Source organism: Suncus etruscus, chromosome 12, assembly GCF_024139225.1.
Source record: "Suncus etruscus isolate mSunEtr1 chromosome 12, mSunEtr1.pri.cur, whole genome shotgun sequence".
NCBI classification, from domain to species: domain Eukaryota; kingdom Metazoa; phylum Chordata; class Mammalia; order Eulipotyphla; family Soricidae; genus Suncus; species Suncus etruscus.
Genome location: NC_064859.1, coordinates 3800398 through 3870304, shown reverse-complemented (window position 1 = coordinate 3870304; position 69907 = coordinate 3800398). Strand labels below are relative to the sequence as shown.

The 69907-nt window shown below is 52.9% G+C and overlaps 2 protein-coding genes across 3 annotated transcripts; both read right to left on the bottom strand.

Moving 5' to 3' along the window:
• Window positions 1-20963: 20963 nt before the first annotated feature.
• CHST14 (carbohydrate sulfotransferase 14) lies at window positions 20964-22198 on the bottom strand. Its single transcript, XM_049785201.1, has one exon. It carries the CDS (start codon window positions 22196-22198, stop codon window positions 21077-21079), a length of 1122 nt encoding a protein of 373 aa, XP_049641158.1. The 3' UTR covers window positions 20964-21076.
• Window positions 22199-25500: 3302 nt separating this feature from the next.
• BAHD1 (bromo adjacent homology domain containing 1) lies at window positions 25501-61727 on the bottom strand. 2 transcript variants are annotated; one of them, XM_049785165.1, is made up of 7 exons: window positions 61676-61727; window positions 30335-31787; window positions 28364-28746; window positions 27426-27585; window positions 27254-27330; window positions 26643-26734; window positions 25501-26260 (listed from the first exon to the last, which is right to left on the bottom strand). In XM_049785165.1, exons 1-7 carry the CDS (start codon window positions 61691-61693, stop codon window positions 26071-26073), a joined length of 2373 nt encoding a protein of 790 aa, XP_049641122.1. In that variant the 5' UTR covers window positions 61694-61727; the 3' UTR covers window positions 25501-26070. The 2 variants fall into 2 exon arrangements, with proteins under 2 accessions (XP_049641122.1, XP_049641123.1); XM_049785166.1 differs by lacking the exon at window positions 61676-61727 and adding an exon at window positions 48622-48642.
• Between the last annotated feature and the right edge of the window lie 8180 nt (window positions 61728-69907).

Here is a 69907-nt window from a genome sequence, read left to right as displayed (position 1 = left end):
AGCCAGGAGTAACCCCTGAGTGTCACCAGGTGTGGCCCAAAATAAATCAAAAACAAAAAAAGAACTAAAGAAAGTGGGGGGGGGGTGCACCAAGGGGTGCTCAGGGCTTATTCCTGGCTCTGCACTCAGGGATCACTCCTGGCAGGATACAGAAAGCCATATGGGTGCTAGGGGTTGAGCTTAGCTTAGGTCAGTTGCAATAAGGTGAATGTCCTACCCACTGTACTAGCTTTCTGGCCTTGGAGCTATTGTTTAATGGGTAGGGTTTCAGTCAAGCACGATAACAAAGTTATGAAAACATTCATATATCTAATAGTACTGAATAGCCACTTAAACACTGAAAAGAGGAGAGGGAAAGGCAACCTGAGAACTGAGAACTGGAGCAACTGCTTTGCATGCAGGAGACCCAGGTTCGATTTCTGACACCACATGAATCCAAGCACCCCATGGCCTCTGAGCACAGCTGAATGGGCCAGAAATGAAGAATAAAAGCTCTGAAGTGGGTACTTTTTTTGGGGGGAGGGGGTTGTTGGGGTCACACCCAATGATGCTCAGGGGTTACTCCTGGCCTTGAGCTCAGAAATCGCTCCTAGTTTGGGGGACCCTATGGGACGCCGGGGGATTGAACTGCTGTTCCAGGTCAGTGCATGCAAGGTAAACGCCCTACCACTTGTGTCACTGCTCTGGCCCCAAGAGGGTACATTTAAGTTATGTTTTCTCTTCACAAGGAGGAGATAAGAAGAATCCTTTGTGTGGGAGTGTCATCTGGGTTGCTGTGAATGACATTCCTCGGACAATATTCATGTTAGGCCCTGGAGTGCTACATCCCAAATGGCTTCTTGAGCTGGAGAGTGAAACTGAGTTTTATGTGTTTCCCTAAACTGGAGAGCTGAAAGACAAATCATTCAACCCTCAGGGAGTAACAGGTAAAGGCACAGGGAGTGAGACAGCTTAGCTTGGGGTACAGTTGGGGGACATTTGAGTAGGTAAGTGGGGATGAGGATTGGCAAAGATAACGCTGACCTAGGGAAGGGCACAGCAAGGGCAAGAGCACTTTTCAAGGCTGGCCACCCCTCCATAAGCTGTTGAGTAGCTGAAAACAGAGTGAGGTCACCAGGATTATGGGAAAAGCGTCCCCCCTCCATCATGCAGTATATGGGGTTTTGATGGAGACAAACATGAGCAGCTGGGCAGAACGGGGAGCTTAAAAGGCGCTGACAGTGAATGACAGTCATAGTGGATGGGATTGAGAGTACAACAAGGGACACACACCTTGTAAAAATACCAGGCAGGGCCAGAGAGAGAGAGAGCTCAAGGAGCTGAGCACCTTGAGGACTTGGGTTTGATTCTTGTCATCCAATAACCCCCTGAACACCAGAAGGAACTGTCCCTGATTCTTACCAGGCATGGCCCTAACCCAAAATAATAAAAGAAAGTGGGCCTGAAAGATAGTATTGGAGGTGAGATGTCTGCCTTTCAAAAACTCCCCGGCAGTACGAATGGTCCCCTAATGTCTGCCTAGTACAAAGCCATGAATAAGCCCTGAGCATTGTCAGGACTGGCCCAAAACTAATAAAATAAGATTAAAATATCAGCTAGGATACTTCTGACATATATTGGATTCAATAAACTCTAAAGATATTTGATAACTTTGAGGGTCAAAGGTAATCACCACTTTTTCACTGCAGGCTGAAGGAGCCCCATGACTGCATCATCCAGGTTGCTCGCGAATGTTGTTTTGGATTTGGGCAGCAGCTATACACAGAGGCCGCTTGCTTTGATGTTCTGGGCCAGTATGCGCACACACACAGTAGGTAGAATTCGGGGCCTCGAGCAGCACGTGCCCTCTAGCCCTCTAAACTCTCCCCCCAACCCAACTGCCGTTATAAAATGGTTTTTGTTTTGTATTTTTGTTTTTTTGGGGGGGCACACCTGGTGACGCTCAGGGGTTACTCCTGGCTATGCGCTCAGAAATTGCTCCTGGCTTGGGGGACCATATGGGATGCCAGGGGATAGAACTATGGTCCTTCCTGGGTCAGCCGCGTGCAAGGCAAACACTCTACCGCTGTGCCACTGCTCCAGCCCTAAAAATGTCTTCTTTTTATTTATTTATTTATTTTTGTAGTGCTGGGGATGAAATCCAGGGCTTTATGCCTGGGCTCTGTTGCTAAGTCCATCCCCACACACTCAATCACTGCTTTTGACTTTGAGACAAAAGTTAAACCTGACATTTTACAGATTTTCTCATTTTTAGTGTCTGGTACATAATACATAAAATATTTTTCTATATTATATAGAGAGAGTAGAAATAGTTACATCTATGCTTATTCCTGACCATGCAGAATTTGTAGCTCTCTATGTATATAACTACATGTGAGTATTAAGTAATATCTCTAGTGTGTATTCATACACACTAGAGGTCTAGAGAAGCAGAACCTCAGCATTTCCCAGAATTAACTAAAGAACAGACTATTTCAAGTCCACCCACCCTCAGCCGGACTGTGTTTGTCTCCCTGGTTTGCTCATAATTCTGACCACATAGAGTAACTCCCTCTAGAGCAGCAAACTAGCTCACTCGAATGAGACACCGAGCGCGCGCGCGCATACACACACACACACACACACACACACACACTCACACACACACACACACACACACACACACACTTGCTTCAAAATAGCAATGTGGAAAGTGACTTTTGACAAATCAAGATACACTTGACATCTCCAAAAGTACCGGGTAATTAGCTATTTAATCCTTTCAGTAGGGAGCCTTTCAAATCAAGTCACTCTGATGCTTTAAGACCCCAACTCAGTCATTCTTCAAAAGAAAAAGAAATAAACTACAGATGACAGCACAAGAAGTTCCCAGTACATACCACCTCAAGCCTTTCTCATCTTAATATAATAAATTCCTGGGAAACAATAGGGCCAGAGAGACCTACAAAGGTTAAGGGACTTAACTATGTCTGAGGCAGTCACGAAGGTGATCTGGGTTCAAATCCCAGCACTGAGATATACTCCCCCAAGCACCATTAGGTGTGGTTCCACTGGCAATGGCCTCAAAGCAAACAAAACAATTTAAAAAAAAAAAAAAAAGGGTGGGGAGAGAAGATACCCTGGACCTCTGGCTAATAAAATAATATACAGGGCTGAATGGTGGCATGGCATCTTTGCTTGCACTAACCCACGACGAACCGAGGTTTGATCCCCCGGGGTCCAAGCCAGGAGTGATTTCTGAGCACATAGCAAGGAGTAACCCCTGAGCAGCACCAGGTGTGGCCAATCCCCTCAAATAAATAAAATAAATATATATACTATTGTAAGAACCAAAATGAAGCAACAAATTTAGGTAAAAGCTACAATAACAACCAAACAAACACAGTTCAAATGAAAAATTATCATTTTTAGGCCCAGAGCAATATTAAGGAGGATTGGGCATTTGTCCTGCATGAGGCCAACTCAAATTCAATGCCTGTCACCCTAGATAGCACCTCCTAGCATGCCAGGAGCGATCCCTGAGCACCACTGGATATGGCCCCCAAACAAAACAATGTCTAGTACATAAATGATATTGGTATTGCCTTAGATTCCGTCTACATGATGTGGTTGCCCACTGCAGTTATGGGGGCTTACTTCAGGCATCTTTTTTCCCCTTTTTTGGGGGGGTGATAAATGCCCTATCCACTATACGATCTCTTTGATCTCCAGCCCTCCTTTTCTTCCTTCCTTTCTTTCTTGGCGTCTTCCAACTGTGCTCAGAGATCACTTCTGGTGTGGTCATCTGTGTGCCAGGGACTGAAGCTGCGTTGGTTGTGTGAAAGGTAAGTGACTAAATCCTTATACTATCAGGCTCTCCATTTCTTTTTCTCTCTCTCTTTTTGGGGGGTCCACACCTGGCAGTGCTCAGGGCTTACTCCTGGTTCTGCACTCAGGGATTACCCCTGGTGATGCTCAGGGAACCATATGGGATGCTGGGCATCAAACCCGGACCAGTCGTGTGCAAAGCAAATGCTCTGCCCATTGTACTATCACTCCAAATCTGCCATTACTTTCTTGAATCACCACCATTTACATACTTTGTCTATCTCTCTTCTTTCCTAATCAGTTAGACGAAAGAATTCAGGTGAAATTGCTTGATATCATGTTCTGTGGCAAATACAGACTCAGAAGCTGAGAGGATAAGAAGCATAGACTTATAAATGTTCAAACCATCAGGAATACTATACATCATTTGTTTTTGTTTTTAGTTTTGGGGTCATACCCAGTGATGCCATACCCAGTAACCCAGGACATTGCTGGCCTTGCATTCAAATATTACTCCTCCCGTCTTGGGGGACCATATGAATGCCAGGGATAAAACCTAGGTCGTCCATGTGTAAGGCAAGTGCTCTACCCACTGTTCTATCACACCAGCCCCCAAATTTGTTTCAGTCATTATCAAAACAGAACATTCAAATTAAGAAGTGTGGGGTGGGGAGCTCAGAAGTAGAAAGAGGTAGAGCATTCCTGGGACTGCCCTATCTGTACCCAATGTGAACCCAGCTTCTGTCCTGTACCACCATTTTGTGATTCTGGTACGACACAACCAAGGGTATGCTAGCACTACAGCTAAGAAAGTGTGTGGAGGCTAGAGCAATAGTATAGTAGATTATGATGTTTTCTTTTTATGTGTCTGACCTGGGTTTGATCACTGGCATACATACATACATACATACATACATACATACATACATACATACATACATACATACAAACATAGTTTCCCAAACCCCACCAGGAATGATCCCTGAACACAGGGCCAGGAATAAGTCCTAGGTGTGCCTCAAAAACAAAGAAAGGCAATTAAAAAGTATGTTGGCCAGGGAGGTAAGATAAGGTTTAAGGTGTTTGCCTTGCATGCAGCTGACCTGGTCCAATCCCTGACACCACCTGCAAACCAGGAATAAGCTCTGAGCATCACTGAGTGGCCCAACTCCCCTGCCCTGCCGAAGTGTGTAAGCCTATGTGGACACCACAGCCAAGCCTATGAACACGAAAGCCCAGTAGACGGCTTCTGGTCATCACCACAGCAACCACAGGGGAAGGTTTGTTTTTCGCTGCAAAAACGTGATTGGTGATTTGGTCCGCACGTCAGAGGCTGCTCCGGAAACAGCCGGGAGCACTCAGGCCAGACCAGGGGCACCACTCAGAAGGTCAAAGGCCACAGGGGTTCCGATGCTCCTAGTCGTGTTTGAGGGTGAGCCTTTCGAAGAGGCGCTCGCCCAGACCGGCCTGCGGATGTCGTCCGGTGGTTGCCCGTCTTCTTGATCAGCTCACCTCCTCGTCCAGGAAGTCACAGGTGGGGCGCAGTGCGAGCAGAGCCAAGGCGTGCAGATCCAACAGGGCCTGCAGGGTTCGGGTTCTTCTCCAGGACCAGGGCAGCTTCCACGGCATCCTGCGTTTTACCTCACCCATCCTGGGAAGGTTTCTGCACGTCCAGGAAGAGTGGCCCACGCCCCCCAGAAGCCCAGAGAGGTAGGTGTAGGAGGCCCGCAGATGCATGTTCACCAGGCGGTTGACGGCGGCCTCCATGTTGGTGGAATAATTCGGGCGGATCTGCGAGCTCATGGCTGGGCTTGGTCGGCAGTGACAGCTGGAGCCTCGAAAATCGATGCTGGGTGGTCCCGGTGGGAAGAGGGTGGCCGAGGTGTTTGTCCAAAGGTTGCAACTGGAAATAAAAAAGGCTGGAAAAGGGGGCCGGAGGGATAGCATGGAGGTAAGGTGTTTGCCTTTCATGCAGGAGGTCATTGGTTCGAATCCCGGCGTCCCATATGGTCCCCCGTGCCTGCCAGGAGCAATTTCTGAGCCTGGAGCCAGGAATAACCCCTGAGCACTGCCGGGTGTGACCCAAAAACCACAAAAAAAAAAAAAAAAGGCTGGAAAAGGAAGGTGGAGGGCTCGGTGGGGCGTCCCCGGGTCTGTTCCGTCCAAACACTGTTGGAGTAAGACACAGGGCCGCGGGAGCGCCTCGCACTTCGGCCAGGGAAAGGTTTTAAAAACAGTAAAAACAAGTAATTACAAAAGAAACTCTTTAGAACATGGGGCTGGAAATGCTTGCCTTACATTCAGCAGATGCGACTTTGATCCCTGGGACCCTACATGATCCCCAAAGCCCATCAGGAATGATCCTGAATACAAAGCTAGGAACAAGCCCTGAGTACCACTGGGTGAGCTTCCCACCAAAAAAGAACAAAGAACAAACTAAATGTATAATATTGCATTACATATATCCTGTATTTCAGAAGATCTCAGGAAAAAAGATTGTAGCTTCCCAACCCCCACCGTCACTCTGGATTCACTAATTCCCTGAGTTGCGTTCAGACACTTCCTTGGTCCCAAGCACCCCAGCAAGGAACTTCCCTCAAGCTCACCAGGATGGCAGCCTGTGTGCTCAGGGGGCTATGAGGGCCTAAGGGTTCGAACTGCCTGAATGATTGTCCACCTTCTACAGAGCACTGGTGGAGCCCTCACCCGAGCGCCCTCTCCTTGGCTTCTGTCCTGTCTTGTCCTTTAGCCCCTGTCTTTCTCTCAGGAAAGGAAGTGGAGGGTGCTTGCCTTCAGTTGCACTGGAAGATGCCTCATATTCCAGACACTTGGGCAGCTTCCAGGCCTGGAGCCAAGGCCCTGCACGCTCTGCCAATCTCAAGGAGAACTCACTCCCCAGTGTTGGACACAAAGCATTTTTGTTTGTTTGTTTGCTTGGTTGCTTGGGGCCACAACTCAATGACACTCGGGAATTTGAACTCAGGTTTCATTCTTGATGGTGCTCAGAGTGCTGGGCATGGAACCATGGTCAGTTGCTTGCGAGGCAAGTGCTCTACCCACTGCTCTATCTCTCTGGCCCCTCTAGGACTTTTTGTTCATTTGGGGCCACACCTAGCAGTACTCACGGATTACTTACTGGCTCTGTGCTCAGGGATCATGTCTGGTCTGGGAGCCATATGGGATGTATGAATGGAACCAGGGTCAGTCATTGGCAAGTCAAGTACGATTTCTCTGGCCCCAAAGACTTCTGGATTGTTAGGTAAATTGCTCATGAGAAAGCAGGGTGGGGGACCTTCATAATAAGGGACACCCAGCCAGTCACGAGGCTGCCCCACCACCCTCTGGCTGAGAAGGGCTGAAATGCCCTTGAGTTGCTAAGCAACAGGACAGAATTCAGTGTTGATGGTACCCAATAGATGGTATGGCCTGGGTAGTTTGTGGCATGGGGGAGGGGCACGATGAGATTAGATTTCTTCCAGAGATCTATCTAGAAGGAGGTAGAAAAGGCAGATTTCTGAAAATAGTATGAAGGAGCCTGTGTGGATTCCAACAAGAACTGTGGAGATCTGTGTTCATTGCAGGTTTTCCCACACTGGGGTATTCTTTTTCATTTTTTTCTTTTAGTTTTTGGGTCACACCCAGCAGCACTTAAGGGTTACTCCTGGTTCTATGCTCAGAAGTTTTTCCTGGCAGGCTCAGGGGACCATATGAGATGCAGGGATCAAACTTGGGTTGGCCGCGTGCAAGATAAGCTCCCTACCTACTGTGCTATTGCTCTGGCCCTTCCTTTTCTTCCTGCACCAGCTCCTGGCCAAAAATTTTCTTATGCACTTGATTTGCATGCAGGACTCTACCACCCAGTCTGCCAGGAATGATGCCTGAGTGCAGATCCAAGGGTCAGCCCTGAGGGCTACTAGGTAAGGCTCAGAAAACAAAGAAACAACCAACAAAAGAGCCCAAATGCTAAAACTCGCATTGCCAGGAGTGTGAGCATAGACTTGAGGACTATGCTTGATGGTTCATAGCTTCTCAAGATCCTCACTTCAGTAAAGTGTGGCTGTAATACCTTTTAGTGTTTTGGAAGGATTAAACAGGTAGCTCAGCCTGAATGCAGCCATGAACATACCAGAGAATTCCAACTAAGGAGCATTCTGTCAAACAATCCATGGGAAGGCTTCAAAACAGCAAAGGCCTAAGACACACCACACTCAACAAAGGGGAGGCTCTGGTATGAAAGAAGAAAGAGCAAGTGTAGCATTAAATAATTAGCGATGGTGCTGGATGGAGGGATTTTTCTCTGCCACCCCAGGCCACGTGGCTCTGCAATCCCCATTCAGTTGGCAGGTCTCAGGTTTAGGTGAACGGTGGAATCACTCATCCAGACACAGGCATCAGGAAGCATCAACTTTATTTATGCCCTATCCACCACCTATATCATAACCTTTTAAGCATTTGCTATTCTTAGCTAGCCCTGCATCTTAACTCCTTTCAGCCATCTTCCCTTTGACCTCCATGCTGGCCAAAGACCAAAAGGGCGCCTAATCCCCTGGGTCAAAGGCCTTATCTACCTTTTCCAAGACCCCTCCCAGGAATGGGCGGGGTCTTGCAGGTAAGGTCAAGTTACCTAGGGAGAAAGGAGGGATGAGGCTTCATCCAAGCATAGCCAATAACACGGCATGTCCCTTCTCTGGGTTAAGAGAATAAAAAGTCGAAAAACTGGATCATGGTAAGCTTTGCCTGTGCACTGAGAGACTCTTGTGCTAGTCAGATAACACATTTAGATTGGAGTGTGGTGTTGTGGCTCAGTGTTCTTTTCTGTAGGTGAGGTCTGCTGAAAGATTTGGGTGGGAGTGAAACACCCTACGACGTCTATAATCTGTTCTCAAATGGCTGATCAAAACACACATATGCAGAGTGATGTGACAAAACGTTAACTGGTGGATATGGGCCCACAGGTGTTCACTGTACTCCTTCTGTAACTTCCAAATAGCTTTGAGCATTTTTAAAATAAAAAATAGGAGAACTAAACAACTATAGCTGAAAAAGATCACTCCGGACAAGAATGAGAATCAAAAGGAAGTAAAGTGATATGCATGATACTCCTTCAGTAATAGTACCGCGATCATGGTGCCTAAAAGGAAAAAAGGAAAATGACAGACAGAGACAGAGAGAAGTTTCTTTTCGGGGCCGGGTGGTGGTGCTAGAGGTAAGGTGCCTGCCTTGTCTGCGCTAGCCTTGGATGGACCGCGGTTCGATCCCCCGGTGTCCCATATGGTCCCCCAAGCCAGGAGCGACTTCTGAGCGCATAGCCAGGAGTAACCCCTGAGCGGTACTGGGTGTGGCCCAAAAACCAAAAAAAAAAAAAAAAAAGAAGTTTCTTTTCTTTTCTTTTTGTTTTTTTGGGTCACACCCAGTGGTGCTCAGAGCAGCTGCATGCAAGGCAAACGCCCTACCACTGTGCTACCACTCTGGCCCCCTCACAGAGAGGTTTCTGCTATAGAGGCAGACAGGGGTGGATGGAAGAAATGGAAGAATAAATGGAGAACTTAGTAGTTGGAACATTGTGAGCCTGAAACCCAATTGTTAACAACATTTTTAGGGGCCGGAGAGATAGCATGGAGGTAAGGCATTTGCCTTTCATGCAGGAGGTCATCGGTTCAAATCCCGGCATCCCATATGGTCCCCCATGCCTGCCAGGAGCAATTTCTGAGCCTGGAGCCAGAAATAACCCCTGAGCACTGCCGGGTGTGACCCAAAAACCACACACACCAAAAATTCTTTTTAACTCTGTATTTCACAGTGATTTAATAAAAACAATCTTAATAGGAGAAATGGTGTGCGGATATCTCTTTGCACATGGTCTGGCACAAAGAAGCGGTGAACAAATGACAGTTCCTGAGTTTTGTGTCTATGTGAGATCATTTTTTATTTTCTTTTATTAGTACTGTAACTACCTGGAGGTGCTCAGGGCTTATTCTTGGCTTACTTGGCTTACCTTTGGCTTACTCTGTTCAGTTACATCCTGGCAGTGCTCAGGAGAGCCTGGGATCAAACTTGTGCTGATTATATGCAAGGCAAGAGCCCTACCTACTGTACTATTTCTCTGACCCCATGTGGGATGAACAGAATGAATGAAGAGGACCAGGGCTAGAGTGCATGCTAGTGAACAAGGCCTTACGTTGATGATCCCTGGCATTATGGGGTCTCTCCAACACTGCCTGGGATAGTCCTGGTGACTTCCAGGACCATTGTGAGTCCCCCTTGTCCTCTAAAAAAGAATGAAGATGGGGCTTGAGCGGTGGTGCAAGTGGTAGGGTGTCTGCCTTGCAAGCTTTAATTTAGGATGAACCACGGTTCGATCCCTGGCGTCCCCAAGCCAGGAGTAATTTCTGAGTGCATAGCCAGGAGTAACCACTGAGTATCACTGGGTGTGGCCCAAATAGCAAAAATAACAAATAAAATAAAATAGAATAAAGGAAAGAGGAAGATGAAGGAACACCTTTGTTTTGAGTTAATAGCTGAGTGTCATCTTACACCTCTGCCCCCATACACACACATATAGCAGGAGGAGCATGTGTGGGCCCAGCCTAGTCTCGGCCAGGTTCAGAGGCTGGCCTGGTACTTTCCTCTAGGAAGAGACCGGTCAGTTGGTCAGACCCAGCTTGCTGGAGGCTGCTTCTGGATACAGACTTGGGAGAACAGTTGGCACAGTTGTGAGAACCACAGGGACCAAATCCTCTGGAAGCACCTGCCTTTGCTGGTGCCATTCATCCACAGCAACCTTGATTAATCCCTTCTGCAAAACAGTAGCTTTCCTTTATCAAATTCCAGGCACTTCTGTGACTAATTTAGAACAACTAACAACTCTTGGAAAAAGATATTCTTTTTCTGATTTCTTATGGAAAAACAAGCTCAAAACTTTTTTTCTGGGGGGGTCACACCCGGCAGCACTCTGAGGTTAATTACTCCTGGCTCTACGCTCAGAAATTGCTCCTGGCGGGCTCTGGGGACCATATGGGATGCCGGGATTTGAAACACCATCCCTCTGCATGCAAGGCAAACGCCTTGCCTCCATGCTATCTCTCCAGCCCCCAGCTCAAAACTTTTTTTGTTTTTGTTTTGTTTTTTTGGGGGGCCACACCCATTTGATGCTCAGGGGTTACTCCTGGCTAAGCACTCAGAAATTGCCCCTGGCTTGGGAGGGACCTTATGGGATGCCGGGGGATCCAACCACGGTCCTTCCTTGGCTAGCGCTTGCAAGGCAGATACCTAGTACCTCTAGCACCATCTCTCCAGCCCCTTTATTCTTTTGTTTTGTTTTGTTTTGTTTAGCTCAAAACTCTTAATGACTTATTGGATTGGGCCCAATGAGTCAGTATGTGAAAGAGAGAGTAAGACTCTGAATTTAAGACTTTTGATCTCATTCTCAAACTATCCAACTGCTACTGTCTGTGGACACAGAGGTCAGTACTGTGCCAGAAAACTCCTCAGATGGTCCCCAAATCCACACGAAATAACAAAGGGGAAGGAATGAAGAGTTGGAGACAGAACTTGCTCCAGTTTCTCAGAAGCTTCAGGGCAGGGAGATAATTCAAAGGGCTGAGAGCACGTTTTGCAAGTAGGAGTTCTGGTATTAGATGTGCTGGTATTGTCCTGTCCCCTGTGCACTGCTAGGAGCAACCTGCAAGCAATAAGCCAGGAGGAGCCTCTTCACTACCAGGCATGAAGCAAATAGACACCCGAAGCTTGAGACAATTGATCTGGCTGGAGTACATGAGTATTCTGCAGTGTCGTTTTTCTTGTTTGTTTGTTTGTTTGTTTAGTTTTTGGGTCACATTCAGGCAGTCAGGGGTTACTCTTGGCTCTGCACTCAGAAATTGCTCCTACCAGGCACAGTGGGTCGGGGAGACCACATGGGATGCCAGGATTTGAACCACCATCTGTAATAGATCAGCTGCTTGCAAGGCAAATGCCCTACCGCTGTACTATCTCTCCGGCCTCCTGCAGAAGTTCTCCTTTCTTATTCCCTTTGGTGTCATCATCCCTCCACTCAGCCCTGTGTTCAGCCATCTTGTCTGCCCTTCACTGAACCTGGGCAGGACACCTGCTGTGCAACTCATATAAATAAGCCGGGCCTGCCCTTCCCTTCAGGAACTCCCTTTCTTTTGTTTTTGTTTTTGTTTTTGTTTTTGTTTTCTGGGCCACACCCGGCAGTGTTCAGGGGTTACTCCTGGCTGTCCGCTCAGAAATAGCCCCTGGCAGGCACAGGGGACCATATGGGATGCCGGGATTTGAACCAATGACCTTCTACATGAAAAGCAAGCGCCTTACCTCCATGCTATCTCTTTGGCCCCGGGAACCCCCTTTCTATATGTGGGGCGCTGACAGACAAATAGCATCCTAGAGGAAAGTGCTCCTCAAAGTGGGTGTGAGGGACCATGGAATGTGAGAAGATCACACTCAGCAGTGGAGAAAGCTGGGCTGAGTCCCCTCTGTCATCCTGTCCTTCTGCCACAGCAATAGTGCCTTCATTCCCCCATGTCTACCTTCCTTTCCTTTGTGAATATTTGGACTGAATAGCTTTTTTTTTTCAGGGGCAGGGAGAAACACCTGACTGTGTCATCACTCCTGGCAGTGTCAGGGACCAAACTGAGGTTGGCCACATGCAAGGCAACCACTTTCCCCTTGTATTGTATCTCCAGGCTGAAACCCAGACAAAACCCAGAGCTGTCACTGCAGGATCACAGAGGTGCCTGTTCTCCTGCCTGGGGCCTCCTGCTTGTTCCTGGACTCGCAGGAAGGCTTTGTCTGCTGTTATCAGGGACATTTGACCAGGTCCCAGGAGCTCCTCTCAGGGCACTGGCCAGTTACTATGTCTAGCAGTTTCTTTGGCACAGGCTCACCTCAAATTCTCACTGGGGGAGGTTGCCTGGGTTAACAAGGTGCCTTAACCCCCAGTTTGGCTGAGCCCTTCAACTAGAAGTCCTTAATGACCCCAACCCTGCTTAGCCAACCCCACCATTCTTTTTTTTTTTTTTTGGTTTTTGGGCCACACCCGTCGGTGCTCGGGGGTTACTCCTGGCTGTCTGCTCAGAAATAGCTCCTGGCAGGCACGGGGGGACCATATGGGACACCGGGATTCGAACCAACCACCTTTGGTCCTGGATCGGCTGCTTGTAAGGCAAACACCGCTGTGCTATCTCTCCGGGCCCAACCCCACCATTCTTGACCTGCTAGATGCCCTTTGGCCAGATGCCCTGTAGCCCCTCTGGGCAACTGACCATGGGCTCAGGTTGGCTAGTCTCCAGCGCATGCACTGCTCTGCTTTGATGGACACCTGGCCAAGGATCTTGCACTCTTGTCCCTTTGCTGCCCTGGGGCCCTGGTGGAGATCCAGGGCTGAGAACAGAGAAAAGATTCATGGATCCTAGTGACCTCCTGCCCCCTGGGTTGCTGTGAGGTCGTGAGGTCGAATAACTGGTTCCCTCCATCTGCAAACAGTCTGGGAGGTGAAGCCAGCTGACCTGAGATTCAGGGCCAGTGGCTGTAGAGGGATCCTAGGCTTCTGCTTCTGAGTTCCTGAAGCTCCTCATAACTGTAACCCCTCACTGCACCCCAGTCCCAGGCAGAGACTGGCTCAGCTTTCCTGCTGGAGGGTGGAGGCATAGGAAACCATGCCTTCAGTTCCCTCACAATGGCCCAGTTTGAACCAATGTTCAAATTCTTCCTTTCTTTTTTTCTCAGTGCTGAGCATCAAAGCCAGCAACCCCACCCCCAACACCTATGCCAAGCATGTGCTGTACCACTGAGCCACATCCCAGCCCAGAGGCTGAACTGCTCTCTGCCTCTGTGCCTCCCCCTCCCCACAGAGGGTCCTCCTCTGTGGCAGCTGGGCCAGCAGGGATGCACTAAGGAACAGCACATGGGTCCTGAAAAACTCATAAAGGATTCTTTGCTTCCCTCTTGGACTGCCCCAGAGTTGACAGCCAACTAGAGGTTCTGCTGGGGAGAAAGCCTGGACTGATGCCCTTGGAGACTGGGAGTAGCGGGTACCAGCCGCCAGCCCCGGCCTCCAAATGATGCTCTCAGCTGCAAGATGTGAGTCAGGAGCAAGAGCATTCGTCAACAGCCAGTGACAGTCACACATGCACAGACATGCACAACACGTATATGCTTATAATGCAGTAAGTTAGGGAAATTTATGTTTCTTACCCCTGGATCAAGTGGCCCTTGGGGACTCCCAGCATCTTACAAGAGGTTTATAGAACAACATCAAATAAGTGAGGCTACGGTCCAAACTGTGAGAGGGAGATCAGGTCACAGGAAGGAAACAGGTTGAAAAAAAAAAAGATTAAAAAATACTGAGTGGGCCCAGAGAGATAGCATGGAGGTAGGGCATTTGCCTTGCATGCAGGATGGTGGTTCAAATCCCAGCATCCCATATGGTCCCCCGAGACTTCCAGGAGCAATTTCTGAGCATAGAGCCAGGAGTAACCCTGAGCATTGTCGGGTACGACCCCCCCACCACAAAAAAAAAAAAAGAAAGAAAGAAGAAGAAAAAATACTGAGATAAATAAATTGCAAAGAGGGCCAAGGCAAGAGCTCAAAGGGTTGAGGTCATGTTTCGCATATGGGACACCCAGATTCAATCCCTCATACCACATGATCCCCTAAGCATAGTTGGAAGTAAGCTCCCGAGTATCTCTGAATGTAGCAGTCACACAGAAAGTGATGAATAATTAAGGGGGACAATATCTTGTTCAATGGGCTGGAGTACAGACTTAGCATAGCAGTGGCCCTGGTCCAATTCCTAGCACCAAGCATCACGCGAAATGATTCCCAAGCACAGAGCTTGTAGTAGCCCCTGAGCACCTCAGGGTGTGGTCCAAAACTCAACAATAACAACCAGAAGACATTGCTAGAAACAAATAGGTTTGACAGTAGCAGCAATGAGGGTATAGCTGTATGGAAAAGACTGAGCAAGCACCCTGGGAAGAGAAGGGTGGGAAGTATAGTCCCTGAGGCCAGAGGGGGAACCCTACAGACGGCCTGCTACCCATGTCCTCCATCTGGCAGAAATAAGGGGTACAATGCCAATAATGAAGCAGATAGAGATGGTCACCAGAGATGGAACAATAGCTCAAAGACTGAGCATATGCTTTGTGTGCTGGAGACACAAGTTGCATCTCTGGGAATGAATTCAGTCTTCCAAGCACTAGTAGAGCCCATCACAGTGCCAGGAGGAGTCCCTAGAACCTCTGTATGAGGCCCCCAAAACAAAAGAGGGAACCAGCTGAGGCTAGTCATGACATCAATTATGCTTCTCATAATGGGTTCTCTCGAAGGGAGAAATGAGCCCACAAACCCACCTGGCCATGCCGACTGGTTGGCATTAGTCTCGGAGGTTCTGTTGATAAAAGGAACTTTTTTTTTTTTTTTTTTTTGGTTTTTGGGCCACACCCGGCGGTGCTCAGGGGTTACTCCTGGCTGTCTGCTCAGAAATAGCTCCTGGCAGGCACGGGGGACCATGTGGGACACTGGGATTCGGACCAACCACCTTAGGTCCTGGATCGGCTGCTTGCAAGGCAAACGCGCTGTGCTATCTCTCCGGGCCCGATAGAAGGAACTTTTTAACAACCAGAAAATAGCTGGCTGAGGCCCAGAAGGCTGTTAAGCTGAGAGAATCTGCCTTGTTTTGATCATGAGTTCAAACCTCAAGTGCCCCCGTGTGCCAAGCACAATCCTGGCAGCACTGCCAGCTACCATTCTGCTGCCACAAGCGATTTCCAGTTGTACTGCAGCCAGATGTGTGTGAGCACCACCAAGAGTGGTGTGACAGGCCCCCACATCGTGCATCAGTGAACTTTCAATTAATCCGATGTTAGAGGAGAGCACGACTCCTGGGACACGTGTGTGAACACCACAATCCCAGCACATGTGCCTCACGCATCACAGAGGAGCATGGGATCCATGCTCTGGCCCGTGGGTATCTTGACGTTCACTATTCCCCAGCAAGTCTAAAGCAGAATTTCATCTGGGTGTTGGAAAGTGTGCCATCCTGTAATTGTCAGGATGCTTTCTCTGCAGTCTTCTTTATTTTTTATTTTGGACGGTTTCAGGTCATACCTGGCAATGTTCAGGGGCCCTATCTGCTAGAAATTTCCTGTGTGTCTAATTCTGTCTTGGCATCTGCTGTCAGAGGACTAACCTAAGCCGAAAGTTTAATATATTTGTGCTCTGGGTCCAGTGCTATTAGAGTGGAATCTTGGGGCAGACAAATCTGAAGACCTGTGTAATAGCTGAAGAGAACTGTGGGCAAAATAATATGTGGAATGTTAAGAAGCAGAATTGGGGCAAAAATAAGAGAAAATGAACTGAGCCAGCAAATGCAATGTACTGGTGACACACTCGCACAGTGAGAAGGTTGGTTGAGTCTGTTCATTCCCTCACCCACCTCCTTGGATAATTCCTTTAGGTTTAATTACTTCTACACAATGGGAACATTTTCTTTTCCTGCTGGATTGTAAGAATCCAGAGGGTGATGCCTGTAAGCAGAGTTTATGACACTGGTATTCTCAATCTGGAGGAGCAGTCGTTACTTTTATTGCCTTCCTGTAGGGGAATGATGTCTCTCTCCTGCTGGAAACCAGGCAGTGGCTGGGTCAGTAGTAAAAGAGATGAGGGGCCAGAAAGATAGTACAATACTATACATATACATACATGTATATATACATATATATGGTGAAGAAAAAAGGAAATAAAAGAAAAGGAAAGAAAGAAAGAAAGAAAGAAAGAAAGAAAGAAAGAAAGAAAGAAAGAAAGAAAGAAAGAAAGAAAGAAAGAAAGAAAGAAAGAAAGAAAGAAAGAAAGAAAGTGGGAGGGAGGGAGAGAAAGAGGGAGAAAAGGAAGGAAGGAAGGAAGGAAGGAAGGAAGGAAGGAAGGAAGGAAGGAAGGAAGGAAGGAAGGAAGGAAGGAGGGAGGGAGGGAGGGAGGGAGGGAGGGAGGGAGGGAGGGAGGGAGGGAAGGAAGGAAGGAAGGAAGGAAGGAAGGAAGGAAGGAAGGAAGGAAGGAAGGAAGGAAGGAAGGAAGGAAGGAAGGAAGGAAGGAAGGAAGGAAGGAAGGAGACTAAATAAAGCTAGGGAGAGACTTCCAAGAAGCAGTCCGGCTTCAATCCCTGCAACCACAGAGCCCCCAAGAACTACTAGGAGTGACTCCAGTCCCAGCCCCAGTGCAAGAGCCACAAGCAGCTCTTGACACAGTCAGGTCTGACCAGAGAAAGGACAGGATGCATCTTGGAGATGTTTAGGGCTTTTGGTTCCCCGCTAGCTAAGGCTCTAGACTAGGTGAGTGGTCTCAGGATCAGCTTCCCTGAGAGAAACTCCCACCTGGGCTGGGGACCTTTGTGCAGTACGAGAGCAGAAGTGTTCTAACCTCAGTCTGCACCCCTCCTCTGGGCCCAGGAGAACGAAGTGTCCTGGAGAACCGGACACCCAGAGAATGGGAGTGGAATGTGCTAGATAACCAGGAGAATGAGGAGCATAGTGCAGAGTGTGCTCAGCCCTGTGAGTGGACGTCAGCTGACCTGGTGATCAGGGGAATGAACCAGAAGACAAGACTGAGAGCCCAACCTGAGAACACCCTTCCCTAGTGACCCCCAACTTGCTATGCACCCCAGGTGGTTGCCCATATAAGATAGGGTTCTATGGGGCTTGAGACCTGAGAGCCCCCCTCTTTCCACCTTAGGGATTGCCCACTTGAGTCACTTCGCATCCCTATTTCTTTCCTATTACTTCCTGGGTGTGGCTCCCCGACCAAATAATAAACAAAGAAATTAAAAACACAGGCCCCGCTACAGCTGTTGAACCCTCACACCTCTCTACCATGTCAGAGGCAGCTCTTTTGAACAAGACCATTTTCCTGAAAGCAAACCAAGTCCCTCAGAGGCTGATGGTGCCAATGTAGGTGTGTCTTGTTTGTCTGGGCAATTCCTCTTCTTTTTTTTTTGTTTGTTTTGGGGTCACACCCGGCAGTGTTCAGGGGCTCCTCCTGGCTCTACACTCAGAAATCGCTCCTGGCAGGCTCAGGGGACCATATGGGAAGTCGAGAATCGAACCACCGACCTTCTGCATGCGAGGCAAACACCTTACCTCCATGCTATCTCTCCGCCCCGGCAATTCCTCTTCTTACCTCCTACTCTCCTCCCCACACCCATGAATCCAGCTCTGGCCACGAGGAAGCCCTGGCACCCAGCACCCTTTGTGCTCAGGAGAGTAGCCAATAAGCCAACCACATCAAGGACTCCTGGAGTTTCCCACTCTGGGCTGGGACTGGTAAAGGCTGATGGTAAAGGATTTGCAAAAATTAAAAATAAAGAAAAGGGTGGAGTGCGATTAGCAAAGAATCCAAGTGAGGAGTGACAAAGAGAGCCGATGTTCCCGAATACTAGAACCCTGCTCACCTTCACTTCTCAGGGTCCCTTTTTCTCTTTTTCTCCTCACCTTCCACCATCTCTCTCTCCTCAGTTCTCCCTCCACTCAGTCATCTGAGAGGCAACAGAACACTTTAAACCGCATATGCCCTGCATTAGTTTCTGGTCTGTGAAAAGGGCTGCCAGAGCTTCAGCCTGGAGGTTCCCGTCCTCTCTGCTTCCCAAGCACCATTTCCAGGCAGAGTAGAACAAATCCTGGAGCTGGATGCAGATGGGGCCCCTAGGGGCTTTGAGAGTGACAGGCCTGAGCAACTAGTTGAGGAAGCAAAACCTGTGGTCAGAGGCAGCTGGCCCACTGGCACTGGGTGGACTGTGTTCTGGCTTCTCCAGAACAGCCTGTTGAGTGATCCAGGTTTCAGGGAGCATCCATAGATTCCTTTCCACACTCAGAGGACCCTAGAGGCACTTTTTACCTGATGGTGACTTTTTACTTTTACCTCTGTGGCTTTGTTTCAGTGGATGGTGAGGAGCAGAATGGTAATGTCATTGGTTAGTGCTCTCTCTCAGTCCTGCTGGCCATGTCAGTGCCTCTTGGGAGCCTGCCCCTGGAAATGTCCAGCGACCAAGACAGACAAGTCACCTCACCCAAATCAATCTCAGTGGGGAAACGGGTAATCAACTTTGTGTTTAGAGCAAAGCAGAGAAGACCCTGAAGATGCCCAGAGACAGGAGATAGGATCCAGCATCCTGGCAGAGAACCCTCTCAAATGGCTCCTCCAAGCCAGGGCATCTGCAGGGGGCTTTTGCTGACTGCCTTCCCCATCTCATGGCCATCTCCTTCCCAACATCCTCAGAAAGTTCAGCAGTTCCTGGGGTAGGTCAGGAGACGGATACACAAGGTAGGGCAAGTCCTGGCCCTGCATATCTCCCCTGGGCCTCCTGTAGTCCCTGCTAGAGGAGAAATGCTAGAGGAGAAGTTTCCCTGAGAAGGGAAATGGAATTCAGTGAGGCCTGCACTCTTCCTCCCACCACATCCACAACTTCCTATGGAGCCTAACTCAGCAAGAGTTGCCCCTTGCTCAACCTGTCTGTCCTCCTGGTGATTATAGATGCCAGGAATAAATATAAAACGAAACCCCATTTCCACTGGGGTACTTTCTCAACCAAGAAGTAATCTTGTGTTAGATGTGAAAGAGACCATGAGGTGTGTTCTGGGCCATTCCTAGCCTGGTCGTCTTTCAGATGGCGAAGCTACGATCTAGCTAAGGTCTCTGGGAAGTCCCCAAAGTCCCCCAAATTCCATGGTAATGCACTGGCGCAATGCGTGGCCCAAGTCAATTACCCCAGGTCTTGATGTTTCTTTTGTTTGTTTGGTTTGGTTTTGGGGCCACACCTCGTAGCATTCAGGGGTCACTCCTGGCTCTGCAACTCAGAAATCACTCCTGGCAGGTTCAGGGTCCCATATGGGATGCCGGGATTCGAACCACCGACCTTCTGCATACAAGGCATGCATTACCTCCATGCTATCTCTCCGGCCCCAGGTCTTGATATTTCTACCAACAAGATCACTCTCTTGATCTGGGGGCAATTGCCGGACACAGAGGAGCTGGGAGGGAGAACCAAAGAGTTAATGATTTTGTATACAAAACAGCTTTATTGAAAATCCAGCCATTAGGAAAGCAAAGCCTTTGCCAGGGTTCTATAAAAAAGTACAAAGTTTAAATAAACTTGTCAGAGCAGTGAGTGGCAACCAGACAGAGCCACTACGGTCACGATCTGGGAAAAGAAGCAGGTCCCCAGAGCCAGACACTGGGCATCTAGGTCTTTGGAAGGGCCAGATCCCATCCCAGGATGAATGAGCAAGGGTCTAACCCTTTCCTCTCCTTGGAAACAAGGCAAGAACCTGGGTAGGATGTGTTGGAGACTCTGAGTCAGAGCAGAAAGGCACAAGATCAGGACCCTAAGGGAAGATCAGACTTCAGCCCCCAGGAGCAGGCAGTGTGAGTGATGAGAGCTTGGGGTATGTAGTCACTCACACCACCCTCTCTGCACCTGCCTGTACTATGCTTGGTGCACCTCTGGATTTGGCCACCGGTTAAATAAAGGTGGACCAAGTGGACCCCACAATCCCAGCTACAAAGACCTAGGATCATTCTTTGGAACAGATGTGCTACTTTACTGGCAAAGCCAGATCAGGCCCAGCCAGAGCAAGGAACTCATTGCCACCCAAAAAAGTCTCCTCAGGGCCTGAGAGAAAGCACAGTGGGAGGGCGTTGCCTTGCACACGGCCTAGCCAGGATGCACCTGGGTTTGAGTCCTGGCATCCCATTTGGTCCCCTGAGCCTGCCAGGAGTGATTTCTGAGCACAGAGTTAGGAGGAACCCCTGAGGGCCGCTGGGTGGGGCCCAAAAACCAAAAAGAGAAAAGTCTCTTCAGTAGGAGATTTTCTTTTCTTTTCTCCCCCCCCCCCCCCCCCCGCCACTCCGTTTGATGCTCAGGGGTTACTTCTGGCTAAGGGCTCAGAAATTGCCCCTGGCTTGGAGGGGACTATATGGGACGCCGAGGGATTGAACCGCGGTCCTTCCTTTGCTGGCGCTTGCAAGGCAGACACCTTACCTCTAGCGCCACCTCACCAGCCCCTCAGTAGGAGATCTTCTGTTCAGCCCTTATCTTCTGAGCGATTCGGGGCATGCCTATAGGACCTTACAAGGGTTGGGGTTAGAAGAAGCCCCCAGCCCTACAGCAAAGGTGTCCCCCAAATACTGGTCACAGAGCAAGAAGCTGGCATTGCCACCACCAGTCCCCCGCAGCTAGCTAGCTGCTGCCTGGTCTGTGCCAGGGTCACTGGCGACAGGCCTCCCGGGTGACATTGGGCAGAGGGTAGGCGAAGAGGGAGAAGTCCAGAATGTATTTAGGCAGCACATCCTGCAGCAGGGCCCGCGGGGTGCTGCACAGGTGGTAATGCAGACTCTCAGGACTGGCCGGCCGGTACCAGGCCTGGCGTGCCGGGAACCGTACGTGGGCCGGCGCCCGCACCCACTCCAGCACTTGGTTGGCATCGTCCTCCAGCCTCTCGTAGGAGCCCACGAAGTCGTAGCGCACGGCACAGGGCTGGCAGAGGTGGTACACGGGCATCCAGTGCTCGTCCATGCGCTCGGGGTCCTCGTCGGCCAGGTAACGCAGGAACTCGGGGAAGGTGACGTCGTCCCCGGCGGGGCTGGGCCCAGCACCCAGGCGGTAGCGGCGCACGATCTGGGCCCCGTAGCGCCGCTGGTACTCGCGGATCTCGCCGAACTTGTTCCGGTAGGCCGAGAGCAGGCGCTCCACGGGGTCCCGCACGAAGAGGAACTTGAAGTAGTGCTGCAGGCGGTGACGGATCTGCTCGGGCCGCAGGTCGGCCAGGAAGACCAGGTCGCGCCGGTGGTCCATCTTGAGGCGGGCGTCCAGGTGGTCCAGGGCCCCGGCGAGCACCTTGAGCACGCGCTTCCAGTTGGAGCAGGCCACCTTGGGCACGTAGCAGTAGAGGAAGCGGTACCGGTCGCTCACGAGGATGTGGCGCAGCAGGGTGCGCCTCTGGCCCACCGGCAGGTCCCAGGGGTCCCGGGGCATGCCCGGCTGCGCGCACAGAGCCCGGAGCGTCCGGTTGCGCACGTCCTGGCGCACCTGCGAGGCGGCGTCCGCGGCCTCCGCGTTCGGGGCCCCCGGCCTGCGGGCCTCGCGGCTCGGGGGGTGCAGGGGCAGGGGCTTCAGGTCGGCCAGGATGCCGCGCTCGATCATGAGCAGGAGCCCGCTGGAGGCCACGATCACGGCGAACATCAGCATGGACGGCAGCAGCAGCGGCGCGCCCCCCAGGCCCGCCCGGGCCCGGCCCCGACTCCGGCCTTGGGGAGCCCTTCGGAGCGCACGGCCCGGAGGCTCGGCGCCTTGCGGGGCGGCCAGCGGGCTCAGCGGGCGCGGGAACATGGCCGCCCCCCGGACGGGCCTGCACGGGCCCGGCGATTCGGGGGTTCTTAGGGACGCAGGGCTGGAGCAAGCGGCGGGCACAGCGGGCGGGCGCAGCGCGGAACCCCGGCCCGGCCGGATATCCCGCCGGCGGCTCCCCGCCCCTGGGCCCCGCCGTGACACGGGCGCGGAGGCGGGCTCAGGTCGGGGGGCGGAGCGGGCTAGGTGGAGGGGACGCCCGCCAGCCCGGGCACTCAGTCCGGGCTTCGCTTCGAGGACAAAAGCTGGCCCCAAAGAGTTCTCCCAAATGTTGTCCTAAGGAGGCTGTGCGGAGGGACCCGCATCCAGGACCCTCCGGCCAACCCCGAGCTGGGACGGCCGAGTGCAGGACACCTCTGATGGATGCACCCCCTGACAAGGCAAACTCCCCCCCCACAAACTCCAGGAACCCCAACGCGCCACCCCCCACCCCCCAAGTTTCCTCTCCTGCTAAAGAGGAACCATGGCCCTCGGCTTAACTCTCTCCTGGCTCTGACACAGGAATGACAGGGCCTGTTTTCGGCTTTCCTTTCCCTCTTCCTATCCTAATAAAATGGAGTAATTAATGGGCACGCTACCTGCTGAGGGGCTAATGGCAAGTGGATGCCTCTCTGGTCCACCGGGAGGACAGCTAGCATTCAGAAGGGCGAGAATCTGGGAACATAGAGCTGCTTCTGTCTGGAGTCCGTGGAAGCATATAGCCAAGTGGCCTAGCGCAGAGACGGGCCTGCTGTGCGCCAGGATGACAGGGACCCCGGCCTTTCCTCAGGCCAATCAGGTACTTCTGTGTGGGGCGACCCGCCAGGCCACTCTGGATCAGAAGGAAGCCGTGGCCCAGGTCCGCATTTATGCGTACAAAATGCCTTCCGGTGTCTTGTATTCCCACCACCTCCGTGAACTGCCACAGCCCCCGGAGGGACAGTGTCACCGGCAGTCCCACTGTTAAGCTCAAGGAGAGGCTGGGGAGGCTGAGGCTCCCTGGGGTTCCATCTGATTCCAAGACCTCAATTCTTCTTTGGAGCCCCTCAGAGACTAATTGTGGAAAGGTTCGGCAGGAGGAGCAGCTGCCCTCAGGACCTATGGTGCTGAGCAGGTGATCAGCAGGAATCAAGGGGAGGATGGAGCCTCGGATCAGACTTCAGGAGGGGGAGGGGAGTTAGGGAAGCAGCTGCATTTAAGGGTGCCCCAATCCTAGTGACCATGAGGGAAGGAGGGAAGGAAGGGGACATTGATGGCTTTGTCACAGCTCGTGAGAACACGGGGTCCACATCAATGTTGGGAAAGGTTTTGGATAATTTAGCCACAAGTCCAAGATACTGTGTATGAGTGTTGCAAGACCGGTTACTTTTTCTGGGGACCCTCTGGTAAGGTGTCATCTATAAAATGCCAAAATACTACTTTTTTTCCTGGGCTCCATGGTCAAAGATGGCAGTGCTAAAGGGAATCTAGGATGATGGTGGTGATGAGGGGGTGTTGCCCTGTGCCCAACAAACCTTGAAGGAACAGCGGAACACCTTCAGATATTGCAGAAGAGGGCTGGAAACCACACAGCCTTAGCTATCCCGTGAACACAACCCACACTGAGGCCCTGGGACCAGATTGAACCAGAGGGCCACCCAGGCAATCACTAGCCTCTGGCTCCTTGCTAAACCTAAAGCCAGTGGTTGGAGACTGAAGCCCTGGTCAGTTTCTGAGGTTACTAACCCCAAGGACATGAGCACACAAGATGAGGTTAAATCTCCATAATGAACCAACGTAGATGGGAACCAGAACCCAGGCCACACTTGCAGGATGATGGATGGCAACCATTGATCTGACAAACAACAGGTGGCTCTGGTCCCCTTGTCACCCCTCCACTTCTGCTTTTCCCCCTATCTTCCTGGGTCTTTGCTTACTAGACTTCAAACCCGTCTACCAGGCTAGGCCTGTCTTAAGATAGAGGGTGATCCTCTCTGCGTGCACACATACAGAAATACACAAAGACAACAGGACACGTGAAATTTTTCCTTTTCTAAATCAATACAATTTCTCAAATTTATTATTTTTTCTTAAAGTACTTCTAATCTCTGTCAAAAGAGAGGCGAGAAAAGTCCTCCCTCCCTTGTAAACACTGAAATACAGATCTGAGAAACCAGGGTCGACACACACAAAAAGTGCATTTTACAAAATATCAACTAAAATATATTTTACATGAATTATGCTTCCGTTGAAATTCTACCAGCTGCATTTTCAGATTTGAAAAAATATTTTCCACATCTAAGAGATTTTAAAAGCCTTTAAGTCTGGGCATCAGACCCTGTCTCTTGGGAGAAGGGGCCTCGATCGCTCCTGCTGGGGGAGGTGCCAGCCAGAGCCTGGCACTCTGGGAATGACCAGAGCATCTGCTGCCACTGCTGACCTCTCACTGCCTCAACTTCCTGGGCGGAGGGATAGATGCCACCCCCCAAAGAATGACCCCAAAACTCTTCTCCCTTTGGGCTTTGGGCTGGGTTTCCTACATGTCAATCCACTTGAGGCCTCCATGTCTCTCTGAGCAAACTGGTGAGAAGTCAGTTTCACAGGGGGGGGTGGTGGTGAGGGGGGTGTACCAGGACGTCCATCCACTTCTCTCTCCAGCCTGTCCACCTGCCCTCCCTCAGACCTCTGCCTCAGCCTCCTGGGTTTGTCTGTCTTCTATCACCTGGAATCTGTCCTATAGGAGTGCTCCTGAGCAGGTTCCCAGAGCTAAGCTTAAGCACTAGTGCTCCTCTCCCCACTGTGCTCCTCTTTGGTACAAATAGGAAAGAAAGAACCCTGCTTTGGCCCCCTCCGGAGGAGCCCCAGGGCTGAGTCTACAGAGGGTCTACAGAGGGTCTGAGTCTCCTAATCTCTGGGGAGCAGCACAGCAGAGGTGTGACTATGAATCTCTGGGTCGGCCCAAGGACAACAGGAACAAACTGAAAATGTAGGTCCTCAGCTCCCACAGTGAGCGGCTGCAGCTCAGCAGGTCTGTGGACCCTTACAGTGTTGATTCTCACTGGGACGTAAATTAGTGCAATCTACGAAAGACTAGGCTGGGGTGGCAGGGCAAGGGGGCCACAGCACTCCTTTGGTTTGATTTCAGGCGGGTGTGGCTTGAAGAGTCATGTGTGAAGATCTGCAAGAGGTTTCCTAGAACCTCCAGTGTAAGGCAAGAGGAAAAGTCTTCAGTAAATCAGGTAGCAATTTTCCTTGCCCCTGCACCCCACCCCAAGATGATCAGTTTGACTTCTGGAAAGCCAGACCTGCCAGGCAGCCCAAGCCCAGGCGGCAGAGAAAAATGTTGGCCCCCATTCAAGCCAGCCATACCTATGGCGGGGCTGGGCAGCTTGTCCCAGAGCCGGGGCGACTGCGGGAAGAAAAAGAAAAGCCAGGGAAAGGTCCAGGTCCGAGCAGCAGAAGTCAGGGCTCTGGACGCCAGATTCTGCTTGTCTCGAGTTGTGCTAGAACCTGGGAGAGCTTGGCCTGGGCTGAGGAGGAAGCAGTGGGTCACAGTGGGTGAGGTAAAGCCAGCTCCCACTCACTACCCCCTCAAGGCTTCAGAGGACCCGCCCAGCCCCCAGGGCCCCAAGTCCTCAGGCCTGCCCTTCACTCATGAAGATGTCATCTTGTAGGACGGGGAGAAGGCTCCATGCTTTCTGAAAGCCTGGCCTACCCTTCCCTCCCATGGGGCCCCAAGCCCATGGCGGCCCCTGCCCTCCCCCTCCCACCCCCCAGAGGACCACAGACAACAATCACAGGCTCCCCTGGCCCCGGAACCAAGTGCTGTGCTTCAAGCAGTGCCTCCCGCCCTGCGCCCCCACTTGCTGATGGGCAGCCCCAGCAAGGGCATGAGGCTACTGGGGGTTCTTGAGGATGCGGCCATGGCGGAAGTCATAGACATGGCGGCAAAGAAACACCAGCTCAGGGTCTGTGTCCTCGGGCACCGTGCGGTGAGGTGGGGTGGAGTAGTCAGCAGAGGGGGGCACCAGGGCTGTCTTGCGGCTGGGCAGGCCCTCACCTCGGCGCTTGGCCATGGCGCAGAATCTGCAGAGACATTCTTTCCTTAACCCGCTTCCTTTGCAGGCAGGGCTCTCCCCTCCACCCTGCATGGCACCACTGTCACCCAGCAAGCCACCAGTACCCCTTTCTGTCGCTGGCCGAGTCACCTGTCAAGCCTCCTTCCAACCACCGCCTGTTCTCTGGATCATGTAGGACAAGACTAGCACTGTTCCCCCACCCCTCACCCCACCCATTCTACCTCAGCAGGGAAATACTTGCCTTCTAAAAGCATCATGCGGTAAATGACAAAAGTTGTGGGAGGTCAGGACCAGGAAATGAGGTCCTTTTGGGGGGGGGGGTCCTAGGTAGCCCCTAAATAGCACTAGCGAGTCTGAAGGGAAAAGCGAAAGTCCAGGGCTCCACCCACCTGCAGTACTCAGCAAAGGTCAACACGTAGCACTTCTCCTCAATGCAGGCCACGCTATTCTGGTCCTGATGTCGCGATGCAAAGACTTCATTCTGCAAAGGCTCAAGGGATGGGGGGAGCTGGTTACGAGGGCAAAGGATTACCTGACTCCAGGAGCAAGAATGCCCTCTCAGAGGTGAGTGTCTCTCACATTTTAGGCTACTCACTAAAGCTATGACCGCCATGAGCTTCCTGAGCCCTGCTCAGAAGAGGAAGGAACTGTTCCCCCACCTTCCTCTTTAGAGGAAAAGCCCAGTGAAGGTGAACAGAAGGACTGGTGCTTGGGTGGGGTCTCACACAGCTCAGTAAGGTATTGGCACTCATCCGTGAGGGGCTGCCAAGGCTCCCTCTGCCCTCGAATGTTCAGTTCCATCCTCTTCCAGCTCCCTCCACTAAAGAGATATGTGTATTTCCTCTGTGGCAGGAGGTGAAACCCCGGCCCTTCCTCCCTGTACCCCCACACCGTGGGCAAGACAACAAGTCCGGGCCTTGGCTACCTGGCACCTCCCAGCATCATACTGTCCTGGGTGACCCCACTTTGCCCTCTCTGGCCCAAATGCCAGATCCCTCACCTCGTGCATGCTGGGGCTGCGGCCGCCCTGTAAGTGCTCAGGTCTGTAATACCACAGGAGGCTCATCATCAGCTCTCCTAAGAGACAAGAGAAGAAGTTATGACTTGAGTTGGTCACCCCAACAATACGTAGAAGATGGCAGGTGGGCTAGGTGAGACCCAGGCAGGGATACCTGATTCAGGGTTCTCCCAGAGGGCAGAGATCTTGGCCACATAAGGTGTGGATGTCTTCCGTGGACCTGACTTGAGGAGAACAGTATCCCGCACTCGGATGGTCTCTCCGCGCCGCTCTACTGCCTGGTAGCTCTTTCGGATGGCTGGTTCCGGTTCGTCCTAGCACCAAACCAGAGTCACACACAGGCTTGAACCACTCAGGTCGGGAGTGGTGTACTAAGTCTGACTCCAATATCCCTGGCCCAAGCTACGAAGGAAGGGAATGGACCCTACTCACTAAGCCTGCTTGGGGCAGAGAGGGTGGGCAAGACGGAGACAGCACATCGCATAATTGAAGTAAGGCTTAGAAATAAAATTGGGGTGGAAGGTGGCCTGACGACATCTAGCCCAGCCTGCCCTCAAGCCCTCCTACACTAGGCTGGTCTTTCCTTCAGCTTTCTATGGAAAGCACCTGAAGTCTGACCCTCAAACCACTGCTGTGCATGGTACAGCCTCAGGAAGTAGTCAACCACTCAGTTTCCTCATCTGCGAATTGAAGACAATTGCAGGACCTCCCAAGGCTGTAAAAAGAATCGGAGCAGGCAACAAGTATATAGATCAGAAGCTCTGTCACCTCACTTCCATTTAGTCAACCTTCTCTCCTGTCCCCGCCATTATTCCTACACCTGTGCGGCTCATATCCTCGACTCCCTCGCCCTACCTCCAGAAGGTCTCCATCAAGCCTGTTGAATCCAGGGTTGAAGGGACACTGGGAGCTGGGTAGGCACTCATCAGCTGCGACTGACTGCACCCCCTCCCAATGGCTCATGACAAAGGACCTGCAAATAGGCTGAGCCACTCTGGGCTATTCCTGGGGTTCAAGTGAATCGGGCTTCAAGTCAGGGCCTCATGCCCCCACAGCCATCCTCTGCCCCATCAGTGAAGAGCTAGCACTCACCAAAACGTAGACGGCCTTCTCACAGGCAGCACCGACAGGCACCCAGCCGTTGGTGCGGCGGCGGCGGCGGCGGCGGGGACGTGGGCGCTGGGCACGTGGCTGTTTGGGATGGCTGGGCCTGCGAGCGGCCTTGCTCCTCACAGTGTGCCTGCAACTGGGGCCGGTGCGCAGGCCTGACTTCGAGCCACTGGGAGGCTTGGCGCTCTGTGGGCACGCACGGGCTACAGACTGGGGCTCAGAACTAGGCGTCTGAAGGTGGGGAACAGGCTCTGCTGCAGGTGGCACGCTGGGTACAGGGCATCCCAGAAAGGGGTGGGCAGGTGAGGCTGGATGGCCAGCTTCCGGGAGAGGAAATTCCAGCTGGCCCAGGGACCTGCAGCCTTCTGGGGAGAGTGGAAAGAGGAAAGAAAAGGGATCAGGGTGTGAAGACTGGCCACACCTCAGAGACCCACAGATGGGCTCTTTTCCCTTTTGGCCTACAAGCCAAGTGGTTCCTCCAGCTGTGACTTAGAAATCTCAACGATTACCCCAGGCTTAGCAGGGACTGAGCTGACTGCCCCAGCTCTGAATCCCAGATCTACTATTTTCTGGCTGGGTGACACCAGGCCAGTCTTTTCACCCAGCGGCATGTCACAGGGTAGCAGTAAGGCTATTACTGTATCCTACCTAATCCACCACGTCACTCCTCTTGCCCTCACAACCAGCCCTTTAAGGCAGAGACAACACAAAGAGTACATCTTACAATTAAGGCAACTGAGGCATCACAGGCACTCAGCTCAGAAGTGGGCTGAGCTGCTGAGCACCTCATAATTTGGAGAGATTAACTCTGAAGCCAGGGTTCTCCCCAAAAGTGCTCAAACCGTGCCTGAACAAGATGCTCACTGGGATCCTAGAGTATGAGGATGAGAGGGCTTTGAGTCCCTCTAGAACTGGAGAATGGCTCAAACAAACTAACAACAACAACAAAAAAAAAAAAACAAACAAGAAGCTTGTTCTCATTTCTGAGAGCCCCAACACACCCCAGAACTGAAACAACCAGTCTGGCCAGAGTCAGCTGGACTATAAAGCTACTTTATAGCCCCCTACAAGGAAGGTGGAGGAGGAAGCCACAAGTCCTAAGAGAGCCTGGCCCCTCATTTCACTGGCACCAGGGGCAGCATCAGTGGCCAGGATGAACTTGGCCCAAAGGAGCCAGAAAGGGAGCTTGGAAGGTCTTGTGAGGATGGACACAAGGCAGAGAAATCAATACTGGGAATGGGGTTAGGGGTCTCACGAAGTCTAGCACAGACTCAAGCGCCACCATGTGCCCCCTACAAATGGGATGCTGAGTCGGGAACCACATCTCTTCCAGGGCCAGGTACAGTAGCTGGCATGCAGAAAAATCAGGAAATGAGGACTTCCAGTTTTCCTCAAGAAGGGCCCAAGGATCAAGATATAACCCAGAGTCCTCATTTCAGTGTCTGCCTCACTATTCTTTTTTTTTTTTTTTTTTTTTTTTTTTGGTTTTTGGGCCACACCCGTTTGACGCTCAGGGGTTACTCCTGGCTATGTGCTCAGAAATCGCCCCTGGCTTGGGGGGACCATATGGGACGCCGGGGGATCGAACCGCGGTCCGTTCCTTGGCTAGCGCTTGTAAGGCAGACACCTTACCTCTAGCGCCACCTTCCCGGCCCCCTGCCTCACTATTCTAAGGGTGACGGGGACCTCCATGGGAAGGTGAGAGGGTCTTTCTTCTCCCTTTCTCTTCCTCACCCCCCAGCTGGACAGCTAGCAGAGGGTGGGGCTAAGAGCTCAACAGCAGCCCCTGCCCAGGAGTGGTCCAAGGCTTAAGGCACAAAGCCATCATAGCTCCTCTTCTTTCACAGAGGCTGGAGCCCAGAAAGCCCCCAGCCCATCTTCCTGGACACCAAGCCTCACACATTCCCTGGAATGCACCCTGTGCCAACCCTCCCCCTTGCAAACCAGACTTACCTGCTGCAAAAGGCATTTTGTAGGGGCAGCTGACACAGGTAGTGCTGATGTGGGGAAGAGATGAGGACAGCATTTCACAGAGGCCGTAGCCATTCTCTCCAGTGTCTTCGCTGGAGCAATAGCGAGAGCCCCAGGGAGGGTGCTGGAAAGGGGTCCCAGTGGGCACAGAACTAGGGGCCAAGAGGAGCCCCTCATTAGGTGCAGCCACTGGGGACAGCTTGCCCTCAGGGAGCATGGGGCAGGAGTAACCCCCACACTGAAGCCCATCTCGGCCGCAGTACTGGTAGAAGCTGCCAAGAGCCGTGAGCTCAGGCCGGTCGCACAGGCCTCTGTAGTCAGCAGGGTTGCCGGGCAGGGGCAGGGGGGACAGCTGGGGTGCAGGGAAGGAGGGTTGGTGCAGTTCCTGCTTAGGGGCAGGCGACTCCTCGCCCGGACGCCCAGGTTCTGGCTTCAGGGCAGCCTGCCCTCCCATTAGCTGGGGCAGGTGGGGACGCAGCCCCAAGGGGCTCTCCAGAGCCTTGCTCCGGGACTGGGACAGTGGCTGAACAGATGCCGAAGGTCCACGGGGGGTGGGAGATGGCCATGGGTCTTCAGGATTCCCTTGCCAGCCTGGCGGACCTGCATTCTCCCCAATGGTGGATCCCTGCCGGGCCTTCGGATAGTTCTTGCCATTGACCTTGGCCCACTTGGGCCTGGGAACCTTTGCTGCAGAGGGTTCAGCAGCACGCACATCTACTTCTGGGTGGGCCCGGGGCGGTCGCAGAGGCAGCTCCCGCTCCTGGCTCAGCTTGAGAAAGGCCACTGCATTCAGGCTTGCCAATCTCTTGGGAGCTGGGTCACCATCTCGTCGGGCACCTTCCTCTGGGGATGGCTCTGGGGACAGGTCCCGATTTCCTCCTCCGAGGTCTCCAGGCCGGGCCCGTTTCTTGGAGGGCCAACCCCCAACAGCCCGGTCCCGTTCTCGTTCTCGGCTGCGCAGGGGTTCCCCACCTCGGCTGCGGCGTGAACCTGCCAGGCCACCAGTGTCCTCTCGCTCCAGCAGCAGGTTGTTAAGGGCCTCAGCATTGAGGGAAGCCAGGCGCCGCTTCCGGGGCTGGGCAAGGCTGGGTTCCTCCCGGGGGGGAGCTGGACTTGGGGGCTTGGGCAGGTCAGGAGGTAGCTCGTCAGCCTCATCTGCACTCCGTGGTCCTGCCACACTCTCCAGGCGGGTCAGCAGCACTTTGCAGGCCTTGGGCTTCTCAGGAACTAAAGGGCGCTTGCGTAGTGGGTAGTTCTTGCGGCGGCCCACGAGGTGTCCTGGGCTCTCAGGCATGCTGGGCTCCACCACCCCTTCTGCCCCCTGCTCTATATTGCTGTCTTCCATCTGCAGGGGCTCCCGGCGGCCAGGGGGGGCCGAACTCAGCATGGTAAGGGACTTCCTCCGAGTGTGTGTCATGGAGCACCTCCAATCTGCCTAATGGACAGAAAAGAGGCCGGCAGTGAGAGAAGCTCCCTGGCTTGCTTTGTCTACGCAGTCTAGCCAGCCCTCTGCAGTAGCTCTGGCCCCTCAGCTCCTCTCCAGGCTGGAGGTCCAGAGCTGGACCCTTTCTCCAGAAAGCATAGGTCCTGCGGGATCAGACTACCAGCAGCTGTGTGAGCACTGGTTGGGCCTCTCTGCTTGAAGTCTTGCCTCTCTCTGGGCTGAGCAGACCCCAAGGTCAGAGACAAAAGGAGCTAGAGCTGGGCCAGAGATCTCGGTTCTTCTCCAACTAACTCACGGACAGGGCCATGGGAAGTGGGGCCAATCTATTCCTTCAAAAGCACAATCACCAGCACAATCCCCCGTGGGGCTATTTCATAGCTGGGCCACAAAATGAGGACAGGGAGCAGCCAGACAAGGAACCTGCCAGCTGAGCCCCAGAGGCAAAGTTCTATCTATAAGGCTGAGCCACCCTTGGAGGTACAGAGGGACAGCCATGACCTGAGTGGACCTTTCCAGAAAAGCCCCAGAAGGGTGCAGGTCTGGCTCAGGTAGCTTCCACTCTACCCAAGGAAGGTAAGGATGGGCCAGCCTTCCTGAAAGGAAATCAGGAGGGCAGTCCAGCGCTATGGGAAAAATCATCCGCAACCGAAAAAAAGAAAAGGTGTCGGGAAATCTGGGGTTGCTTTGTTAGTCCAGCCCTAGTCCTCAGGTCTCTGTCCTGGTGAGCAGAGTACCAGGCATGGGGGAAGGGAAGCTGTAGGGTGGATGCCCAGAGATACCAACCTACACAAGCTACCCAGGCCAGGCACATCCCAAATGTTCCATGGCAGACACTTCCTTCATCCTACATAGTTGGGCCCACCTAGGCCTGCCCCGAATGAAGAGGCCCAAGCAAGCTGTGGGCTGTAACCGGGCAGGACCTAGGCAACGAAAATGCCTGAACAACACGGGGAGGCAGACAGGGAATACCCGGCTTTCTTTTCTTTTCCTACCTAAAGTCAAGCTCTGCCAAGTGAGGTGCCAGACAGGGCTCTGCCCTCCCTAGGCACCCTGTGCAGAGACCCCCTTCCCCCCCAGCAGGCTTTTCAGCTTAATTTCCTCACCCCTATTGTTATTCATCCTCACTATACCCAAGTGGTCCCTGCTGGGCTGGGATTTAACCCTGAAAGCCCCAGTCTAAACCTTTCCATGGAATCACAGCACTCTTCCCAAGAATCCTGGGAAGCCTTGGGCCACTGGCTGGGTTCACTGGGACCTAAGCTCCAGAGCTAGGCTGTTGCAGAGTCCAAACCTCAGGTTGCATGCAGCGTGGGCATCGCTACCTGAGAAAGGACTTGAGAAACTGAAAAAGAGAGGCAGAATGCCAAGTGTTGTTTAGGCCACTTCCAGACACTAGGCCCGGCAAGACAGAATCCATTCATTCCTGAAGCGCAGAGATGAGAACCCTTTACCCTACTCCCATCTGCTGGGCTCCCTATGACGCATAGTTCTGCTTCTAATCTGGGTGACCACCTATGAAGGCTACTCAGCACCTTCCTAGCACCATCTCCTGTACTCTTCTCTCCAAAGCAGCCCAGCTGACACACACAGGCCCCCTTCTCAAAGGCAGGATGAAGGGCACTCAGGGAACCAGCAGATAGGCTGAGGTCACCTGGACTGTGGCCTTTGAGGACACAAAGTACAGAGCAAGGAGGCAGCAGATGGGAAAGAGAAAAAGAAAGAAGGCAGGGAGCAGGGAGGAGGTGCCTCCAGCACTGGAGCTGAGCGGCCTGCCTGAATGACTGGCGGGTCCAAGTGGCAAGGGCCTGTCTGGGGTTTTTGGATCACTCTGCTTCCCAGTTTTTTTTTTTCCCTTTCAACCGTCGCCCCTCCCCCCATGTCCCAAACAGGGCAGGGCCCACCAAGGGGAAGGAAGGGAAGGCAGCATCCAGACAAGCTGCTCTCAACGGCGTAACTTGGCATTTTCCTTTCAGGACTCCGATTTCTCAGGGACACCCGGGAAAGGTCCTCAACATCCAGATCCTGAGAAGACTTAAGTCAGAGGGTGCCAGGTACATTTTCAAATGAAGTCCACGAGCTTCCTGCTAGCTGCTGGGAGCATCTACCAGATCTCGTTGCAAAACAAAGCTGAGCTTTCATGTGGCTCCCAGCACCTAAACACCACTCACGCACCTTAGAGAGGAGGTAAAGGGTCTCCAATGCTGGCCTCACCACACCCCAGTCTGAGAGCAAGTTTGAGTCATCCTTTGAAGCCTCACCTGTGAAAACCTGGTTGGAGCTTTCCCCTGAGGTGGGACTGGGTAGAGAAGGCCCCAGTCTGAAGAGGTGGACCAGCTCCTTGGGGAAGAGGTCCCGGGAAAGCAGGCCCGGCTGTGCTGTCCCAGTTGCTGGTGGCGTTCGCTCAGCTCGCCCCTCCTCCTCGGCAAAACCCTGGCCTCCCAGGAACTGGGAGTGCAAGCCCCATAGGAGAAAACACCTCTGGGGCACCCCTGGGGGCATATCACTACTCCCTAGACCATGTCAAGCAAGCTCCCCTAGGGGGTGGAGGACCAACCTGATGTTCCCAGCTCTGCCCAGAAGGATCCTGAGTCCTCAAACCCAAGACCCAGCTACCTTAAAAACAAGTGTACAGCAAGTTTTCACTGTATGTCACCCAGGAGTTCTTGAAAACGGCTAAAGCCTGCTTCAGAAAACCCAAGTAACCTGATTTGTGTTCCACTCAACATCTGCTGAGTTTTGTTTTCTCCCCCTCCTCTGAACATTAAAGTAACAATGTTGAACAAAACCATGTTATTCCAGGACCTGCTGTTCCCTCTAAAGAGGCAAACAAGCCATGGGGAGGGAGGGGCCAAAAAAAAGTCCCCTGGTGTCTTGGCCTCAGCAACCCAGAGCCAGCCCTGGGTAGACGAAGTCAGTTCAAGAGAGAAGGAAGGGGAAGGGACTTGTACCTCAATCACCAAGTGCAGAGCACCCACAGTGGGACAGTAGAAGGCCTGAAGCCCTTAGGGGCAGAGGTGGAATGAGGCCTGAGACCTGTGCAGGCAGGTCATGTCCACATCAGGAGGGGAAGCACAGACTCTGCACTTTGCTAAGAAAAAGTCCTAGGTTTGCTGTGGCCACTGCTCCCACTTATTTGCTCAGCTCTAGATTACATCCCATCTCTGGTTCAGAAACTGGGGCTCTTTCTAAACCTCTCTCCCCTATTGCACATGAGGGAGAAGAGGCACTCTCCTGGTGAGGACTCCGACAGGCCTTGGTCCAAGCCACTTCCCTCCAATGATACCTGAAGTCACACATCTGGCCCTGGATTTCAGTATCACTGTCCTCAGCTGGGACTTAACACACTTGTATGCAGACATAGAAGTGCCAGCCTCTTGGTTCCCCACATGTAATGAGCACTGAACAGACAGCTTTGGTTTCTGTGATACCTGGTATCATGAGCAACTTCCAATCAGGTGTATGTAAACACCACAGAGAGGGATGCAAGTTCCACAAGCACTGCAACTAGAAAGATGAGCAAGCATCATAGCCAAAACGTGTGAAGCACCACAGCCAACCCCCAGCAAGCAGCACAATCACATCGCATGTGCTTCAATCAAGAGGGTGATTTCCAGAATCTGATGTTCCATCCCCAGAAAGCATCACAGCTGACAATCTGCCCAACACCTGGCGTCAGAAAGATGGTTCAGATGACCGGGGCAAAAGCTCTGCCTACGAGAGCTCTGGGTTCAGTCCCCCTCACCACGAGGTCAGCCTCCTGTCTGCCTGGCATCACTGCATGTGGCTCCCAAACCAACTTAACAGAAACATGAGCAGAGTAGCCAGGCCTGAGTGCACCCTGTTGCAGCAATGGACCATCACAATATCAACAAAGAGAGGGGGTGAATGAATGAAAGAGGGACACTTCTTCATGAGGACTGACTTTCTTGCACATCTATCAGAAAACCACAGAAACTCAAAGACAGGTTCTTGTTCAATAAGTGAGTTGTGGGGCCGGCATGGTGGCGCTAGAGGTAAGGTGTCTACCTTGCCAGCGCTAGCCTAGGACGGACCACAGTTGGATCGCCTGGCGTCCCATATGGTCCCCCAAGCCAGGAGCGACTTCTGAGTGCATAAGCAGGAGTAACCCCTGAGCATCACCGGGTGTGGCCCAAAAAGCCAAAAAAAAAAAAGTGAGTTGTTAAAATTGGGGGGCGGGGGCGCAAGGGTAACACCCAGCAGTACACAGGACACCATATGGATGCTGGGGATAGAACCAGGGTTGTCAATATGAAAAGCAAGTGCCCTGCACGTTGTACCATCTCACCAGCCTTAGTTGATGTTTTGGGGGACTTGGGGGGTTTGTTTTGGGGTCATACCTGGCAGTGTTCAAAGATTACTCCTGGCTCTGCACTCAGGAATTATCCCTGGCAGTGCACAGGGGACTGACTATATGAAATGTGCAAAGCAGGAGCCCTACCTGCTTATACTATCTCTCCAGCCCCCTGTCCCAAGCTGATGCTATTTTACAGAAAAATGGAGAGATGGCACTGCTGAAATTTCCATGAAATACCAGTAAAGATGCAGCTGGTATCTCTTGAATCCCCAAAGGCTAGTAAAGTGAAAAGAGCAAAATCTTTTGAGTCCAGCAGACCTGGACTGAACTGCCAGCTCTGCCTTCCAGGGGCAACTTACCCAACTGTTCTCAACTTTCAAGCGCTCATCTCAAACAACTACAGCAGTGTGGCTCAATGGCTACATGCTGCATTACAGGCACGAGACTGTGAGGTCCTTGCATGCCGAGTGATCCCCTCCAGTAAATAAGTGCAGCCCTTGCTGCATATGCCCTCATCAAGTTTATGTGAGCACAATGGACCCCCTCCCGACAAAGCCCCAAACCAATGTCCTCATGACAACAAAAGGGAAGAAAAACTATATAAAGCAAGGCCAGGGGTACAGCTTAATGATAGAGATATGCCTTGCACATGTGAGGCTCTGGGTTCCACCAACATCAAAACCAAAAAATACAATCAAATCGAAATTTAAAAATTAATTAAGAAGTAAATCAGTATGTCGTGCCAGAAGAAAACTTGATGGGGACAGAGAGAGTACAGTAGGCACAGTGCCAGCCTTGCATGCAGCAGACCAAGGTTCAACCCCCAGCATCCTCTATGTCACCCGGGCCTGCCAGGAGTGATCCTTGACTACAGAGTCAGGAGAAAAGAGTCAGCCCTGAGCAGTGCCTGCTATGACCCCCAAACAAACAAAAACACCGAAGGAACCAACTCTGAGAGGGGCACTGAGAAAGGCATGAGTCACCCTGTAGCAATCAGGTTAGCTGAGCCCTCTAAGAGGCAAGACAAGAGCACCTGCCTTTCCCAGGGCCCTAGAGGCTGAGAAAAGCTGTTTTGTGCCATGAGAAATTCAAAAACCAACCAGCACCTGCACACTGCCCCGACTGCAGCCTACTGATACCATCCACATGTCCTCCTTTGGGGACACTAACAAGTTGTTCTTTCCTCATGCAGACCCAAGTGTGGGGTGAGCTGTGCGGGTACAGTTCACACCCCAGGAAGATCAGGGGCAAAAGCTGCATCACCATAGACCCCCAAAACAGCACCTGCTACTTCTCAGAAACAGTGCTTCAGGGGCCGGAGAGATAGCACAGCAGTAAGGTGTCTGCCTTCCAGGCAGAAGATCGGTGGTTCGAATCCTGGCATCCCATATGGTCCCTGAGCATGCCAGGAGCAATTTCTGAATATAGAGCCAGGAATAGCTCCTGAGCACTGCTGGGTATGACCCTAAAACAAAAACAAACAAACAAACAAACAAACAAAAAAAAGAAACAGTGCTCTGGTTTCTGAGTGCCAGCTGTGGGGCACAGCCATCATCAAAAGGCACTGGATAGGCCCTTAATTGGCTCTTGCGGGGGCGGGGGCAGCAGGCTACAAGCACCAGAGCGGAGCATAGTATCCATCCAAAGGGAACCCACTTCTGGTAGAGCTCTCAGGAGCCCAGAGTGGTGGCAGCAGCCTTGTTCCCCACATTGGTCAGCCGGGCCCCATAGCTAGGCCCTATATCCGCTACTCTGATCCACTCTCTATCCTAGAACAACAGCTTGGTCATACACAAGTGTTCGCCACCTCCCCTGACTTCTAGCTCCAGAGACTTCCTCTTGTAAAGGAAACCTCAGCAGGGTGAATTTTCTAACTATAAAGAGAACCCCTACACATTTATATTAAAATTACAATGAAGGGGCCAGAGAGATAGCACAGCAGTAGGGCATTTGCCTTGCATGCAGTTGATTCAGGATGGATGGTGATTTGAATCCCAGCATCTCATATGGTCGGTCCCCCCATATGGTCGGTCCCCTGAGCCAGCCCAGGAGTAACCACCCCTGAGAGCGTCGGGTGTGACCCAAAAACCAGAAGAAAAAAAAAGAGGAAGGAAGGAAGGAAGGAAGGAAGGAAGGAAGGAAGGAAGGAAGGAAGGAAGGAAGGAAGGAAGGAAGGAAGGAAGGAAGGAAGGAAGGGAGGGAGGGAGGGAGGGAGGGAGGGAGGGAGGGAGGGAGGGAGGGAAGAAGGGAGGGGGGAGGAAGGGAGGGGGGAGGGAGGGAAGGAGGGAGGGAGGGACAATGAAGACCGCTGAAGAGTACAAAGGTTAAAGGCACTTATCCTGTATGCAGCCAAACCTGGTCTGATCCTCAACACCACAAATAGGTCTCAAAGAAGAGGACAACTGTAACTTACCCAGACTCACTCTTTTGACTCCATAGATAAGTACTCGAGGCTGGGGGCGTGGGATGAGGAAGCTGAACTAAGTCTCCCACAGTTCTTGTCCCCTCAGACTCCATTATGCCTCACTGGGACAGAAGCAAATTGATTTCTGGAGCTGAACTCATTTGTTTTGGCCTGTAACCATGGAGGAGAAATAAATCAGGAAAAGGGTCCAGGGACGGGACTGAGCAGTAGATCCTTGCAGGCGTGAGGCCTCAGTTTGGGCCTTCCATGACAAAAGTAGACAAAAGACCTCAAAAAACAGTAATAACATGGACAGGAAACGCCCAAACTCAGCAACAGGTCCACAGCAAAACCAGGAGGAAAACTTACGTTACTGATGCACCATTCTTCAAAAACACAACAGGGCACAAGTTTCCTCTGGGCTCCCAGCCCCGGAGTGGCAATGAATCTGGGTTAGTTCAACCACCAGGACACTCCAGGAACCACCAACATCTTAGATTTCTAAAATGACCTGTCAAGGCTAGAGGTGCCATCTCTTGTCCAAGAGAGAGGAAACTGGGCAGTGGGCCAGGATGGCAGCTCTGTCCTCCACAAATGCTGACCTCAGAAGTAGACCCAAAACCTGCCACTCTCCTCACATTCTCCAAGCAGGACAGAACCACAAGGCTGAGACTTTCGGGAACCCAACCCAATTCACACCTAAGTACCATTCCTGGGACACAACTTCTGTAGAGACAGGGTTCTCTGTCTTCCTAGTCTCCGAAGGGGACTCTGAGTTTTTCCAATGGAGCTGGCAATATAGTACAGTGGGCAGGACACTTTGTTGCACATGGCCAACATGGGCTTGATCCTCAGCATCCCAAATGGTCCCCCAAACACCACCAAGAGTGATTCCTGTGTGCAAAGCCTGGGTATGCCCCCCCAAAAATACTTTTTTGAATGGTAGAGCACTTCTCCTTGCATACTGTGGTCCAATTCCCAGCACTACTACAGAAGTGATCCCTAAGCACAGAGCCAGAAATATGCCCTAAACACTGTCAGGTGAAAACCAAAAGCAATCACAAAAACCAAATGAATAAAGTTCTGGCTGCCAACCTGCCTACTGCCATATAATAGTTGTATATTCAACTGACTATTGTGCCTAGGACAAGAAATTATTTTGTTTATTTGGGGGACACACCTACCTAGCAGTGTTCAGGGGACTACATAGGGGACTACGGACCAAACTGGGTGGGCCAAGTATAAGCAGATGCCTTACCTGCTGCACTATGGCTCCAGTGCCTAGGACATGAAATTCTGACACCCAAATCCTCCCACATCCCCAAGCTAACTTTATCACAGTTCAATAGACTTCAGACAGTTTCTCATATTTACAAAGCACAAGTCTCTTATATTACACCACCATTTTTTTGTTTTTGTTTTTGTTTTTTGGGTCACACCCAGCAGCGCTCAGGGATTACTCCTGGCTCTGTGCTCAGAAATCGCTCCTGGCAGGCTCGGGGAAACCATATGGGATGCCGGGATTCGAACCACCATCCTTCGCATGCCTTACCTTCATGCTATCTCTCCGGCACCCCATACACCACCATTTTCTTTTTTTCTTTTTTTGTTTTTTCTGGTCCACACTTGGTGGTGCTTAGGGGTTACTCCTGGCTCTGTGCTCAGAAAGCACTCCTGGCAGGCCGGGGAACCATATGGGATGCTGCTCAAACCCGGATCCATCCCGGGTCAGCCACATGCAAGGCAAATGCCCTACCACTGTGCTATCACTCTGGCTCCTACAGCCCCATTTTCTTCTCTCAACCTGCCCAGCTATTTCAGAAAAATATTATACTCCTTCCACTTCTTACTGCAAACCACGAAACGAGCAATTGTGGCACCAGAAGTACACTTGTTTCAAGTCAAAGAATGTGGCAGATATTAAGGTGAATTCAGCAGCCAAGAACCAGAGTTTGTGTTTTAGGCCTCCAGATTCCTTAGTGTTCAGGATAGTGAATTCCAGGCTCACCACAGAGGCTTTTAGTCTAACAGGAAACATTCTAGTCCAGCACTATTGTGCCTGGCACATCCTCTAAGGCCAACTCATTCAACATCTCCGTTACCCATATAACCACCAGGAAGGTGGATTCTCATCCCATGGAAACCCAGAGGAAAGAGGACCAGATTGGTGACAAAACAAAACCTGCAACACTTTAGAGTAGTGGTGGGGTCATGCATGTAGGGTCTCAGCAAAACTCACTCCTATACTGCAACGCAGGGAGCGATTGGATCACAGACAGACATACTCGCAAACAACTCACAAGCTGAATCTAGTTTTTCTGTGTTGTATCCACGGCTGGCATTCACAATTATTCGTCATTATTTTTATTACTAGCCTTAAAAAAGTACTTTTTACCTAATTTCTCACCACAAAGGAACTGAAGATTATAATATATATATATATATATACTCCAATTAAAATGTATCTGTGGGCTAGCCAGAGAATATAATCTTATTAGTCATTTCTACAGTGAAGCCTCCTCAAAGTTTCCAATAAACCTTTACACTTTTGAAACAAAATCATGTTGTAGCCCAGAAAGTGTGATGGATTCCAAAGATACATTGTCTGAATTTTACACCAAATCCTGAAAAGGGATCTTCAGACTGTCCCAAACAACTCTCTCAGATCAACTCTCCTTCCTTCAGCCCAATCTCCAATGATGACTGAATTCTAGGAATCACATTCCAAACAAACCACCTTCTTCACAGGTCAGGACACATTCCTTAACTGTCCCACTGCTATCTTTCCTCTGAAGATCACCTCCGACTCACTTCATCAATTTTATGCTTCTTTTCTACACTCTGTCCAAATTGTATGAGCCCCTCCAGCACACAGCAGTGAAAACACCCCACCCCACCCCACCAGAAGGGTCTGCCAACCCTGATAGAATGGAGGTGACTTCCTTCCTGGCAAACCTAACAGAATATCGGAGTGGCATGTAGCACTCCACTATCTGTCAAGGTTGGAGGTGATGGCTCAAAAGGCTGCGTGCATAATTTTGCATGAGAAAAGTTTGATTCCTGGCATCACATGATTCCCCCTGGGCAGGAGGGATCCAAAAGCTGGAAGTAGCTTCAGAACACCAAAAGCTGTGGTCCAAAACCCTCCAAAAGGCTCAACTGATATAATTCAACTCTAAACCACTTGGCAAGGTGTTAACAGGACTAAAAAGCCAACTTCCAACCCAAAAAACATTTTAGATAGAACTAGAGTTGAAGACAGTCTCAGGATAGGTCCACCTCTCTCCTCTGCAGGCAAGAACAGGAAAGAGCAGCATTCTAAAGGGGGGGGGGGCGGAAGTGGGGGTGGGGCACGCACAGCCTCTGCAGATAGAACAGAGCAATCTATACCATTCCAGGGAAGATTCTGGAATCATGACAAGCATCCATTCATCCTACAGCCTTAATTGGGATCAAGATCTCCAAGTACCTCAGACTCCGCAGTTCATTAGAAAAGAAGCATCACTCCAAACACTGAACCCAGCAACTGAGAGGAATCACCTGCCATTTTTCACTTTAGGTCACTTGGCCATGACACCTTGGAAAAAATAAGCACCCTGTCAAAATGTGGAGAGGCTGAGATAAACCCATTCTTCCACTCCTGGCAAGTTAGGCCTGCGAGGCTCTCAAGAACAATGTTTTTGGTCTTCTTTGCGTGCTGCTGAATCAGGGGAATAACTGATCATTCTGCAGGTGTTTCCCTCTGGGAAAATGGAATCTGGATGACACTCCTTTCCAGCACAAAGTTCTGCTTGTGACTGCCCTGAAGCCTGCCCACCAAACCCACAGTTCTCTGACCGCCGCCTGCTACACCGGGCTTACTCAACCTGCATGCCTTCTGGACCTTGCTTCCTTCCTCTAGCTCCCATCCTACCAACTGGCCACCTAGTTTTGAGCTGTAGCCTCCCACTCGTGATATTTTTCACTATGACCCCTTTTACCTTTCAGGGTGAGAAAAGCCATTTCAAACCATGTCCCCTAGGAGAAGATATCAACAACCCCCCTCTCTGACACACACACACTCATATTTTCTCTCTCTCTCTCTCTCTCTCTCTCTCTCTCTCTCTCTCTCTCTCTCTCTCTCTCTCTCTCTCTCTCTCTCTCTCTCTCTCTCTCTCTCTCTCTCTCTCTCTCTCTCTCTCTCTCTCTCTCTCTCTCTCTCTCTCTCCTCTCTCTCTCATCTCTCTCTCTCTCTCTCTCTCTCTCTCTCTCTCTCTCTCTCTCTCTCTCTCTCTCTCTCTCTCTCTCTCTCTCTCTCTCTCTCTCTCTCTCTCTCTCTCTCTCTCTCTCTCTCTCTCTCTCTCTCTCTCTCTCTCTCTCTCTCTCTCTCTCTCTCTCTCTCTCTCTCTCTCTCTCTCTCTCGGCTGAGCTGGTGCTCGGCAGATCTGCAGAGCCGGCTCAGTGGAGCGAGGGTACTTGTGGGGCCTTCAGGCCCCGAGCAGGCTGTCTGCAGACTCACACTGCTGCTGCTCTTCCTCCTCCTCCTCCTCCTCCTCCTCCTCCTCCTCCTCCTCCTGTGAGCAGGTTTACTGCTCATTAGTGGCTGCGGTACCAGGAGGTGGAGAGGGGAAACAGAAAGGAGCTGAAATACAAACCACTTCGTTTTATTCCAGCTAGGGGCCTCCCATAATCCATCAGGATTCCAACGTGTGGGACCTCCCTTAGTCCCCGTCCTGGAGAAGTCAAAGCAGCCCCAAGTGTGAGGAGCTGGGAAAATCTCAGGACACCAGGCTTCGGGTGTCTCTGATTATTTCTAATCCCCTGCTACTCTGGACTATTCACAGCATTTTCTGTCTTTTCAGGTTCACAGGCACTTCTAGTCAAGGCTGAGGCCATGGAGAGCAGGTGTGCTGGGGCTGCCCCCCAGAAAGGCCACACTCTGTCCTCGTCCCTCCACAATGGTATGTGCACAAAGGAAATGAGTCTTGCCAGACAGTGGGAGCAGATTCCCATAAATCAGGGGTCTCAAATTCGAGGGCCTCCGTACGTTTTGTGGCCCTGCTTGTTTTGTCTTGTTTGAGTTGTTTGGGTCACACCCCGCAATGTTCAAGGCTTACTACGACTTTGCACTCAAGGATCACCCGACTTTGCCTCCTGTGGCCCCCAGGTAAATTGAGTTGGGCCAGGGTAGCGTTGCTTATGTAAAAGGCTTCCCCACTGCTTTATTTACGTTCTTCACAGCCCATTCATAAAAAGGAGACCCTTTAATGCTGGGCTGTTCATATGATGCTCCATAAGCCCAGCAGCTTGACTTCAACACAAGCTAAGTCTCAACTCCAAGAGACTTCTTTCCTTAAATTTTTTTTAATTCTTTCTAATGACTCACCTTACGACAGCGACAGGGCGCTGACGCCAGATGTTGCTGAAGCAAGGCCAAGAGGAATAAGAACAGATAAAATGAAAACACAAAATGCTCCAGAATGCTGGAACAGAGAAGTGGGGAAGAATGAAAATATACTGAAAATCCCCAAAGAACTCCAATGTGAAGTACAAATGTTAAGGTGCTGAATTCCTTCCAGGTTTACCACAATGTCCTTTCTGGATATTAAATGCTCACCCAACTTTTTTGTTTGTTTATTTCTGGGCCACACTTGGCAGCACTCAGGGGTTACTCCTGGCTCTGCACTCAGAAATCACTCCTGACAAGCATGGGGGACCACATGGGATGCCGGGAATCTAACCCGGGTATTGTTCTGGCCCCGCTCTCCTAACTTTTAAGTCTAAATAACAGGTGTGGAAGATTTTTTTTTCCCCTTTAAATCCCAACAGTAGAGGGTCCTTTCTATAATTTTTAATTTGTAGTGCAGATATATTTTAAAAGCAAGACTTTGCTTCTTCATAAAAGTATCCCAGAGGCTAGTGATTGCAAAAGGGGCACAACTTGCCCAGGGTAAAATTCGGGCGAATCCCAGAATAGGGAAGAGCTGTGTCAACCTGGCACAGTGTTCAGGACCAACCTGAACACTGAACATACCCCAGAAGAAGCCTTCTGAGGCATCTTGTCTCTGAATAGAGAAGCATGAAGAGAGTAGTAAGGATTTTTTTAATTGATGGGGGGGGGGAGCGTTCTGCATTGCCATGGCAACTGTGAGGGGTGGCCTTCCCGCTTGCAAGGGAAATGCTGGTCCATTAATCATCAAACTGGGGCACAAAAGGGAGGTTCGGGGAACAGGAATGAATGTAGGATTAATTTTTTCACTGTCTAGACTCAAGCCGGTCAGCCATCCTCATTTCCATTTCCCCCATGGTCCAAGGTAGATGGCAAACAAGAAGGGACGTTCTGTGAGAGCTGGAACCATCACTGTCCTTTACCAATGGTCATGTGTGTGGCTGGACCCTAAATCCACTGTACCCCTTCCAGGCACCTTTTCCAACCCTAGTACCAAAGTCCCATGTACAGGCCAGATCTAAAAGTCTTTCCCTTTCCTGTTCTCAGAACGGTGTTTTCTCCCTCATTTACACCCAGGATTGAAAAAGAGATAAAACACATGGATTCATTTAGCCTGGACAACAAGAAAAATTGCATAAGAGCAGCAAAGTCGGGTGGGGAACACAGCCTGGTTGGGCAGGAGGAAAACAGGATTACAGCCCTTTCCCAGCTCATGGCTGTAAGACACGGTGTGCACAATCCACAGGACATTCTTAACCAGTCAGAACGTGAGAAATAACAAGCCAGGGGCCGGCGAGATAGCATGGAGGTAAGGCGTTTGCCTTCCATGCAGAAGGACAGTGGTTCGAATCCCGGTATCCCATATGGTCCCCCATGCCTACCAGGGACGATTTCTGAGCATAGAGCCAGGAGTAACCCCTGAGCGTGCCGGGTGTGACCCAAAAACCAAAAAAAAAAAAAAAAAAAAAGAAATAACAAGCCAAATGCCATTTGCTCTCCATGCTAACGAGACCTCAAAATACTCAACCAGTGTGCCTTTGGCAGAAAAAGTCAGAAACTACTAAGGATTCCATACTGTGTGTTTGGGAAATAAGGGAGTCTCCCCAGTTCCCACCCAATTGAGCATTGTAACAGAAATTCCAGAATATTTATGCAGACATAGAAGCTGAATAGTCATACTGCACCTGACCTTAAGATGGAATTCTCTTAATTTCCAGCCTACAAAACCGGTCAAGAAGTCACCATGTTAAAAATCCCAGGGTCACCACCTCAGTGGCAAGCAAAGTTAGCTTGAGTGACAGTGAGACGAAGAGTGACTTGTGTCTGGGCTTGGAGGGGAGGAAAGCAACAGACTGGGGAAAGCAAAAGGAGTACGTAAATAGCAGGAGAATTGCTCATACATGGCTGGGGAGCCACAGAGGGAAAGCACAGGTGAAATTGTGGGAGATGGGGGACCATGGCGAGTGTAGACAGGGGAGTGGGTAGCGGAAGGAGTGCTTCAAGAAGAGCCACCCAGCAGCTGAGCAGAGACTGGATAAACCAAAAGAATCAGAGTAAGCAACAGGGAAAGGAAGGCTGCGAGTTCACTAGAGGCCTGATGTGGACTGAGCAACAGAAAGGAGGAAAAGGAGGGAGACGCCCAGAAGGGAGAACCTTTTCACTGGCTCCCTCACCAGGGCAAAACCTCCTGAACACCTGGCTGAATGACAGGAGGCTCCTGCTAGATAAGAGCCTGTCACTGTTTGCATAAATCTTATTATATTTCAGTAGCCAGACCACTTTCCCTTCCGCCTACTGCTGAAGGAAATAGACACAGTGTAGCCGCAGAGAATGCACCGAGGTGCTGGGATTCTTCTTCATTCTCTGCATCTTAGACCTACAATTAGATTTTTTTTCCCTCCAGAACAAACTTCAGTATCCTGCATGAGCTAATACCACCCTTTCCCACAAGCCTCAACTCCATCCAGGCTGGGGTCTAGATCCTCCCCGGGAGCTACCTGGGGTGGCCATGAATTCATTCCATGTCCAACCGAAGTCAAGGCTGGAAGGCCCCTGTTCCAGGTAGGAATACTAACAACCTGAGGTTGTTTGGGGATAGTTCATTACCTCCCACCTGAGGTAAGGCTGGAGACTAGAAATATTCAGCCAAAGCTCATAATCTATAGTCCAAATCTCTGGTCTTTGTGGTCTCAACTCTTCTATCAGGTATGGGCTCCCATCCCGGGCAGAGTAACTTTGAGCCAATTCTTATAAATAGAAAATTAGGGGGCCAGAGTGATGGTACAGTAGTAGGGCATTTGCCTTGCATGCAGGACAGTGGTTCAAATACTGGCATTCCATATGGTCCCCCCTGCCTGCCAGGAGCGATTTCTGAGCATAGAGCCAGGAGTAACCCCTGAGCGCCGATGGGTGTGACCCAAAAACCAAAAGGAAAAAGAAAAAGCAAAAAAGAAAATCAGCATCCACTTCAGACCAGGCTACAGGGGGCTCAGGAGCCTTCCTAGCTGAAAAGCCAATGGCCTGTAGTTGGTCAAGAACAGAGGTGTCTCTTTAGGACAGGACAGGTGGTCTCTCTAGGATCCTTCCCACCCACCACCCATTTTGAAGAGGAAAACATAGATGGAAAGAAATAAAAGTCCCTCAAGAAACACAAAGGAAAAGAGCTGGAAACTGTTGGGAATTTAATCATTAAGTTCCTGCCTGGGTTTATAAACCAGTTTCTCATTTCCTTAGGTGGGGAAGGTGCCTGGGTCAAGAAAAGTGCTGATGGTATTAGGGCCGGAGCTAACGTGCATTTGGGTAAAGGGTGCATGCATCTCCTGGTCACCAATCCAGCTGGTCTTCTGGATTCTAAAGACAGTCAGTGGAGAGAGAGGTCCTTAGGGTGAGAGGAAACCCGTGCCTGCCTCTGTGCCTGCCTGCTCGGCCAATCAAGGCCCCTGGTTCCTGGAAGGCTTTCCAGAGCGGCTCACTAGACTTGCCTTCTTCAGGGGACCAACAGCCGAGAGGAGGAGGAGGAGGAGGAGAAGGAGGAGGAGGAGGAGGAGGAGGAGGAGGAGGAGGAGGAGGAGGAGGAGGAGGAGGAGGAGGAGGAGGAGGAGGAGGAGGAGGAGGAGGAGGAGGAGGAGAGCAAGGGAGGCCGGCCCCACCATGTGCACACATACACCCTACCACCTCTCTCCTCTGCCTGGGCAGGTCGACCGACCCCACTCTCCCCCCACTCTCCCGCGGGCTGTTGCCGCGGCTCTTCCCGGCCCCGCAAACGCTCCCTGGGGCAGAGTCCGGCCTGGCCACCGCCCCTCATCTCCGTCCCCGTTCCCGTCCCCGTCCTCGTCCTCTTCGGACCCGTCCCCCTCCCCGACGCCACCACCTGCGCCGGCTCGCTTCGGCGCTGCTGCCTGCCTTTGTCCGGAGCTCGGCGGGCCCCTCTGGGGGACACCGAGGGCCCCCCGAGGAAAGGTGCCCAGGCGTTGGTCTGGGCAGGGCCGGCAGGGGCCGGGCCGGGCCGGGCTGCGAGCGCGGGGTCCTACTGTCACTCGCAGGCGGCCTGACAACTTGCACGCCCGCGGCCACCATCGGCGTCCCCAGCGGGCCTCCCGCGCGCGGTGCGGTGCGGCGCGGCGCGGCCCACACTCGCTCCCCTGCGTCCTCGCCCTCGCCCTCCTCGGCGCCTCGCCTCCCTTCCCTTCCCTTCCCGAATCGCATCGCATCGCGTCGCGTCGCGTCGCGTCAGTCCCCGGCCCCCGAGCGCCCCAACCCAGCAGCCGAGCAAGCAAAGCGGCCAGCCGCCCAGCGCGGGAGAGGACGGAGGGCGCCCCCGCCCCGGCCCGCCGGAGCCTCCGCCTGCCGCCCCCGACCCGATCGGCCCGGCCCAGGCCCCGCGCCTCGCCTCGCCGCGCCTCGGCCCCGCGCCCGCCCGCCCGCCCGCCACTCGGTCCCGCGCGAGCCGGGCCCACCGCCCGCAGGAGAGCCGCCCCGGGCGCCGACACCCCGAGCGCGCGGGCTCCCCGATGGCGACGGCGACGGCGACGCCGGGCGGGCGGGAGCGATCGGGGCCGCACCTGCTCCGCGACGCCCGCCCGCCCGTCCGTCCGTCCGTCCGTCCGTCGGTCTGCCCGTCTGTCCGTCGGCCTGCCGGTCCGGCCGGCCCCTCCCCGCCCCGCCTCGAGCGGCTCACCGGACGCCGGCGGGCTGCGCTGCGTGCTCTGCGCGGCTGGGCCGGCCGGGCTCGGGCGCCCTGAGGCCCGGGCCGGCGGAACCCCCCGGGGGCGCCGCTCGCCTCCGCTCCCCTCCCGGGCTGCGCGCTGCTGCGTCAGCGCCTCCTCCGGGGGCCGCGGGCGGGCGGGCGGGGCGCCGGGGGCCGCGGGCCGAAGGGCGGGCGGGCGGGCGGGCGGGCGCGGAGGCCCGGGCGGGCGGCGGGCGGCGGGCGCGGGCGCGGGCGCGGGCTCCGGGCTGCGGCTCCGCTCCGCCGCGCTCTCGCTGCTCTCGCCCTCCTCGCGTCTGACCCCCGCAAACTCCCCGAGCGCGGAGCCTCCGCCGCCTCCTTCCTGCTTCCTCGTCCGCGGCCAATCGGCGGCGCGGTCCTGGGCCGGCGCGACCAATCGCGCGCCTCGCCCCGCCCCGCCGCCGCTCCGGCCAATCGGGACGCCGCCTGCCCCCGGCCGGCGGCCAATCAGAAGCGCGCGCCGCTCGGCCCCACGCAGGGGGCAGCACGAGGCGGGGGGCGGCGCGGGGGGGAGGGGAGGGGAGGGGAGGGGGCGGCGGGGCGGGGGCGGGGGCGGCCGCTTGGCGCGCCGCGGAGGACGGGGAGGCCTCGCACCCGGCGGCCACTGCCCGCCCCGCCGCGCCCCGCCCGGCCCCGCCGCCCCTCAGCATCCCTCCTGCTGCCCGGCACCCGCGGCGCCGACTCTTCTCGCAGCCCCTGCGCGAGGCTTCTGGAAGCGACGTCGGCGGCCTTCGGGCTGGGGGCCCGCGCCCAGCCCCGCGGAGAGGGACCCGGACTTCGCCCCGAGGGGCCCCCGATGCTCAGCAGCCCCCGGCCCGCCACGCCGCGTCGGCCTCTCCTCGGCCGCCCCGCCCGCGTCCTTCCCTCTCTCTCTCCCTCTCTCTCTCTCTCTGTCTCTCTCACTCTGTCTGTCTGACTCTGTCTCTCTGTCTGTCTCTCTCTGTCTCTGTCTCTCTCTGTCTCTGTCCCTCTGTGTCTGTCTCTGTCTCTCTCTTTGTCTCTGTCTGTCTCTGTGTCTCTGTCTCTGTCTCTCTCTTTGTCTCTGTCTCTCTCTGTCTCTGTCTCCTGCACCTACGACCTTCCCGCATCTTTTGGCCCCTTCCCCCTCTGTCTCTGTGTGTCTCTGTGTCTCTCAGGAGCCACCGGAGAGCCCGCCAAGGCCAGCCCTCGACAGCCGCTCCCACGCCACCGCCGCCTCGGGGCTCCTCAGCCTCAGCCTCGGCCTCCGCGAGGGGCCGGACCCCTGCCCGCCCGCCCGCCCTCCCTCCCCGGCGTCCACGACCCTCCCCGGCTCGGCCGGCCCCCCCGAGGCCGCCTGGCTCGTCTCACACCCACGGCCGCTCCGTCCGGGGGTCAGCGGGCGGTGGGCACCGCAGGCCGGGGCCGGCGCCGGGGAGGGCCTCCGGTGTGCACGTAGTAGGCGCGTCCGCCTGATGCCGGCCCCGCGAGGCGCCAGGGGCTGAGGAGCGGAGCGCGGGTCCCCGAGTCCCGGCCGGAGAGGGACAGAAGCACCTCAGGAGCCCCCCCCCAGCCCGGCCTACCCCCAGCTTCAAAACCCGAAGTGCTCCAGCTCCCACCTCTGCGAAGAAGCCCCGCCGTCAGCACCCGGCGAGCGCCTGACGGAGCCCGAGACTGGAGCCCGAGACTCGCCGTCCTACCTAGGCTGGGGGGACTTGGAAGGAGGGCCCCGGCCAGCGAGTGAGTGGAAGGCAGAAGCTAAGCCTGGCTCCAAACTTTTCCAGGGAGGACTGTCCCTTCTTGCTCTCTTCTCCCAACCTCAAGCAAAAATACCCTCAGCCCACCCAAGTAGAACACGAAAGGACGCCCCACACCGGCCCAGAGGTGGCCAGCGGTGCTTCCGCGACCACTGCACTAGCCCTACCTCCTACCTCTTCCCAAGACCCCTCCGAGACGAGTGGCCCAAGGTAACAGCGGCAGCAGTGGCTGGATGCAGGAGCTGGGCCGTCCCATCCCGGCAGCTCGGGGCCACTGCACAAGAGGGCATAGGGCTCCCGTCCATCCGCAGTCCAGCCTGTAGCCTGCACTGGCTGACCTTGGCCGCATGCCCACATGGGATCCAAGGAGAAAGGCGCCTCCTCCCAGGGAAGCAGACCCCCAGAGCCGGCCCAGGAAGGGAGATGGAACTAGACATTTCTCCACCACCAAGGAGGGAACATCTCGGTCTGTCCAGAGACGGAGTTGGGAGTTGTCTTTATTTGGGGACCCGATGGGAGGGAAGAAAGCAACACTGATAGGAGACGAGCAGAGCAGAGGGCTCATTCAGGAGCACCCGTGCCCCCCCCCACTTGCCCAGCCAGCCTGGCAGCCAGGGCAGTGTGCCTCCGGATTCCCCAGGAAGCCAATCGGGCTGGGGGGAGTCTTCTTGCCTACAGGAAGTGCTGATTCAGAGACACAGGCAGCCTAGGGGGTCCTTCACTGCCAACCCCCAGATCGACCTCTGTTCCCCCAACTTCTTCAAGCGGGTCAGCAGAACAACAACACCAGGGGTCAGGGACTAGCTCCGGCCTGTCCCTGTCCCCCAACAGAATGCTCAGCCTCTCCTATCCCAACTCAGGGACCTCTGGGGTGAGCTGGCGGTGTCCTTCCTTCCCAGCCCAGAGCCTCGCGTCCACAGACTGGGTTTTACCTCTGCCTGGTCCATCCTGTCCTTTAAGCCCCTCCAGCCTTTGCCAGCAAGAGTGCTCCTTTCCGATGAGGGAGGCAGCCCCGCCAAGAGGTGGGGGGCTTGTCACCTTTCCGCATACCCCACAGGGAGAAGGCTCCTTAGGGGAATCCAGGGCCACCCTGTTTTTTCCTTCAGGCTGGGGAGGGGGTCCGCCGCTTGGCCACACCCATCTTGTCCGGAAGGGTTAACTGCTTCCGAGCACGACAGCGGCCGAGGGGAGAAGCGAAGCTGGAGGAAGCCGGCTGGGTGGAGAGGAGCGAAAACGCGCCGCTCGCACACCCTTCCCCCACCAGCACTGCCAGACGGACAGCCCGGCCCCACCGCCCGCCCGCCGCAGTCACTGCAGACCTCAGGGCCCGGGGGCAGCCGCCTGGCACCGGGCAGGGCACCTGAGCAAGACTGCCTCGTCCCTGCGGTGGAAGACGGTGGCCGCTTCTCTCTTCTCGCTTCCTCCGTTCCAGGCCCCGGCCCTGGCTGTCCTGGGAGCCAGCCAGCTCTCAGAGTGCCCGGACTCTAGTGCTCCCAGAAGCACTGACCCCGGGAGTCACTTGGCCCCCAAGTCCCACTGTGTGTGTGTGTGTGTGTGAAAGAGAGAGGGGGGGAGAGGAGAGGAGAGAGAGATGGAGAGGGAGAGAGAGAAGAGAGAGAAGCCTGTGTGTGTGTGTGTGTGTGTGTGTGTGTGTGTGTGTGTGTGTGTGTGTGTGTGTGTGTGTGAAAGAGAGAGGGGGGGGGAGAGGAGAGGAGAGGAGAGAGAGATGGAGAGGGAGAGAGAGAAGAGAGAGAAGCCTGTGTGTGTGTGTGTGTGTGTGTGTGTGTGTGTGTGTGTGTGTGTGTGTGTGAAAGAGAGAGAGGGGGGGAGAGGAGAGGAGAGGAGAGAGAGATGGAGAGGGAGAGAGAGATGAGAGAGAGAAGCCTGTGTGGCCCCGAATCTGTCTAAGAAGGAGCAAGGGGAGCCTCCATGCACTCAAGACTTTGCAAGGGACACCTTGGCTAAGGCACTTTGTCCCAAGCCCCCATCTGTCCAGGGCTGGCCTCCAGCCTCCTGGCCAGGCCAGGCAGGGCCAGGGGAAATCTTTGCAGGCTGCCTGTTCGGGTCTTCTCTTCCCAGCACCCCCAATCCTACCCTCTTTGGGTGCTGGGCCTTCTTCCTCTTGGGGTGCCTGTGTACAGCGTCTACGACGGCAAAGGATGATCAGTATTGGGGTCTTCTCTTCCCAGCCCCCTAGCCCTACCCTCTTGGGGTCCTGGGCCTCCCCTCCCCTTGGGGTGCCCTCTCTGCCCGTCTCCAGCTGCAAAGGGCAGCCTAGTCTTTCCAGCCCGAGTCGGCGGGGCCTCTGGGATGCGCGGGGCCCCCTCGCCGGAGTCCCTTCAGCCCCCCGGAGAGGGTGGGGGTGGGCGCCTGGCTGAGCCGCCCCTCCCGCTCGAGGTCAGGTTTCAGGGTGGGGGCACCTGCTCTCGCTCTGCCTCGGGCTCGGAGACTCCCGGGACGCGAAGGGGAAAGGGAGGAGGAGTCCGGGGAGGCGCAGAGTGGGGAGCAGCCGCCGACTCCCGCAGCCTCCCGGGGCCCTCGGCGGGTCGAGGCTGCCGAGGGCGGCGCTTGGGCTCCGCGTCCCCGTGCTCCCCAAGCCCCTCCGGCGGGAGGTCAGGCTCCTCCTCCTTTCTCCTTCCCCGGGGTGGGTGTGCGGCTGGGTGCGGGAAGTTCCAGATCACCTGCCGGCGGGGGGTGGGAGAGGGGCTGGGCTTGGGTGCCCCTCCCGGCGCCCCCAGCCCCGGAGCGCTTAGGACGCAGCTGCCCGAAGCTGCCCACGCGGCCCGGACACCCAGCACCCAGCGAGCCCCGGGCGGGGTGGCCAGGGGGCCCCTGGCAGAGGGCCCCGTCGGGGAGCCGAACTCCCGGGGTGGAGGGGAGGGCGAGGGAAGCCCAAGGGGAGGCCGCGTCGAACTTCCAGTAAGTGGCTGCTGGGGAGCAAAGCGAAGGGAGGCGGCCAGGTGGGCCCGGGCGCGTGCCAGGACGTCGGCAGCAGCGGGTGGGCCCTGCGGGCGCGGAGCTGGCCGTGGGGCCGCGGGACGAGTGACCAGAGTCGAGCGGCAGCGCTGTGACCTAGTCGGGGGAAGGGGGCCGGGTGTCAGGCCCGGCCGGCGAGGCTGGAGCCCGACTCCAGGCCCTCGGAAGGAAGCGCTGCCCGGGGAAAGGGCTTCACCCCCGGGCGTGGGGACACCGAGCACCCTGAGGCTGGAAGCAGGGCCCGCCGGGAGCCAGCGGCCACAGGCCACGCGTGTCCGTCGCTGCCGGATGGAACCGAGGAAGGAGCCGGGGACCGGGCGGGTGTGCCTCGGCAGAAGGGACGTTAGCCTTGGATCCCCGCCCGCCCGCCCGCCCGCCGGCCCGCCCTCCCCGTGGGGGCTGGGCAGGATCCCCGGGAAGGGATGGAAGGGAGGAAGGACCCGGCGCCGGCAGCTCCAGGCTCCTCTCCTGGGCACCCTGCCTTCCCAGAACCGGCGCCATTTCCTGACGCAACCACCAGCGCACACGGGAACCCAGCTGCACTTTCACCTTCCCGGTGGGTGCTCTGGCCCCATCCCCTGGGGATTAGAATTCCCAGGCAGCGGCTGGTCCTGGGAGCCGACGTCGGAGGGCCGTGGGGGGCTGCTGTCATCCTCGCCCCTAGAAGGGCCACAGCCTCTCCATGACACAACCCAGAACCGGAGAGCCAGGCTTAGGCAGGTTGGTACCCGGCCCACCGCACACCCCAGCCTGCCTGCCCGCCTTTCGGATCAGTAATGTGCCTCTGTCCAAGCCCACAACACCGCCTTCAGTTTGCCTGCAGGACCTTGCTCCTCTTTTGCATGTCCACTTGTTCCCCATTTGGTACCAGGATCACCCTGGGTTTGCTAGGATCATGAGGAGGCACGCAGAGGAGTGACATCAGCAAAGCTTTCGTCCAACAAGCCTTTTCTCACACCTGGAAGCAAATGATCTGCAACTTTCCTTTTCTTTTTTCTTTTTTTCTTTTCCAGTTTGTGGGCCACACCCAGTGGTGCTCAGGAGTTCCATCTGGCTCCGAGCTCAGAAGTCAGTCCCCTGAGCTGCTGGGGCACTATGTGCTTGTGCTGGAACTCAGCTCAGGCTCTTGCCTGCCACACAAGGTATGCATCCATGAAGCTCCCTCCCTGAAGCCCGCAGGCTTTTCTTTGGGGTCTCCAGCTTATGCCAGGCCCGTTCGTGTTTGTTCCCAGAGTGCCGGAATTCTCAGCCTCAAGCCTGGCTTCCTGTCATCAAGGCTCTCTTCGCTTTCTGAAACTGTTTCGTCTAGGTCTCTAGGATCTTCCCAATCTCTCCAACTCCGCCTTTGGCTGCCTGGTGTAGGGCACACTCCAAGACCAAGAGAGGGACAGAGTGCTTTTGTTTTTGTTTTCATTTAAGGGTCACACTGGGCAGTGCTCAGGGCTTACTCCGGCTCTGCTCAACGATCCCTCCTTGTAGTGCTCAGGGGACTAGACGCAAGTGCCAGGACTGGAACCTGGGCAAGTCCCCCTGATCCCAAAGAAACATCCTCATTCAGCCAGGCCATTGCCCCAGCTGCAGTCCTGCACAGAGATCCCAAACCTTAGAGCAGAACCCTCTCTCCTTAGAGCAGAATTGAGCAAGTGGATGCCTTCTGCCTAACAAATCGTCTCATGCAGTTCTGAAATTCTAGAGATTTCAATGAAAAGCAAGTCATCCTAGTGTCTTGAACCCTGGCTCAAAGTGTTTGGTAGCCCAACTACGGGTCCGGGTTGTGTTTCCAGTTATTCTCAACTAAATTTATGAAAAAAGACTGTTTTTGCTAAAATGAAAAAGAAATTTGAAACAAATGCATTTTCTCTTGAAAAATCAGAAGTCTGGTGCTGGAGCAATAGCACAGCAGTAAGGTGTTTGCCTTGCACACGGCAGGCCTGGATGGACCCAGGTTTGACCCTCAGCATCCCATATGGTCTTGTCAGGAGCAATTTCTGAGCGCAAGAGCCAGAAGTAACTGCTGAGCACCTCCAGGTGTGGCCCAAAAAAGTATGAAATCAGAAGCCTTCGCTGCCTTTGGCCCTCATTTCCACTTAGAAGCATAGTCTGGTGACACAGCAAATGCAGAACAACCCTGCTGCAGGGCACCTGGTCCCACCTTGCCTACTATGGTTATTTCTGAAACCTGGTTTCTTCTCAGCCCTGCTCTGCTGGAACCTGTCTCTTGCCCCAGGTATTTGTGAATCCTTAGAAAGGTACAATGCTGGGGCCAGGGAGATAGCAGAGCGGTAGGGCATTTACCTTGAAAGCAGCCAATCCAGGACCAACCTTGGTTTGAATCCCGGCGTCCCATATGGTCCCCCATGCCTGCCAGGAGCGATTTCTGTATTTTATTTTTGGGCCACACCGGTGACACTCAGGGGTTACTCCTGGCTATGCGCTCAGAAATCGGTCCTGGCTTGGGGGACCATATGGGACAATGGGGAATCGAACCACAGTCTGTCCCTGGCTAGCAAGGTCAAGACAGATACCTTACTGCTAGTGCCACTGCTCTAGGCCCTGCCAGGAGCAATTTCTGAGCACAGAGCCAGGAGTAACCCTGAACACTGCCAGCTGTGACCCTCCCCCCCAAAAAAGAAAGGTACAATGCTCCATGGAGCAGTCTGGAAATGAAGAACAAAATGTCCCCCATGGAGGGACAGTGAGATAGTACAATGGGGCAGAGCCCGGCCTTGCATGCACCTGATATGGGTTCAGTCCCTGGCACCCTATGTGGTTTTCCCAAGCACTGCCAAGAGTAATTCCTGAGTGCATAGTCAGGAGTAAGACTTGAGCAGTGCCCAGTGTGACCCAAAAACTTCAAGAAAGAAAAACAAGGGCCCGGAGAGATAGCACAGCGGCGTTTGCCTTGCAAGCAGCCGATCCAGGACCAAAGGTGGTTGGTTCGAATCCTGGTGTCCCATATGGTCCCCCATGCCTGCCAGGAGCTATTTCTGAGCAGACAGCCAGGAGTAACCCCTGAGCACCGCCGTGTGTGGCCCAAAAACCAAAAAATAAAAAATAAATTCTCCCTGGTCTAGGGTCTGTGGGTCATTTCTGAGAATGTGGCATAAAGCCTGGGCTGCCTAATGTCTTCTGATGACCTGATTTTGGATTATTTAAAAGCAACTGAGTAGGGCCCGGAGAGATAGCACAGTGGTGCTTGCCTTGCAAGCAGCCGATCCAGAACCTAAGGTGGTTGGTTCGAATCCCGGTGTCCCATATGGTCCCCCGTGCCTGCCAGGAGCTATTTCTGAGTAGACAGCCAGGAGTAACCCCTGAGCACCGCCGGGTGTGACCCAAAAACCAAAAAAAAAAAAAAAAAAAAAAAAGCAACTGAGTAGGGCCGGAGAGATGGCATGGAGGTAAGGTGTTTGCCTTGCATGCAGAGGGAAAATGGTTTGAATCCCAGCATCCCATGTGGTCCCCTGAGCCTGCCAGGAGCAATTTCTGAGCATAGAGCCAGAAGGAAGGACTGCTGGTCCATGTAATGATCCTGAGTTGGGCACTTCAGACCTCCACTTCTTGTTATTGTTTAGGGGCCATACACAGTGAGGCTTTGACTTTACACCTGTTTCTATGTTCAGGGGTCATTCTAGGTAGTACTTGAGGGGACCAAATGGGGTGTTAGGGATTGAACTGGATTGACTTGCATACAAGGCAAGTGTCTTACCCCTGGACTAGATCTTTGGCCCATGAATTTCAACTTTGGGGCTAAAGCGTTCTTCATTGTAATTCCTTCCTTTCTTCCTTCCTCCTCCCTCCTCCCTCCCTCCCTTCCTTCCTTCCTTCTTCCTTCTTTCTTCCTGGTTAACCTGCTGTGTTATTGTTCCACTTCCCAGACTGGAATCAGTTAAAACCTGTCTTGGAAGAACAGCCTTCTTGTTTAGGAATCCTGGTTTTAGACCATCTTAAAACATGCAAAGTAATGGGTCAGGAATGATAGCCCAGCATAGGGTGTTTGCCTTGCATGTGGCCAACCTGGGTTCGATCCCTGGGACCCCATATGGTCCCTGAGCCTTCCAGGAATAATTTCTGGGTGCAAAACCAAAAGTAACCCAGGAGTAGCACCACCCACTGGTGTGGCCTAAAAATAACACAATCATGCAAAGTGCTTACAACTATGCCCACTCCTAGCAAGTGCCCCCAAGCCTTAGAAATCCTTTATCTATTTATCCTGAGGTTCTTCCAGGCCTGCTCATCCACTATCTCCCATCTGAAGTCCTTCTGTGGAGTCTATAACTGTAATCTGCCCATGTAGGCTTCTTTAGGCTGGAAACCTCCCTTGGCAGCATCTGAAGGAAGAGTCAGCCTCCTTCCCAGAAACTTCCCAGAAACTCACCCTGTTGTCTTACCTCGCTGTGTCACCACAGTAAGGACGCACTGTCCCCCACAGGCTGACTGTCATAGATGATGCCTCTTGCACCATCTATTACCTTCTTTGCTGCACTCCCTCAGTAAATCCACAAGAGGTGGAGCCAAGGCCTCCCACTCAAGTTTGGGCCACAAGTCCTCAGGTCCTAAGTCACCCGAGTGCCACTAGACACTGGCATGAATTGGAAGGTGACATCTACAGTATAGCATGGCTTCTGACTGCAGGAAGCTTCCACTCTACCCAATAAAGAGACTACAGGCCCAGCCAGGACTGAACAGACAGAGACAGGAGCAGAAGACAGGTCGCCCAGGCTCAAGCAAGGCCTGACCCTATGCTTCCCCTCTGGTTTGTGAATATACTTTTTTTTTTTTAAGTAATGAATATACTTCTTTTCCCAAGTCTTACAAGAGCATTTGTGGGACCAAGGAGATAACTCAAAGGGTTGAGCATGTCTTAGCAGCAGGTGTGAGACCCAGGCTTGATTACAGCACTTCAGATTCCCACGAGCACTCCTGGAGCAATCTCTGAGCACAAAGCACGTGTATATGATGAGGAAGGGGTGCTGGAGTGATAGTACATTAGGTAGGACATAGGTAGGGCAGGGGCCCGAGCGATAGCACAACAGCGGAGTATCTGCTTTGCACGCAGCTGACCCAGGACAGACCCTGATTTGGTTCCTGGCATCCCATCCTGAGTCTGCCAGGAGTGATTTCTGAGCACAGAGACAGGAGTAACCCCTGAGTGCTGGGAGAAAGGACCCAAAAAAGAGTTTTTTTAAAAAACCACAGTAGGTATGGCATTTGCCTTGCACACTACCAAATGGGGTTCAATTCCCAGAATCACATATGGTCTCCCATGCGCTGCCAGGAGTGATTCTTTTTCTCAGGGGTTACTCCTGGCTATGCTCACAGCATCTCGGGGGATCATATGGGACATCAGGCGCGTGCAAGGCAAACGCCCTACTTGCTGTGCTATCGCTCTGGCTCCAAGAGTGATTCTTTTTTTTTTTGTTTTTGTTTTTTTGGGGGGGTCACACCTGGCAGCGTTCAGGGGTTACTCCTGGCTCCACGTTCAGAAATCGCTCCTGGCAGGCTCTGGGGACCATATGGGATGCCGGGATTCGACCCAATGACCTTCTGCATGAAAGGCTACCTTACCTTTATGCTATCTCTCCACCCCCTCCCCAGGAATGATTCTTAAGCTGAGTCAGGTATAAGCTCTGAGCACCTCTGGCTGTGCTCCCATGGCCCCAAAATAAATTATGTGCTCTCTTTTAAGGTTCAATCAGGGGGCTGGAGAGATAGCATGAAGGTAGGGCATTTGCCTTGCATGCAGAAGGACAGTGGTTCAAATCCCACATCCCATTTGGTCCCCTGAGCCTGCCAGGAGAGATTTCTGGGCTTAGAACCAGGAGTAACCCCTGAGTGCAGCTGGGTGTGACCCAAAAATAACAACAACAACAACAACAACAACAAAATAAAAAGACTCGATCAGTCTTATAAAATAGATACTTTGGGGCCAGAGTGATACCCTGGAAGGCAGACAGATGGTGGTTCGAATCCAGGCATCCCATATGGTCCCCTGTGCTTGCCAAGGGCAATTTCTGAGCATAGAGCCAGGAGTGACCCCTGAGAGCTGCCGGGTGTGACCCAAAAACCAAAAAAATAATATAATAAAATAGATACTTTGAATCTATTTACCAATCAGAAAATGAAGGCACAGAGAGTCCTAGAGGTTTTTTTTTTTCCTAAACTGGGGGTTCGGATTCCTGTATGCCCCCCTTTATTGTTCCTCCTTCAATTAGTTCCTAAAGGAGTATCGCCAACCAAGTGTCTAGACTAAACTTTCCAGATTATCACTTAGCCTGTTTATTTGGATTTTATACATGAAGTTAGAGTGAGCAACTGACTGGGGGCACAGTGTTGCAAGCATACGGTCCTTGTCCTTTCTTAAAAAGAATACTGTTTTTGCAAAGCTTCATCTCAAGTCCCCTTTCTCTGTCCTCTGCAAGCATTCTGATACAGAAGTGACAATGTGGTCTTTCAGGAACTCAGATACACTTCAACCAACTTTCTAGTACAGGCAAACCCAGAGTTTCACCATGTTTCAATTTGTGGGAAAAGATATCCAATTCCGGGCCGGAGAGATAGCATGGAGGTAAGGTGTTTGCCTTTCATGCGGGAGGTCATCGGTTCGAATCCCAGCGTCCCATATGGTCCCCCGTACCTGCCAGGAGCAATTTCTGAGCCTGGAGCCAGGAATAACCCCTGAGCACTGCCGGGTGTGACCCAAAAACCACAAAAAAAAAAAAAAAAAAAAAAAGATATCCAATTCCTCCCACCCAGTTTTAAGAAGTAGGAACCTGCAAGTCATCCTGGCCACCTCCTTCCCCTTTGCACAGCCACCACCCAAATCTAATCCTTCACGACAGCATGGCAGTGTCATTCGTCCCTGTTCCTGGTATCGCCTATTCCCCATCCACCACTCCCAGCTCTCCCCCAGGTGCCTCCCCTTCAGCTCTGTCCCACCACCCCCTCTCAGCTCTTCTGTCACATGTGCAGAGGGCCCTTTACCAAACCGATAGTAGATAGTGGTCTCTATCACCCTCTTGCTTAAACCCTTCTCTTTTTTTTTGGGGGGGGTGGTCACACCCAGGAATTATTCCTGGCTCCAGGCAGGCATGGGGGAAACATGTGGGATGCCGGGATTCAAACCACCATCTGTCCTGGGTCGGCTGCATGCAAGGCAAATGCCCTATTGCTATGCTATCTCTCTGGCCCCTGCGTAAACTCTTCTGTGGCTCCTGCTGGATGTTAGGAGAAAGATGTGACTCTAGGCTGTCCCAGAGTAGAAGCTCTCTGATCGACCTCACCTACAGTAGTCACACTCTTGAACCTGCCAGCTCCCACTTCCCTCCTCAGACGCCCTGGAGCTGCCCAGGTTCCTGAGTGAAAAACAGGCTCTCTCCCCAGTGTGGTGAAGGTGAGAACTGAGTCTGCCCCAGTCCTACTGTCTCCCCACTCCCTGCTGGAGGAGAACTTGCACACTGTATCTCAGGAACAGCTTGGCATGGTGCGTGAATATATAAATGACTGTTTGAGACCTTAAGCCAGAGACAGTAGCTCTGATGGCCTTGCACGGTGATCAGTATACCGAATCGCGTAACTATCTCTGTAGCCACCCTTCCTGCTCGGTATTCTCAGAATCATTTCTTCTAGCCTCGTTTGCCTGCATTCATTCAGGAGCCATCTGCACAATGTTGTCTTGTCTCAGTTCCCAGTGTTTGTTGGCGTTTGTGGTATTCTTTTCTTTAATACTTACTGGCTCGTTCAATTCTACACTTGATCTTAGCCCGAAGACCAAGAAATGATGGCTCATTCAATTCTAGATTACAAGTAGCACAGTGGGAAGGCATTTGCCTGGCACACGGCTGACCCAGGAGGACCCAGGTTCAATCCTCAGCATCCCATATAGATCCCCCGAGCCTGCCAGGAGTGATTTCTGAGCACAGAGCCAGGAGTAACCCCCAAGCGCTGCTGGGTGTGACCCAAAAGCCAAAAACCAAACCAAAAGAAAACAAAACAAAAAACCCCACAAAAACAAACAAAGTAAAAATCCAATTCTAAAAAAAAAGGGCTCGGAGAGATAGCACAGCGGCGTTTGCCTTGCAAGCAGCCGACCCAGGACCAAAGGTGGTTGGTTCGAATCCCGGTGTCCCATATGGTCCCCCGTGCCTGCCAGGAGCTATTTCTGAGCAGACAGCCAGGAGTAACCCCTGAGCACCGCCGGGTGTGGCCCCCCAAAAAAAAAATCCAATTCTAGATTACAATAATTATGGCTTCCAAAGCACTGGACCCTGGAAGCTGGAGCAATAGTGTAGTATAGAGAGGGTAGGGCAGCGGACCACCTGAAATGCAGCTGGCATAGGTCCTGTCCCCAGCACCCCAGAGGTCTCCCTGTGCAGCACTAGGAATAATCCTTGAGCACTGAGCCTGGAATAAGTCATGTGCATCGCTGGGTGTGCCACCCTCACCTGAAAGAAAGAAAAAAAAATCAAACAATAAAGAAAGGACTAACAGCAAAAAAGCCAGAGTCTGTGATCTCAGAACCCTGCTCCTTTAGCTGCAGCTGAAAACATGGCAGCTGTTAGTTCCAGACAGAATCTTGGAATTTCTCTTGCCCACTTCCGGGGCTTCCCAGGCAAATCTATCCTTGAAATCGCAGTTCCATCTGATATTATTTAGATAAGGACACTAGAGGGCCTCGGAAGAGAGGTGATTCAGATGATTTCCCCCTCCTCCATTCCCCCCCACAGGGCACACTTCATCATGCAAGTATTTATAGGGTGAGTACCTCTGTTACCCCAAGCTTAATGCGGGGGCTGCCCCAGAGTTCCGGTGAGCTGAACTCCTACTGGGTCTTAACGACTAGATCATCTTAGAATCAATGCTTGGGCATCTTTGAAAGAATCCCTTTTGGGATGGAGCAATAGCACAGTGGTAGGGCATTTGCCTTGCATGCAGCCAACACAGGACAGATCCCAGTTCAATTCCCGGCATCCCATATGGTCCCCCACCCCCACCTGGAGCATGCCAGGAGCAATTTCTGAGCTCAGAGCAAGGAGTAACTCCTGAGCACCGCCCAGTTTGACCCCCAAAAAACAAACCAAAACAACAAAGAAAGAAGAAAAGAGAGAGAATGAAAAGAAAGAAAGAAAGAAAGAAAGAAAGAAAGAAAGAAAGAAAAGAGAGAGAGAGAAAGAAAGAAAGAAAGAAAGAAAAGAGAAGAGAGAGAGAAAGAAAGAAAGAAAGAAAGAAAAAGAAAGAAAAAGAAAGAAAGAAAGAAAAGAAAGAAGGAAAGAAAGAAAGAAAGAAAGGAGAAAGGGAGGGAGAAAGAAAGGGAGGGAGAAAGAAAAAAGAAAGAAGGAAAGAAAAGGAAGAAGAAAGGAGGGAAGGAAGGAGGGAAGGAAGGAGGGAAGGAAAGGAAGAAAGGAAGGAAGGAAGGAAGGAAGGAAGGAAGAAGGAAGGAAGGAAAGGAAGAAAGGAAGGAAGGAAGAGAAAGAAAGAAAGAAAGAAAGAAAGAAAGAAAGAAAGAAAGAAAGAAAGAAAGAAAGAAAGAAAGAAAGAAAGAAAGAAAAAGAAAGAGAGAGAAGCTTTTTTTCAAGGCTTTTTTCCCAAGGAAATTGCAAGCTCCTTTATCCCCCTAACTCTGCTTGGAATCCCAACACAAGTGACTAGTCAGTCAAAAGTGACAGAAGGTGTTTCTCCATTAAGGGATTTGGTGGCTAGAGGTCACTCTGATTGATCTTGGGGTGTGTCAGTGAGGGGCAGGTCCACTGCTGACTAGTGATTGTGTTGAAACCTAGGAAGCAGCTGAAGATGCTTGAGGTACCAAGATGCTTTTTCCAAGAAGTGGGGGAAAGGAGAGAGGCAGCTGTTCCCAGGGGTTGGGGTAGAGCTCTGGGAGTGGAAGCTCCCCGGAGGGGAGAGGCATATTTCAGGACCCTGTGGGAAAACTTGAGTCCACAGGAATGGCCACTTGGAGCTCCCAGCCTTGAAGCCTAGGAGAGAATGGAAGTTTCAGGAATGTAGAATATGGGGTGTGGAACCATCAGTGTAGGCGCAAGGCAATGAGTTTCCCTGGACACGCAATGCTCTGGAGTTGCTCCTGGCTCTGCACTCAGGAATCACTCCTGGGTGTGCTCAAGCGAACACAGGGGGTGCTGAACGCAGGTCAGCTTCACATGATGCAAATGCCCCTAGTCTTAAAAATGTTGACTACAGGTCTGAGACCCAGGAGCACCTGGGAGTGGGTGTGTTCCTTATGGCTACCTTAGGATGCTCCCCAGAACATTCCTAGTGGAGTGCTGAGGAAGTATGGCAGGATCTCTGCACTCCTGGACGCTCTGCAGAGGTTGAGGAGGGTCCAGTTTGCTTTCCTACAAAATGGGAGGGCTCCTGCCTTCTCCCATCTCAGTCTGGAAAGAGGCTCCTGGGGCCCATGAGAAGGGGGAAGGACAAATGTTGAGGCTGAGTCTGTGGATGATGATTATTGTTTTTGTTTTGGGGTTTGGTTTTGCTTTGTTTTGGGGCCACACCTGGTGATGCTCAGGGGTTACTCCTGTCTTTGCGCTCAGAAATCGCTCCTGGCTTGGGAGACCAAATGGGACGCCGGGGATTGAACCAGGTCCATCCTGGGTCAGCCATGTGCAAAGCAAACTCCCTACTGCTGCACTATCACTCAGGCCCCTGGATGGTGATTCTTAAACCTAAACTGTTGCCAATTCTCCGTACTTTCCCAGGTAACCCGTGTTCCTATAACATTCACTTCCCTCCAGTCTTAAGTAGCACCCGGGTGAGATTAGGGCCAGGCAACTTTCTCCCAACCCCCACCTTCTACTTTGGACCAACAGGCTGGAAAGAGGAGGAACAGCACCAGTTGCAGGCCAGTTTGAAAACCTGTCTCCCCTCCTGTGCCTCCAATTCCTCCTCCTTCCCCTTTCTTTGGGGAGGCAGCTTTTGGCTTTTGGCCCACACTTGGTGGTGCTCAGGGTTGACTCCTGGCTCTTCACTCAGGAATCACTCCTGGTAGGCTCAGGGGAACCACATGGATGGTTTCACTTTTGGGGGACTGTTTGGGGCCACACCCAGCAGCGCTCAGGGGATTGATTATTCCTAGCTCTGCACTCAGAAATTACTCCTGGTGGGGCCGGAGAGATAGCACAGTGGTAAGGTATTTGCCTTGCATGTGGAAGGACGTTGGTTCAAATCCCAGCATCCTATATAGTCCCCTGAGCCTGCCAGGGGCAATTTCTGAGTGTATAGCCAGGAATAACCCCTGAGCGTTGCCGGGTGTGACCCAAAGACCAAAAAATAAATAACTTACTCCTGGTGATGCCTGGGGGGACCATATTGGATGCTGGGGATCAGTCTCCTGTAAGGCAAAAGCCCTACCTGCCTTAACTCTTTTCTTGTTTTGTTTTGTTTTTGGGTCATATCTGGTGACGCTCAGGGGTTCCTCCTGGCTATGCACTCAGAAATTGCTCCCGGCTTGGGGAAGCATATGGGACGCTGGGGGATCGAACCGAGATCAGTCCTAGGTCAGCAGCGTGCAAGGCAAACTCCCTACTGCTGCGCCACAGCTCAGGCCCCTGCCTTAGCTCTCAATTCATCTTACGGTAATTTGATTCAGCAACTCAAGGAAGCAATAGGACACATAGACATACCAGCTTCAGACAGGCTCAGGTATAGATCTGAGACTTCCATAATAGAACAAGCATTGGGGTGGGACCCAAGTTACCCGAAAAACATAAGGGTGCCTCTTGAGTGTGCAGGTAGCGGCTTTCGTGGGTGCTCCAGGCAGGCCAGACCAACACTGTGTGGGGCTTATCTCCTCTGGCAGCTTGCCTCTCTCCTCTGAGGCGCAGTGACCAGCCCAGCACTGGGTGTGTGAGCTGGTTGTGTATAGCATTATGCCTGTGCGCTGCTCTTGGTTCCTGAACAGGCAAAAGGGTGCTGGCGTATTTGACAGACTATTGGTTTCTATGGTTTGGTTTCTGTGGGGTGGAGCTCAAATTGCCATGATCTAGGAATAGCCTTCTTCTCCTCAAGAAAACGCCTACTGGGGCTGAAGAGATAGCACAGCAGTAGGGTGTTCGCCTTGCATGCAGCCGATCCAGGACGAACAATGATTCAAATTCCAGCATCCCATATGGTCCCCCGTGCCTGCCAGGAGGAAGTTCTGAGTGCAGAGCCAGGAGTAACACCTGTGCACCACCCAGTGTGACCCATAAACCAAAAAAGAAAAAAAAAGAAAACTGCTAATCTCTGCAACCATTCCTATCCCCTATCTTCAGGTAACTGGTAAAGGAGCCCTCAGCATCATGCCAAGCTGTGGACACTTAACTCAGACGTAGCCCAACTCCTGGCCCAGGCAAAGCGCTGAGCTTACTAAGTTGGTGGCACTGTGGCTCTGGGCCTCAGAGTGGAGAGACACGTTCTGTCACCTAACTTCTTCCTATTTGCTAGAAGTCAGCTCGTGAAGTTGACCCTGGGACTGGCACGCCACCCCACCCGACTAGAAGGTCACCTCTGGTGGCATTATCCTAGAATATACAGGCTCAGGACTACTTATTATAGTTTAGTTTTTAGTTCATTTAGGGGGGGAGCCACCCCCCAGTGAGGCTCAGGGTCTATCTTTGCTGGTGCTCAAAGACCATGTAGTGCTGGGGGTGGAATCTGGGCTCCTGCAAAGGATGTGCTCTGCCTTTTGTTTTGTTTGTTTTGGTAGCGCTCAGGGATTACTCCTGGCTCTACACTCAGAAATTGCTCCTGGCAGGCGCAAGGGACCATAGGGGACGCCGGGACTCGAACCACCATCTGTCCTGGATTGGCTGTGTGCAAGGCAAATGCCCTACCGCTGTGCTATCTCTCTGGGCCCTATGTGCTCAGCCTTTTGAACTCTTTCCCTAATCCAGGTATAGGATGGCTCTGGAAAATAATTTGGAATCACCCTAAGAGCATTCATTGATCAGCACAGAAATTCCATCCTGGTGCACATACATGGAAAAACTCACATCTGCACACACTAGAAGTGTCTAGTGGAGACACAACATGGAGTGTTGTACAGAGACAACAAGCTAGAGAATACAATGGCTAATTAAACTATAGTGTTTTCACACAATGAGATACTATAACCAAAAGGAGGGGGCAAACCAAATTATAGCTTTACTCATTAACGAGAATGAATCTTTGAAAACACTTCAAAATGAGGAGCCAAAGATGCAATACACACAATACATGTGAATTAGTTCAATGATTAAAAAATAAGCTTAAAAAATCAGTCATGGGAGTTTATATTGTTTAGGGATAGATACAGTAGTAGGAAGCTAGAATATTAAGGGGAAGGGAGGACTGTCACTAAATTCTGGATTTGGTGCCCTGAGCAGAAGGTGCTGCCCATGACCATCTGGTGGCTTAAAATGTTCTTTTCAGGGCCAGAGAGATGGGACAGTGAGTGGTGCACTTACTTTACATGTGGCTAATCTTGGGCCAGAGCGATAGTACAGTGGTAGGGTGCTTGCCTTGCATGCAGCTGACCCGGGATTAACCTGGGTTTGATTCCCAGCATCCCATATGGCCCCCAAGCCTGCCAGGAGCGATTTCTGAGTGGAGAGCCAGGAGTGACCCCTGAGAGCCTCTGGATGTGTCCAAACAAAACAAAACAAAAACAAACAACCCCAAATGTGGCTGGCCTTGTCAGCCCACCAGGATTGATCCCTGAGTGCAGAGTCAGGATTAAGCTTTGAGTACCACTGGGGTTGGGCCCCACTAAATAGATACATAAAAGAAATGTCTTCTTCACTACTCGGGGACTGGGTGCACGGGGTTTGGGGGACAGGCGACAGGGGTCACTTCTGGCTGTGCTCAGGAAAATCTTATGAGATTCCTGGTGTCAAACTAGGGTTGACGTCATCCCAGGCAAGGCCCATAAACCCTTTTGTTTCGGAGAGGGTGGTTTGGGCACATTCAGTGAGGCTCAAGAGCTGCCCCTGGCGATGCTCTAGGGACTGCATATGCTTCTGGGGGTTGAACCACTTTTGCTCACAAGCAAGGGGGCACTCAGTAGTTGCTCCTGGCTCTGCGCTCAGGAATCGCTCCTGGCAGGCATGGGGGGACTATATGGGATGCCTGGATTCGAACCACTGTCCGTCCTGGGTCGGCTGTGTGCAAGGCAAATGCCCTATACTGTCTCTCCTGTTTTATCTCTATTTTTAAATAGTACCTACAGATGTCCCAGACACTTCTGCAGACACCATGTACTCTACCTGAGAGGTAAAGAATGGTATGCAGGCCCATGCTGACTCCTCTTTCCAGCCAGGCTTCACTTTTGCAGGGAGCTCAGGGGCTACTACTGATCGCGAGATGCACAGGACACGTTCTTGGGGTTCTGGGGGTATGGAACTTGGGCTTCCCGCATGTGAGCATGTGTTCAGCCTGGGAAACTTTCTCTCTCTGGTCCTCAAGGCCATTCTTGTCCTCAGCTGGCAGAGGATGGGCTTTTCTGCTTCTCAGTGGATCGAAGAAATGTTGGGGGCGAGGGCCTCTCCTCTACAGCTGAGCCCTGACTATTCCAGGGTGAAAAGGGAGGACCAGGAAGGCTGGCTGGCCCTGCTGTTTCTGCCAACTCTGGGGATTAAGCCAGCTTTCGCCCACCTGTTGTTTTATTCATTCAGCAGAAACAGCCACAGAGGGTTTGAGCTGGTCAGTGGTGGCAGTAGTCGGGTTTCAGATAAGGGAGGAAAAAAAGAAAAGATCCTTGACCCCAAAGAACTCACTATATGCCCAATAGCGGCCACAGGCAGAAATAACCACAGCAGTAGCAGACCACGAACAAAAGGGTACCACACACCCACTCACTCTTCCAACATGTGTTTGCTGAGCACGAACTACGTGCCAGCAACTGTGCTGGATGGGGAATTCATCAAATCAGTGAAAACACATCTCTAGCTCTCCAGGCCTTAACCTAAAGCAGGGGAGACAGACTTACAAGAAGGAAGCACGGCCACAGCGGCAGTAAACCCTCAGATACGACCTGCCTGGGGAAAGTAGGAAGGAATCCCAAATGGGAAGAGTGCAGTGAGGACAGAGCAGGAAGACAGAGAAGGGATGTCTTCGGAAGGAGAATGGAGTCTCCCTAATGGAGACTTGAGGGACTACGCAAGGGAAACAAGAAGGTCCTGGATTTCTTCAGCAGAGAGCGACATAGAAAGTGTCCTGAAGGCCTTTTGCAATGGTCAGACAAAGAGGTCCCCAAGTGGGGACAGGTGGAGGCAGAAGCCAGAGACACATTTGTCTTGCAAAACCAGAACTTTCCTAGGTGCAGGGAGTGTGGAAAGATTTGGCTGGGAGAGTGATATAGAGTAAAGGTTGAGGGATGTGGGCTGGTCAGTTGTAACACGGATTGTCAAGGATACAAGAGATTTCAGGGGTCGGAGAGATAGCACAGTGATAGAGTGTTTGCCTTGCAAGTGGCCGATCCAGGACCGATGGAGGGAGGGAGGGAGGGAGGGAGGGAGGGAGGGAGGGAGGGAAAGAGGGAGGGAGGGAAGGAGGGAGGGAGGGAGGGAGGGAGGAATGAATTTTTTTTTCTTTTTTTAGTTTTTGGGTCACACCCAGCAGCGCTCAGGGGTTCCTCCTGGCTCTAGGCTCAGAAATCGCTCCTGGCAGGCTCGGGGGATCATTTGGGATGCCGGGATTCAAACCACCGTCCTTCTGCATGCAAAGCAAATGCCCTACCTCCATGCTATCTTTCTGGCCCTATCTCATTTTTTGAGATTTGCTTGGTGAATCTGTCTCTCTCTCGATAGTACAAGGTAAGAGGCAAAGTGCTTGCATCTCACGCCAGGAAGGTCTGACCCCTGAGCCAGAAGGAAGCCCCCCAGGTTTGCTTGGCCCCCTAAGATGTGAAGCCCCGGAGATCCAAGGCCTGCGCGACCCGCTCTGCGCGCCTGCGACCCCGCGGGTGGCCAGCAGGGGTCAGGCGAACTCCACGCAGGGCCCGCCCAGCCGCGGCTCCCGACTCAGGCTGGAGCTAGGGGAGCCCCCGAGGGAGGAGGGAGGACCCCCGGGCCTGCCCTAGGCTGAGGGTCGCGCCACCTTCTCACTACCTGGCAGGGATCAGACCACGCTGAGCCCCCTCGCACACTCTCCAGCTCTGGCTCAGGCTGTCTCTGGGTTCAGGGGTAACTCAAGTAGCCCGGTTCTTTATGGTTTGGTTTTGGGGTCACATCGGCTGCTGTTACTCCTGGCTCAGGCTTGGAGGGCCATCTGGGGTGCTGGGATTCGAACCACTGCCCATTCCAGGTTGGCTGCGTGCAAGGCAAAGGCAGTGCTCTCTCTCCGGCCCGTGCAACCCTTTCTGTTTATCGCAAGGTCAAGCGTTAATAGGTCGAGAAGAGATTTTGAAAGGTGAACAGTCGAGCCAGAGAGAACCCCGGCATCCCATAGGGTTCCCTGTGCCTGCCAAGAGCGGTTTCTGAGTAGAGCCAGGAGTAACTCCTGAGTGCCACCTGGTGTGACCTCAAAACCAATAAATGTATAATATAAAAATAAAGGTGAACAGTCACCCCTACCTGATT

What these genes read in the sequence shown, in the direction of transcription:
- CHST14 (XM_049785201.1), bottom strand. Translation starts at nt 22,198, where the DNA reads ATGTTCCCGCGCCCGCTGAGCCCGCTGGCCGCCCCGCAAGGCGCCGAG.
- BAHD1 (XM_049785165.1), bottom strand. An exon ending in AGAAGGCCGTCTACGTTTTG is followed by an intron (nt 27,586 to 28,363) that starts GTGAGTGCTAGC and finishes GTTTGGTGCTAG; the next exon opens with GACGAACCGGAACCAGCCAT. An exon ending in GCAGCCCCAGCATGCACGAG is followed by an intron (nt 26,735 to 27,253) that starts GTGAGGGATCTG and finishes GAGCCTTTGCAG; the next exon opens with AATGAAGTCTTTGCATCGCG.